Below are 60976 nucleotides of genomic sequence, written 5' to 3' on the forward strand. Positions count from 1 at the left end.
TCCAATCCCCCACGCCAGATAGATATGTTTCTCTCATATGTATATCTTGATCCTAGGTATCAACCCTCACTGTCAGCAGAGGATAAAGTCAAGGCAAAATTTCATTACACCATAACATGGATGAAGATGGAAATGTTTGAGTCAGAAGTCAGAAATAAAGATGTCATAGAATGAATGTCCGACACGTCTGAAATTGAAAGATGAATTGGAATGTCTTCTGAAAGCTTTTGAAATCTCTAAAAAGGAAGCAATATCTGGATGAAGGAAAGCCTAAAAAAGGAATGGGCCAATTTCTGATTCATTCACAGATGGGCCACATCTCCATAAGAAAGAAAACATACCAGACTACTGGGAACATCTGAAAAATGTCATGCCCAAGCTGAATCAACTAGCAAAAATTGTACTGGCAGTTCCACTAACACAAGTGAGTGTTGAAAGAAAATTTCCAGGCCTTAGATGTATCCTTTCACTGCAGAGGTCCAATATGGCCAAGCAAAGACGTTATTTTAGGTTGCTCAAACAAATTGTGCATGAAAAAAAAATCTTGTTCATTTCACAACACAAAAGCACTAGGAAAAATCAAGTAATGGTAAAGTTAAAAAACAAATAATCAGCCAATATTCAAAACATTTTACATTTTAAGTTGCAGCTCTCTTTTTTGAATTTACCTCCACTAAGGCCTTGGCTACACTGGCAATTTACAGCGCTGCACTTGCTGCGCTCAGGGGTGTGAAAAAACACCCCCCCTGAGCGCAGCGAGTGCAGCGCTGTAAAGCGCCAGTGTAATCAGCGCCTGCAGCGCTGCAAGCTATTCCCCTCGGAGAGGTGGAGTACTTGCAGCGCTGCGAGAGAGCTCTCGCAGCGCTGGCGGCGCGACTACACTCGCGCTTCACAGCGCTGCCACGGCAGCGCTGTGAATCCGCGAGTGTAGCCAAGGCCTAAGACTGAAATAGGATTTAAACTGGTATCTGAACTTTTATTTTTGTTTCTTTGGGTGGCTAGAACCAGAAATGAAACTGAACAGATTGAATGGAACTGAACCAACCAAAATAAATACCAGTTGGACTCCTTGCCTGCTCTTGCTAGCAGTCACTCTGGTTTAACACAGAATCCTGCACAGAAATCAGAGCAGGGCCCTGTTCAGTCCTGTCAACCCCAAACATTTAACATGCAGGAGTCAGACCCACAAATAATGAGACTGTCTTAAAAAAAAACCAAAAAGACTAAATTGGGAGCAGGATGTGTGGGGGGGAGAGGGTGGAATATTTGCCCTATAAATTCTGAGCCCTTAGTGGGAAGTCCCCTGCCTTCCCACCTCCAATGCTTGTTTGACCATTTCTAGGGGGAAAAAATTCCTCACTGCCTGCTGGGTGAGGTAGCCCCCTGCCCCTCTCCTCCCCCATGGGCTGAGGTAGCTGCCATTGTATCTCTCACCATCCCTCCCCCTTCTCCTACCTTCTGGTTCTCCCCTCCCCAGCCAATCTCACTTGCTCTCATATTCTCCCTCCAGGTTCCCCACAGTCCCCCTCCCCACATACATCCCTTTCTCCCCCACTCAGTTTCCCTCTATTCCAGCTGTGTTCCCCTGAGCCCCACAATTCTCCCCCTGCCCCCTGGGTATTCCCTCAGCGTCCCTTGAGCAGCCCCACATCCCCATGGCCCTATCCCACCCCCTGCATTCCCGTTCCCCCCGCCCCTTCGCACATCCCTGCCCCCCGTCCCCTTTCACATCTCTGTTCACCATCACCCCTCAATGCCCTCTGGCACTCAGAGCCCCCTGTCCCTCTTCAGCCCCCCTTCCCCCAGGTGTCGCCGTCCCAGCCCTCCTCCACGGCGTGCTCTGGCTTCACCCGCCCTGCAAACAATGGGAGCTGGCGGCAGCTTTCCTGGGCAGGGGGCAGGAATCGCAGCCAGCTCCGCTGGGAGCAGCCTGGGGCCAAACCCTCCCCCTGCAGCCAGGGGGGCACCGCTCCCTGGGAGTGGGGGATGGGCAGGTTTCTCTTACCTTCCCTCCAAGCGGTGCCCTCCCTGGGAGCAGGGGCTGGGGCCCGGGAAGGGGGGTCCTGGCCAGGCTGGGGTCTCTGCACCGGGAGAGGCTCCTGGGAGCAGCGGGAATGTTACTGCTGGAGTCTCCCGGCTGTAGCCAGGGCTCCGGGGTCCCAGCAGCAGCCACCAGAGCTCGGGGATCTTGCAAGGAGTGCGGGCTCCCCACAGCGCCCCAGTCACTGCAGCGAGTGCGATTCACTTCCTGATGCCGGTAACCCCAGCGATCGCTCCCAGAGCCGCATCCCAGTTGCTCCTGGGTCCTAGTGATCAAAGGATTGCACTGTAGCCCCCCCTGCTGCTGGGGTCGTCACTTCCTCTGGGCACAGGGAGCTTCTCTCAGCATTAAGGGGGCATTGTACGTAGAAGCCACTGTGTCAATGGGCATAAAGGAGACCTGCAGATCCCGGGGAGGGGGAATAAGGGGCGTTTCTATGTAGACTGGGGATTGTTCCAGAGAGTCCCCAATATCATCAGACAAGGGGGTGATGGGTCCCAGTCCTACAGAGGCTGCCCAAAGCTCAGAGTAGCTGGGGACAGGTTTCTCGGGGACACCCTATCCTAGGCAAAGGAATGTAGTTTTCCTCCTGGGAGTTACTTCTATAGGACTTTGAAAGACCATGAGAATGTATTTACATCCCGCTTACACAGACCTCTCAAGCTAACCATGGGTGGAATGACCCCATCAATTGCACCAGAGGGGGCAAGAATGAAATGATTTGCATTTGAGCAGACACAGCTCCCACGAGTGAGAAAGCAGCAGGACACAGTCTTCAAGACAGACCCCTTGGCCCCGCCTCACAGCTGGAAATAGACTTGTTTGGAGGTCACTGTGATGTTCCCCTGATGTTATCTGGACCGGTGATCTGCTAGGTCACTCTAAAACCTCGACTATGGGAGCCAGCCTTACCCTGCTCTGCTGTGAGAACCCCCACTCCTGGACTCTTCTCGCTCAGCCTCTGGCATGTAAGCTGCTTGGATTGTGCAACCGAATGACACTAGCCAATATCTCTGGTCCCAGACACAACTCTAGGAACTTCCATCTCGCAGTGTTCAGTGATGCCCACTGGACGCTGCAAGTTTATATGAGTTTGTCAATTTAACAAAGAAATTGGTATGTACCAGGCTTGTTATCCCAAGGGGAGTCTCTGACACGCTTCAAACCAAACGCACTGTTTCAAGTAGAATAAACAACAGATTTATTAACTACAAAAGATAGATTTTAAGTCAGGGGTCTCCAAACTTTATGAGACGAGGGCCATATTAGATTTTTGAAGGGGCTTCGCGGGCCGAAGCGACTGTGAAATAAATATTGCAAATATATGCAAAATTGTTAAAAAACAACACTACTCTACTGTGTCAGTTTTGCATTAAATTCTAAATCAGGTATAAAAGTTAATTGATGCAGGTACTGTGAAATCACAAAATATTTGTCAATACATTAAAAATAATTTCACTTTTTTTTAATTTTATTTCTCAAAACTCACACATTTGTATCATACAAATACTGTTTGGTTCTATTAGTGCTGTAGTTAAAATTTAACCATTATGAAATTGTTAATTTCCATCTTCTTTACTCCATTTATTGGAGATGTAATTAAGCATCTGGCTTGTATTTTTACTCTAAGGCAGTGGTCCGTGCCTGTGCTCGGCTGCAGTAACGACTCTCCCCTAAATTGGCTCCCCTTTTGGGGAGACACTGGCTCCCAGAGGCACTCACCCCTCTGCACAACTCAGCTGCGCTGCTGCCCCGTGTGAGTTGCTGCCGGCGGCCCCTCCCCCTGCCTGCTCGTGCCTACTTAGCTGTTCGCTTCTCCCCTGTTGGTTGGAGGACCAGATGAATGGAAGCCCCGGGCCGGATCCGGCCCGCGGGTCTTAGTTTGGAGACCACTGTTTTAAGTGATTATAAGTCAAAGCACAAGAAGTTGGATTTGGTCAAATGAAATAAAAACAAAACACATTCTAAGCTGATTTTAACACTTTCAGTGCCCTTACAAACTTAGATGCTTCTCACCACAAGCTGGCTGGTTGCCCTTCAGCCAATCTCTCCCCTTTGATCAGCACTTCAGTTGCTTGGCGGTGGTGTCTGTAGATGGAGGTGGAAGAAAGAGAGAGAGCATGGCAAACATCTCTCCCTTTTATCATGTCCTTTCTTCCCTCTTGGCTTTGCCCCCTCCCTTCAGGGTCAGGTGAGCATTACCTCATCGTAGTCCCTAACTGACCAAGGGAAGGGGGGTGACTCACTCGAGAGTCCAACAGATCCTTTGTTGCTGCCTAGGCCAGTGTCCTTTGTTCCTGTGAGGCTGGGCTGGGTTTGTCCTATACATGACCTGATGAGGTGTGAACTGCCCCTCTGTTCCTGGAGAGTTTTGCCTGGGCTTGTTTTAAGCCATGAGGACACATTTTCAGCCTTATAACTATATACATGAAATTACAACCTATACCATAACATTACTATAACAATGATGCTCAGTGCATCATGAGCCTTCTGAAGACACCGACCATGACAAACTTTGCATTGGATACCACACAATTATAAGGATGAACATGGGGGTGCAGGGTGTTCCCCTGAGATATAGAGTGTCACAGTCACTGTCAGAAGAATCCATTGCAAAGGTTCACTGGACTCTGAAAGAGACCAATCCAGGGCTGTGTTTAAACTGAACTGTTTGGTGGCTCCCAGGAACGTAACAAACTGTTGCACATTGGCTCCTTAAAGGGAGAACAAATGGTAACATTCCTCTGACTGTTCCAGGGCAGGGCTGGACGTTCCAGAGCCCCCCTTCCTGGGAACCTTCAGGGCTGGGTAGGGTGTAAAGTCACCTCACCAGTTGTTGAGTGAGGCTGGGGGAAGTCCAGGGTATTGCAGCCAGGCACCAGGATCCAAAGCGATGGGACAGGGCTGCCCAATACGGTATACAGAGTACATACTAGGTGCTGACTGCGGCAGTCGGGGTTACAGGGTTAGCGCTGACCCAGCACTTCACCAGTCTGGATTGCACTCCAGGATGTGGCAGAACCTGAAACTGAAGAGGGATTTTACCTTTCATGGGGGGGAGGGATAGCTCAGTGGTTTGAGCATTGGCCTGCTAAACCCAGGGTTATGAGTTCAATCCTTAAGGGGAGCCATTTAAGGAACTAGGGTAAAAAAAAAAAAATCTGTCTAGGGAATTGTCCTGCTTCAAGCAGGGGGTTGGACTAGATGATCTCCTAAGGTCCCTTCCAACCCTGAGATTCTATGATTTCTGAGTCTGCAGGTCACATCTCAGCCCAGACAAGCCCCAGAAAATGGATTTCTGTTTTAAAGTTTCAAACACCACAAACAGAGAAGGAAAAGGAACAAATTAGTAGCACAGACAGAGAAAACATAACTACCACCACACATGGTTTGTCTGAAGGAGTCAGGGTGTTTTACCCAGACTAATTAAGATAGAGGGGAGAGTGTTTGTTTTGGGGGTGATTAGCCATTTACTATTCTAACCCCATTACTGCCCTGGGACAAGCCGGGGGTGCCGCTGAATTGCACAGAGATGGGTCAGGGACATGTGTGCTCCATCAGAGATCCCAGAGTGTAAAAAGACGGAGGGTACATCTGCACTGCAAATACAGACCCACAACAATGAAGCTGAGAGCCCAGGTGATTTGACTTGGCTTTGGGGATAAATTAGCAATGTCAATGTTTGGATTTGGGCTACAGCCTGGGCTCTGAGTCCTGGCAAGGTGGGAGGATCTCAGACCCCAGGCTCCAGCCAGAGCACCAACACTGCTATTTTAGCCCTGCAGCCTGAGCTACCAGGACCCTGAGTCAGCTGCCCCAGGCTCTGAGACTTGCTGCAGTGTTTTTTTGTGTTGTTTTGATTTTTTTTTGCAGTGTAGACAGTGTAGACATACCCTGTAGACATACCCTGAAAGAGGCAGGTCCCGTGTTAATGAGCACTGCGGTGTGTGATCCTGTCACTAAAGATTATATAGCAAGGCACAGAGACAAGGGGGCTGAGTTAGCAGGGCCTAGACATCCTTGATTCTGACAATGCCTAACTGAGGCCTTTTCTACACTATGCAATTTTGGCATCAAAAGTCAGCTTTCATCAACAAAACAATGGAGATGGACACACTACGATGCTCTTCCCACTGATTTAACTCTCCTGCTACGCCAACAAAATAAAACCATCTCGACAAGAGGCATGAAGCCTTTTGCGACAAACTGAGAGTGACACAGTGTCGGTGTAGATACTGTGCTTGCTTATGCTGCCCTAAGTGGCCTCCAGGAAGTGTCCCACAAAGCCCATCATGACCACTTTGGTAAGCAGTTTGAATTCCGCTGCCCCTCAGCCAGGTACACAGGCATGTGCTCCTCCTCCTTTAAAGACCCGGAAATTTTTGAAATTCCACTTCCTGTTTGCTCAGTGTAGACATCTAACATAGCACCTTCCCAGCTGACCATGCCGGCTCCCCACAGTAAACACGTTCCCGCCTGGAGCACACCAGAGTTGTTGGATCTTCTGGGTCTGTGGTGAGAGGAGGCTGTGCAATCCCAGCTCTGCTCCAGCCGTAGGAACTTTGATACCTCTGGGCAGATTATTTGTAGCATGGTTGAGAAGGGGCATGAAAGGGACATGCAGAAGTGCCATGCTACAATCAAGGAGCTGAGGCAGGCATACTAGAAGGCAAGGGAGGCCAACTGTTGGTTTGGTGCGGCGCCAAAGACATGCCACTTCTACAAGGAGCTGCACGCCATCTTCAGCAGTGACCCCACCTTCATCCCCAAGAGTGATACAATAGAGGAAATTAAAACTGGATAGCCAGGAGAGGAAACAGGGTGTCAAGGTTCCTTCCCCATTCTGAACTTTAGGGTACAGATGTGGGGACCTGCATGAGAACCTCTAAGCTTAACTACCAGCTTAGATCTGGTTTTGCTGCCACCACTCCCGAGTACTAACTCCCTTCCTTGGGTAGCCTTGAGAGACTTCTTCACCAATTTTCTGGTGAACACCGATCCAAACCCTTGGATCTTAACACAAGGAGAATTTAACCATCCCCCCTCCTTTCCCCCACCAATTCCTGGTGAGTACAGATACAATCCCCTTGGATCTTAACACAAGGAAAAAATAATCAGGTTCTTAAAAAGAAGGCTTTTAATTAAAGAAAGAAAGGTAAAAATCATCTCTGTAAAATCAGGATGGAAAATAACTTTACAGGGTAATCAGATTCAAAGAGCCCAGAGGAACCCCCTCTAGCCTTAGATTCAAAGTTACAGCAAACAGAGGTAAACCCTCTAGCAAAAGGAACATTTACAACTTGAGAAAACAAAGACAAAACTAACATGCCTTGCCTGGCTGTTACTTACAAGTTTGAAATATGAGAGACTTGTTCAGAAAGATTTGGAGAGCATGAATTGATGTCTGGTCCCTCTTAGTCCCAAGAGCGAACAACCCCCAAAACAAAGAGCACAAACAAAAGCCTTCCCCCCACCAAGATTTGAAAGTATCTTGTCCCCTTATTGGTCCTTTGGGTCAGGTGTCAGCCAGGTTACCCGAGCTTCTTAACCCTTTACAGGTAAAAGGATTTTCGTGTCTCTGGCCAGGGATTTTATAGTATTGTACACAGGAGGGCTGTTACCCTTCCCTTTATAGATATGACACAGGGGTAGGAGCATAATATAGAGGGGTAATATAAATATAGAACACACACCCAGCATAGGTTTTGTGCCCTGGTTTGTAACTGTTTGCCCTGAGGCTGTTACTCACATTTGTGAGCGTCTCCAGACAGCTGGACAGAAGGAATTGAACCTGGGTCTCCCACATCACAGGTAAGTGCTTTAACCATGGGGCTAAAAGTTATAAGGTGGGTGACATCACCACCACCCCCAATAAATTTTGTGTGCAGTGAGGCAGGTGCCTAACTCCTTCCAGCAAGAAACGTCTTAGGTGCCTGAGCCACCTGACGTCAGGCAGTGCGTTCCCATTTGTGGATTACTAAGCAGAGAAGACACCCCACTGCAGCCCAGATTTAGGTATCTGGCTGTAGAGAGGGGCAGGGATTAGGACACCCCTCTCCCCGTCACCCTCTCCCATTGGCTAGCTTAGATGGCTCCCCACATAGTGAGCTGGGTTTTGTGAATCACATTGTAAAGTGCCTATGTTGCCCATGCATTGTATAGGGAGTTTTGACACCTCACTCAGCTTTGCAGGTCACAGTGCTGTTCCTGTGATTTTCTAGTTACCTAAAAATTAGACCCTGTTACGCTCAGCATTGCATTGCCTAAGTCCCTTCACGGATTGCATCCTGCGTAACCAGTCACCTCTCCACAGACCACAGCTGAGCAATTCCTGGGATTTGTGATGGGGCAAGGCCAGATGGCTACAGTAAAGTAGTGAGGAACAGGTATGTTAGCCCCAGGCTAAACAAATCCCTGGTATCATGGTAACCAAATGGCAGTTGCTCCAGACGGCAGCGGTACGGGCCCAGAGGTTCATGGAGTGGAAGTACCAGGAGAACAAACCCCCGAGGTCCCAGCTATTCGACCTCATACACCTCGCACGGAAATGGTTACAGCCCGAGGTGTGCAGCCCGGAGGAGATTTTGGAAACCCTGGTCATGGACCATTACATGCGAGGACTGCCACCAGATCTCTGCAAATGGGTAGGCCAGAACGATCCATCCACCTATGATGAGATGATCACGCTGGTAGAAAGACGCATGGCAGCCAGGGAATTGACCCGACTACCCAAGGAAGGCCCCTTTCGAAGCAAGCACCCGACCCCAACCCTTGAAGGTGGGACAGCCAAACCCCTGGGGAGTCCTAGGTGGAGGAAGGGGGGGCTGAAAACCAGCAGGGACCTCAGAAGGAAGGGATTGGCCTGAGTGGGGGGAACCCTGGGACTAAACCCCCTAACCTCCGTGATAGGGGAGTGATTAGAAACAATTATAGATGTTATGCATGTGGGGAGTGGGGACACATAGCAGCACAGTGTCCCAGCACTGAGGAGCCTATGCAATGCAACTTTGGGGATTGGGAGATCCTGTGCTCCCTTATCCACCTTGCAGGCGTCACATTAGCCCCACATAACTACACCAGGCCGGTGAAGATAAATGGAGCAGAGACTACAGCGCTTGTGGACTCGGGGAGTGCCATCACCCTTATATCGGGTAAGCTGGTAAAAAGTAGCCAGCTGCTACAAGCCAAACATGTAGCAGTGACATGTGTGAATGGGGCCGTGAGCCATTACCCCACCATACCAGTGGAGATAGAGGTTCAGGGGAACCCCATTGAGGTAACAGTGGGCATGGTTCCTAAACTCCCATATCCTGTAGTCATTGGGAGGGACTATCCAGGGCTTGATAAATTACTCCCCCCGGAGAGACTGGAGGGAAGTGGGGACCCTGATGGCAGCGACTCATCATTGGGGGAATGTCAACCCCCAATGTTCGCTGAGATTTCTCAGGATCTATTCTCAGCCCCCCAAAAGGCCCGGAAGACAAAAAAAGAGAGGAAGGCTGCGAAGGCCTTGGGAACCCAGATCCTGACCTGGGGCCAGAAGACCGCCCTAGTAGGCAGAGGGACACGAGCAGCCATCAGAGAAACTACCACCATGGAAGGTGAGCCAGAGGATGGCCGCAGCCATGACAGCGGTGAGCCGTTGGAAGAAGCAGAAGCTGGCCCCTGGGAGCTCAGACAGGTTAGTCCTGGGAGAGAGACTTTCAGGCGGGACCAGGCAGAGGACCCTAGATATGATAACATCAGGAAAGAGGTGGCTGAGATAGATGGGATACCAGTGGAGGGGAAGGTCCGGGGTCCAGGCCCTTACTTTATAGTGAAGAAAGATCTCCTGTACCGCGTGGTGCAAATGCAGGAGCAGGAGATGCATCAACTTCTGGTGCCACAAAACATCAAAAAGCCATATTGAGCCTCGCCCACAGTCACCTGTTTGGAGGACACCTAGGGGTAGAGAAAACCCAGGCACGGATCCTGCAGAGGTTCTTCTGGCCAGGAGTACATGAAGATGTCTGGCGATACTGCACCTCTTGTCCAGAGTGTCAGCTACATAGCCATCGCCCGCACTTGCGGGCCCCTTTGATACCTCTTCCAATAATAGAGGTACCATTTGAATCCATAGCCATGGATCTGATTGGGCCCCTAGAGAAGACAGCTAGGGGCCACCAACATGTGCTTGTTGTACTAGACTATGCAACCCGATACCCGGAAGCCGTCCCCCTACGCAACACAGCTTCCAAGACAATAGCTAAGGAGCTAGTACAGATCTTTTCCCGGGTTGGGCTACCCAAGGAGATACTGACTGATCAAGGGACACCTTTCGTGTCCAAGTTGATGAAAGATCTCTGTTCATTGCTCCATGTACAAGCCCTACAGACCTCTGTATACCACTCTCAAACAGACGGCCTTGTGGAAAGGTTCAATAGGACCCTCAAGGCCATGATCAGGAAAGTGGTGAGCCGGGATGGGAAAGATTGGGATACCCTATTGCCTTACCTCATGTTCGCCATCCGGGAAGTCCCACAAGCCTCCACAGGTTTCTCTCCGTTCGAACTACTATACGGGTGCCACCCCCGGGGCATATTGGATATAGCCAGAGAAGCCTGGGAAGAGGAGCCAAATCCCGGAAGGAACATAGTCGAGCATGTACTGCAGATGAGGGATCGGATAGCCCGAGTTACACCCATTGTACGTGAACACTTGGAGAAAGCACAGGAAAGCCAACGAACCCATTATAACCACCAAGCAAAGCTTCGACGGTTCCAACCAGGGGATCGAGTGATGGTCCTGGTGCCCACAGCAGAAAGTAAGCTGTTGGCCCAGTGGCAGGGACCCTATGAAGTGATCGAAGCCGTGGGAGAGGTAAACTATAAGGTGCGGCAGCCAGGCCGAAGGAAACCGGAGCAAATTTACCACATCAATCTTCTAAAACCTTGGCATGATCGAGAGGCATGCTTAGTCACCCAGGAGACTCTTCCCCAGGAGGATAACTTACATGAGCAAGTGAGGATATCACCCAACTTGACGCCGATCCAAAAGATCGAGGCAGCCGACATGATTAATCACAACCGAGATGTGTTCTCTACAAAACCGGGGTGGACGACTGAGACCTATCACCATATCCGCACGATCCCCGGAGCCAAGGTAACATTGAGACCTTACTGAATCCCAGCAGCTAAAAGAGAAGAAATCAAGGCCGAAGTAAAGAAAATGTTAGAATTAGGGGTTATTGAAGAATCTTACAGTCAGTGGTGCAGTCCAATTGTTCTAGTGCCTAAACCTGACGGTACCATGAGATTCTGAAATGACTTTTGCCGACTGAATGAAGTATCCCAATTCGATGCATATCCCATACCATGCATCGACGAACTGGTTGACCGACTGGGTAGTGCCTGATTCTTGACTACACTGGATCTGACAAAAGGGTATTGGCAGATTCCCCTGACCAAAGAAGCTAAAGAAAAGACAGCGTTCTCCACCCCGACGGGCTATTCCAGTACACCGTCCTCCCTTTTGGGCTACACCCCGGCCACATTCCAGCGCCTCATGGATAAGCTGCTGCGCCCCCATACTAGTTATGCAGCTGCATACTTAGATGATGTCATCATCCATACGCCAGACTGGGGAACCCACTTGGAGAAAGTTGAGGCAGTACAGCGCACCTTAAAGCGGGCTGGCCTCACTGCTAATCCCGCTAAATGCGCCATAGGGCTAGCAGAGGCTAGGTACCTGGGATATATTGTAGGGAGGGGCATAGTGAAGCCCCAAACGAATAAGCTAGAGGCGATTGAAAACTGGCCCCGGCCGACCCGAAAGAAGCAGGTCCGCGCGTTCCTAGGCGTGGTAGGCTACTACCGCCGTTTTATTCCCCATTTCACCACTAGGGCAAGTCCCCTAATAGACCTGGTGAAGGCCCGAGGTCCAGACATGGTGAAGTGGACCGATGCAGCAGAGGGGGCATTCATAGACCTTCGGACGGCCCTCTGTAATGACCCTGTACTCATAGCCCCGGACTTTAACAAGGAATTTATCTTACAAACAGATGCTTCCGAGATGGGGTTGGGGACAGTTCTGTCGCAAATGGTGGGGGAAGAGGAACACCCGATCCTCTACCTAAGCAGAAAGCTTCTCCCAAGAGAACAGAAATACGCAGTAGTTGAGAGAGAATGCCTTGCTGTCAAATGGGCCATGGAGACACTGCGCTATTACCTCTTAGGCTGGCGATTTACTCTTGTGATGGACCATGCACCCCTCCAGTGGATGCAGCGGAATAAGGAAAAGAACGCAAGGGTCACCAGGTGGTTCTTATCCCTCCAACCGTAGAGGACAGTGATAAACAGGCTGCACAATCCTTGGGGTAATGAGATTGATTGAGATAGAGAAGCCACTCGCTGCTCTCTATGGTTTGACAGTCCAGAGACACCACGGAGCCTACAGGGTCATGAAGATGACACGGTAAAAGCAGGAGTCCTTCAGAGTCATAGAGACTAGGGAGTATGAGGCTAGAGAGGCCAATTTCAGGGTCCTCAGTGGGATATCCTCACCCCATGTCTCAGGGACACATTCTGAGCTGGGATCCCCGCCCCACCCGGAGCCAGGGGCGGATTCTCTCCTCAGTGACAGAGGCCGGCAGGAAAGTGAAGATCGGGGCCTCGTTACCAACATCGAAAAATGTCACCTGCCCCTGATCACAGTCCAGACAAACCCGGATCCTGCTGAGGACCCGATTCAGGGGCAGGCGGATATCAGGGGAGGTGAGAGTCTGGAACTGACTCTGCCACCTCCACACAGCCCAGATCCCCCCCTCAGGGCTTTGGTTGATCCATCCCTTCCTCCTCACAGACTCTCTGGCCACCCCCACAGCCCAGTATTGCCCATCCCCCACCTCCACCTCCCAGCAATGTCTCCCCGAGGTGAATCCCTCACACCCCAGCACACGATGCTCAGTGTCAAATCTCTCAGGATTGTTGGGCAGATCCTGCCGTGTGTGTCCCCATCTCACACTTTTCCGATCCTCAGACAGGACAAGTTCAGGATGACCTGTGTCTGGATCCAGAGTCACATTCACTAGGAGAGAGAAAGGATCAGAGCGTTAGAGGCAGAGGTCAGCCCTGGGGGAGGCTGGGTCCATTTCTCACCCTCCCCAGCAGCCCTGTTCTGGCTGGGACAGTCTTGGATCCCAGGAAGCTGCCTCTGCCCCAGGGCACCTGACACTGAGCAGAGGTGTCACTGCAGTTCCTCACTCTGTTTAATGGAAGCACTTCATTGGTTTCTCATTGGTTTGCAGAGACTCAGCTCTTTGATTCCTCTGCTGGGGCTGCTCCATTCCCAGCAGCAGAGACACAGCAAGGAAGGCATCAGAAGTTTTTTGGGTGAGGGAACAGAAGAGGGAGGTAAGAGCTTTAAATGCCAGAGGGAAGTTCCCTCCCCTAAATGCAGCCTCCACTCCCAGGCCAGGGAACAGAGAGGAAGGTGCAGCCAATGGAGAAGAGCCAATCAAGCCCAGAGAGTAGGAGGTAGCACTGAGTGGAGTAGCTCCATCCTTAGCCTAGAGAGAAGGGACCAGCATCAGAGGGAGAGCATCTTCCCAATCCATGAAAGAGTGAGAAGCTGCAATGGGGGAGCCCAGCCCTGCCCACAGGAGAGGGAGGATGTCGGCGAAGAGTGATGGGGGAGACCTCCTCTGCCAGGGTAAAGGAGAGGGACATGTCAGCCTGCAGGGGAGAGAGCTCTCTACTCATTCCTCTCAATTTAATATTAAAAGTCCTGTGAATGTCTATGAAAATGCCAGGGTCAGAGTTAAGGGTGTTTGGATGCTGCTCAGTGAGAGTGTTTCTGTTCATCAGCGTGGGCATGGACTCAGCACAAAGGCTGGTGTCGGGATTGTTTGTGAGAGTTCAGCTTGGGATCTCCTCAGTATTTCATGTTTTCATTTTTAGGGCTGTGTGGGTCATGGTCGGTGTTGGTTTGGTTGGTAACTTTAGGTATAATTTCATAAAAGTGTTTTCATGGTAATTTTCTCATAATATAAAGATAATCTCCACCTGCAACCTCACCTAGGGATCCCCCTCTTTTTGTCTCCAGTTCAGACGACAGAGTGTCTGGTGGGGGAAAGGAGAAAAGAGATGAGATTTTCTGCTTTCATATTTATAACAGCATCCCCACTCTTAACTGACCTAACTTGGTTTTAATTGACAGAGAAACTGACATAGAGGGACAGAGACACACTCAAGTCTTTAAACATAAACTAATCTGAAACCTTTTCCTCTTTCATTCAGGCATCTCACAGCAATGGAATCAGCAGCCATTAGGTCTCACAACCACCCTAGGAGATACAATCTGTAAGAGAGATTTACTTTCTCCTCATCATCCCCACCCTTGCTCCAGCCCCCAGCTGGTTTCTATCATTCACTATTGCATTTGTCAGACCCTAGACCCAGATCCTGCAAAGACTTTAGCATGAATGTAACTTTACACACTTTGGCCCCTTTGACATTAAAGGGATGTTAAGAGTTTGCAGGGTCAGGGCTCTTAATTATAAGCCTGTTGGGTCTATTTACTTAGCAGCTATACAGAGCTCAGCACAATGGGGCCTTCGTCCTCCTTAAACTGAAATACAAATAACAATAAAATCATTTTATAAGTGGAAATTCGAGCTGGGAGAGGGTTGGCAAAATGGCCCAGATTTCCCCTGAACTGGCAAAGGAATAGAAGGGGGCAGTTTGTGACTCCCCTAGTCAGTGGCTGCAGAGGCCCGTGCAGACCTTGGCACAGGCTAGGGAAGTCCTGAGGTCCAGCCAGAGTAGCATCCCTGTTTCTGTGACCCCCATGGGATTTGCAAGTTTTGTAGCTGGGAGAGAAAATCAGGGACCCAAAATTAGGCCATTTTGCTAAATTTGGGCCTCAACGTAGTGATTTTTGGTAAGTCATGAATTAATGAGACACGTCTTGACACCTGCGCCCCTGCTACACCTGCCCAATTTCTCTATTTTCCACCTTTCATTCAATAGATATGTCATCTAATTATTGATCAATTGGCCAGAGCCCCATTCCCTCCCACAGTCTCAGAGGCTCATCCCAGTTTCCCCTCCTAGATCCCGTCTCAGTACCTTTGAATTTCCTCAGAGTCTCCATTAGAGCAATAGTTCTCTTGGAGACATTGCCGAGTCTCTTTTCCACTTCAGGAAAAATCTCCACTGGCTGCTGGAACTTCCCCTTCTCACACCTGGAGACAAATAATTTCACTTTCTTCTATTTCATTTACTGACTCATTATTAGTTCTTGCTAGTGAGTCACTGCTCTAATGGGCCTGGAATTAGAATTGCTCTACTTCTCCCAGCCTCAGAGCAGGTGCAGCACAGGCCATGGCAGTGAAACTTTCCCGCTGAAGGTCCCATTAATATTCTTCACCTCTGGCCTGGAGAGACCAGCTCTGGGGATAAAAGACGAATTGAGTCTCCATGGGCAAGTCACTCTATGGCCTCCATGCTCTGAGGGACAGAAGGTTCCCATGTTAAGTGTTGTAGAAATCTGTCCACTGGGAACTAGACTGATACACCAACTCTCCCCTCCCCAGCTTATTCCACACAGCTCTCCAAACAGTCCTCAGATGGGAAAGACTCTGGGTCACTGCTGTCCTGGGCTGAAGGGTAACCAGTGCCCCAGCAGTGAAAGGCCCATATTCCATCCCCACAATCCCGAGGCAGCCAGTCCCCCAGGGATGTGGCATCTCTAGGAAACACTTTTGGTCAGTCTTTCTCACTGAATGGATAATTATAGGGACTTCTATAAAATGGTGAGAACTTCAGGATTAAGTTAATTACAGAGATTTGTATTCAAAATGTGACTGTCACATTTTGCTGTAGAGACCTGGGGAGATGCGGCTCTAACATATCTCCACACTCTTTCCCATCATTGTGAAGTATGTGTGGGAGGGAGAAAAAGTCACCTACCTGCTCAAGATGCTTCTGATGTCCTAGAGGAGAGAGAGAGAAAAAACACAACCCCTCAGTCTCACCTGATACACACATTTCAGATTCCAGAGAAGGGATTTTGTAAATACAGGAAAAATCGGCCCTGCCTTGGCCCCAGGGCCATGGTTTCACTGAGCGAATGGGGCTTTTCCATCTCTAATATCAATGTGTCGGTGTCTCTGCAAAGACCAATAGTCATTCATATTTCAGCAATGCACACACTGAGCTACACTGTGATCTCTGACAGCTGGACTCCACTGCCCAGGGTTCAGGAGCTGTCCTGTCCCTGTGTTGGCATCTGGGATGTTTCTAACACAGTCTCACCTGCAGGAATTCACTCACTGGCTCCTGATACTTCCCTTCTATGTCACCGATGAGCTCACTGAGATGGGAAATTTGCTCGGATAGTTTACTGACATTTTCATTTTGTATCTTCACAATCTCCTTGTCCAGCTTTCCCAGCTGGGCCAGCAGGAGTTGCTCTTGTTCCTCCAGGAACTGCCACAGTTCCTGAAATTCAGACACAATCTTCTGCCTCTCAGTTTGTGTTTGTTTCTGTATAAAAATGGGAAAAATCTGGTTAGGGACATGAAAGGAGCCTGGGGTCCTTTCACGGGGTGCCGAGTGTGCAGGAGGGAGAACTTCTTTGACAATCCAAAGATTTCTGACATTTGATTCTACCCTGTGGTTACTAGGGAGAGGATTCTCTCACACCTTCCTCTTTGGCCCCTATCTCTCTGAAAGGGATGTTTCCATGTCTGTCATAGTCAGCATATTATGTTATTCAGGGTCTCTGGGAATCAGCACTACATTGACAGAGATGTCAGGGGAGAAAAAAGAAACAAACATTTTAACACTGCAAGAAATGACCAGACACAGTGGACAGCACAGCATGGATGACATTCAGTTCACTTTGGGAGGATTTCTGTGAAAGCCACAGGGGCTAGAAATTAACTTATTAACTGCAATGGAAACTTAGGGCATGGCTACACTTGCAGATGTAGAGCTCTGTGAGTTAAACCAGCCCTAGGAGAGTGCAGAAGGGAAAGCGCTGCAATGTGTTCACACTGTCAGCTGCAAGCGCACTGGTGTGGCCACATTTGCGGCACCTGCAGCGGCATTGGGAGTTGTATATTATGGGCAGCTATCCCACAGAGCACCTCTTCCCATTCTGGCGCTGTGGCTTGTGGGAAGGAGGCAGGGGTGCGGGGCATTCTGGGTCCTGTCCCAATGCCCCGTGGTGCAGTGCTTCGCATCCCAGCAATCCCTGTGCTTCCGTCCACATTTGGCGCCATCTTTAAACGTTTTTTGTACTGCACACTCTGTCTTCCTTTTCGATCTGTGGGAATGGATCCTGAACTGCTAAGGAATATGCTGATGGGTCTCGCCAGCATGTCATGAATTGCATTCGAGTTACTCCGTAAGCTACAAAGTGACAGTGAGGAGTCACGATGATGTCGACTTACATAACGCTTACGACACGAGTTTGCTTGTGGCATACACGGACATGCTCACCACATGGAACGCCGTTTTGGGGCTCGGGAAACAAGCACTGAGTGGTGGGATCACATCGTCATGCGAGTCTGGGATGACGAGCAGTGGCTGCAGAACTTTCGGATGAGAAAAGCCACTCTCATGGGACTATGTGCTGAGCTTGCCCCCACCCTGCGGCACAAGGACACGAGATTGAGAGTTGTCCTGCCGGTGGAGAAGCGAGTGGCTATTGCAGTCTGGAAACTGGCAACTCCAGACAGCTACCAATCGGTCGGTAACCAGTTTGGAGTGGGAAAGTCTACCGTTGGAATCGTGTTGATGCAAGTTTGCAGGGCCATTAATCGCATCCTGCTCAGAAAAACCGTGACTCTGGGTAATGTGGGTGACATTGTGGCTGGCTCTGCACAAATGGGTTTCCCTAACTATGGAGGGGCGATAGATGGGACGCATATTCCAATTCTGGCACCAGCCCACCTAGCCTCTGAGTACATAAATTGGAAGGAGTATTTCTCTATGGTTCTCCAGGCACTTCTGGATAACCATGGGCATTTCATTGACATTATCGCAGGCTGGTCCGGAAAGGTGCATGAAGCACGCATCTTTCAGAACACAAGCCTGTTCAGGAAGCTGCAAGCTGGGACTTTCTTCCCAGAACACAAGAATGGCCATACTGTGTCAGACCAAAGGTCCATCCAGCCCAGTATCCTGTCTACCAACAGTGGCCAATGCCAGGTGCCCCAGAGGGAGTGAACCTAACAGGTAAGGATGAAGTGGTCTCTCTCCTGCCATCCATCTCCTCCCTCTGACAAACAGAGGCTATGGATACCATTCCTTACCCATCCTGGCTAATAGCCATTAATGGACTTAACCTCCATGAATTTATCTAGTTCTCTTTTAAACCCTGTTATAGATCTAGCCTTCACAAACTCCTCAGGCAAGGCGTTCCACAGGTTGACTGTGTGATGTGTGAAGAAGAACTTCCTTTTATTTGTTTTAAACCTGCTGCCCATTAATTTCATTTGGTGGCCCCTAGTTTTTATATTTTGGGAACAAGTAAATAACTTTTCCTTATTCACTTTCTCCATACCACTCATGATTTTATATACTTCTATCATACCCCTCCTTAGTCTTCTCTTTTCCAAGCTGAAAAGTTCTAGCCTCTTTAATCTCTCCTCATATGGGACCCGTTCCAAACCCCTAATCATTTTGGTTGACCTTCTCTGAATCTTTTCTAATGCCAGTATATCTTTTTTGAGATGAGGAGACCACATCCGTATGCAGTATTCAAGATGTGGGGGTACCATGGATTTATATTAGGGCAATAAGATATTCTCTGTCTTATTCTCTATCCCTTTTTTAATGATTCCTAACATCCTGTTTGCTTTTTTGACTGCCGCTGCATACTGCGTGGATGTCTTCAGAGAACTATCCACGATGACTCCAAAATCTCTTTCCTGATTAGTTGTAGCTAAATTAGCCCCCATCATATTGTATGTATAGCTGGGGTTATTTTTTCCAATGTGCATTACTTTACATTTATCCACATTAAATTTCATTTGCCATTTTGTTGCCCAATCACTTAGTTTTGTGAGATCTTTTTGAAGTTCTTCACAGTCTGCTTTGGTCTTAACTATCTTGAGCAGTTTAGTATCATCTGCAAACTTTGCCACCTCACTGTTTACCCCTTTCTCCAGATCATTTATGAATAAGTTGAATAGGATTGGTCCTATGACTGACCCTTGGGGAACACCACTAGTTACCCCTCTCCATTCTGAAAATTTACCATTTCTTTACCAGACCAGAAGATCACTGTAGGGGAAGTCGAAATGTCCATTGTGATCCTTGGAGACTCCGCTTACCCTTTAATGCTGTGGCTCATGAAACCCTACACAGGGAGCCTTGACAGCAGCAAGGAGCGGTTCAACAACAGGCTGAGTCGGTGCAGAATGACTGTGGAGTGTGCTTTTGGCCGTTTAAAGGGCTGCTGGCACTGTCTGTATGGGAAGCTGGACCTGGCCAATGACAACATCCCCACGGTTATATCCGCGTGCTGTACCCTCCATAACATTTGTGAAGGGAAAGGTGAAAGCTTCACTCAAGCATGGACCTTGGAGATTCAGCACCTGGAGGCTGAATTTGAACAGCCAGAGAGCAGGGCTATTAGAGGGGCCCAGCATGGGGCTGCAAGGATTAGAGATGCCTTGAGGGAGCAATTTGATGCTGAAAGCCACCAGTAATGTTTGGTGCCCTGCACGGGAGTGAAGTGCAGTGGTTCCAATGTTAGTAGGAATCTGTGTTTGCTACATATGATGCACTGACTTGCAGTGCCTGTTGCTTTCCTGGGCTACGGTATCTTTTACTTAATGCAATAATAAAGAACGTTTTCAAAGCCAAAAAAATCATTTATGTAAAGAAAATTCATTTATTGAAAAGAAACACAACGGCTTGGGAAACAGAAAGAGCATGACACATCTGTGCTGTGTGGGACGAGGGAAGGGGGTGGGGTGGGGAATGGGACAATCAGAGATTTGTGCATGTCCTGTTATCATACTCAGCCTTCCTGTCTGGAGTGCTGTGCAATGAGTGCTGCACTTCAGGCTGGCTAAAATGCATGGTGATGGGGGCTGAGTGCAGTGGGTAAGGGTCATAGTTTCCAGGGCTGGATGGTGAAGCTACAGGTGTTGGAGGCAGCTGGTGGCGATAAGAACCCAGATGTTGGGGAAAGTGGGTTGGCGGTGACATGGGGGCACGAGGCAAAGAGTTTTGGGACAAGGGCTGCAGGGGGGGCGGACTCGGATATGCTCCGCCTGCATTGCTACGAGCGCCTGTATCGAGTCCGCTTGGCGCTCCATGATGCTTAGCAGCTGCTCCGTACTTTGGTGCCGGGGATCCACATTCTGCTGGCGGACCCACCTTTCACTCTCCTGCCACTCCTGCACTTTTTGATTTTCATTAAGGGACTGCTGCATGACTTCATGCAGCGATGTCCTCTTTGCTTCTTCACGGATTGTCAAGGCTGTATCCCCACTTTGAACCTTAGGGTACAAATGTAGGGGCCTGCATGAAAACTTCTAAGCTTATCTACCAGCTTAGCTTTGGTCCGCTGCCACCATCACAAGAATTCCCTCCCTGGGAAGCCTTGAGAAACCTTTCACCAATTCCCTGGTGAACACAGATCCAAACCCCCTTGGATCTTACAACAAGGAGAAATTAACCATCCCCCCTCCTTCCTCCCACCCTCCTTTCACCAACTCCTGGTGAATACAGATCCAAACCCCCTTGGATCTTAAAACAAGGAGAAATCAATCTGGTTCTTAAAAAAGAAGGCTTTTAATTAAAGAAAAAGGTAAAAATCATCTCTGTAAAATCAGTATGGAAAATAGCTTTACAGGGTAATCAAACTTAAAGAGCTCAGAGGACCCCCCTCTGTCTTAGGTTCAAAGTACAGCAAAACAAAGATAAACACTCTGGTAAAAGGTACATTTACAAGTTGAGAAAACAAAGTAAATCTAAGATGCCTTGCCTGTCTTTTTACTTACAAGTTTGAAATAGGAGAGACTTGTTTAGAAAGATGGGTAGAACCTGGATTGATGTCTGGTCCCTCTCAGTCCCAAGAGCGAACAACCCCTTAAAACAAAGAGCACACACAAAAGCCTTTCCCCCCTCAAGATTTGAAAGTATCTTGCCCCCTTATTGGTCCTTCGGGTCAGGTGTCAGCCAGGTTACCCGAGCCTCTTAACCCTTTACAGGTAAAAGGATTTGGAGTCTCTGTACACAGAGAGCTGTTACCCTTCCCTTTATAGTTATGACATGGATGCTTCCTGATTCTTTGGAGTCTTTCGGCTGTTGATAACAAGGACGGCTGGGATCTCAAGATTGCATCTGTAAAGCCAAAATGCAACACTTAACAGAGGCAGCATTGTTCACACCAGACAGAGCAATGAGTCGGCCATACTTAAAGACAAGTATAGTGAACATAATATCAGATATTGCCCATTCCAAAGCGAGTGCACATAACCCACAGGAGCCCCAAAATGGTGAGTAAGCACAGCAGGGAAGAGGTCCTGGGGGAGGTATAGCTCAGTGGCTTGAGCATTGGCCTGCTAAACCTAGGGTTGTGAGTTCAATCCTTAAGGGGGCCACTTAGGGATCTGGGACAAAAATGTCTGGGGATTGGTCCTGCTTTAAGCAAGGGGTTGGACTAGATGACCTCCTGAGGTCCCTTCCAACCCTGATATTCTATGATTATTTCACAGCCATACTGCCCTCTGGGGTTCTGTGCCTTGGGGAGAGCCAACAGCTGCAGGGGGCCCCTATACTGAACACTGTCCCCACATTTTCCACAGGATGAGTTTGTCCTGGAAGGCTCACTGCTGAGGGTGACCTGGGAAGCAAGGGAGGGTCTTCTACTACAATGTGTCTTCCGCCCTGGCCCATATACAGCATGCCTGTGTGCAGCAATGGTCCCCCTGCCTGTCACTGCACTGTGGTGCAGACATGTTAGCCTTACTGGGACAAGGAGCACAGTAGCTCTGCCAAGGAACCTGCTCAAGCGGATTGCTCACTTCTGGCATGAGACCTTTGAAGAGATCACTGATGCCGATTACCGTGATGTGAGAGAGCACATCAATGCCCTATTCTGCATCTAGGCATGCATTCAGCCCTAACCCTCCTCACCCAAAGAGCCTACACCAAACAACTTCCTTCCCAAAATAAAAGCCACTTACCGGGCACCTCCTCTGCTGTTTATTCTTCCCCAAGCACTGTCCGCTGCAACTGGTTACCTTCCTCCTGGCTTGAAAACAGCTCCTGGCTGCATGCATCTAGGGATGCCGGGCTAGCACCCTCGCTCCCGCTTTCCTCCTCCTGCCTTGTTGAACTGGGCTCTGAAGTGTCCATGGTGGTCTTCGGAGTGGAGGTGGGGTTGCCCCCAAGTGTTGTGTCCCGCTCTTTGTAGAAACAGCAGGTCATGGGGGCAGCACCGGAGCGGTGGTTTGCCTCTCGCGCTTTGTGGTAGGCATTCTGCAGCTCCTTCACTTTAACCCTGCACTGCAATGTGTCCCGGTCATGGCCCCTTTCCATCATGTCCCTTGACATCTGCCCGAAGGTATCGTAATTCCTATGGCTGGAGCGCAGCTGGGATTGGACAGCTTCCTCCCCCCCAAACACTGATGAGGTCCAGCACCTCATCATTGCTCCATACTGGGGATCGCCTGGCGCGTGGAGGCATGGTCACCTGGAAAGATGCGTGGAGAGCACTCCACGCCTGGCTGAGCAAACAGGAAGGGGAATTTCAAAATTCCCAGAGAATTTAAAGGGCGGGTCTGGCGGTTGGTCACTGGAGGGCAGGGCAATAGAGTTCAAAGTGATGACCAGAGTGGCTAGAACAGGCATTGTGGGACACTTCTGGAGGCCGATCAGAGTGCATTAATAGGCCAGGGTGTTCACACTGGCGCCGTGGCGCTCCAGCCGGGGTGCAGCAAGCGTTATGCTTCTTGTGGAGGTGGATTACCAGGAGCGCTCCAGCCGCGGAGTCCGGGCGCTCTACATGCCTTGCCAGAGTGGACACGTCAGGAGTTAGGGCGCCCGGGGCTGCTTTAATGCGCTCTAACTTGCAAGTATGGCCAAGCCCTTAGGGCTTGTCTATACTTGAATCTAACCCAGCAATCCATGATCATGGAGAAACTCACACAAGCCCACATTCACCAAAGCCACAGAGGAATCTTCCTACAAACAGCTCCCACTGCCAGTCTCTGCCTTTTTATAACAATGGGCACCTACCAGGTACTCACGGCTTTTCCCCTCTCCAGTCACTTTAAATCCCAACAGCTTTTCTCTCTCTTCCCTCAGAGTCTTCAAATGGGCCTGGATTTTTTCCTGAAGAAACAGAAATGATTTGGAAGGTTTTATTTTGAGGCTTGAGAGGGGTGTGGAGCTGGGTGTTTTTCCAGCCAAAACCCAAGGTGACTGTTTATCCTAATGGCTTTATGACATCAGGGCCACCAAGGAGATGAAATCTGATTAATGGAGACTGGAAGTGTGTCATATTCAGATTGGACCTCTTGGTAATAGTGACCATAATATAATTAAATTTAACATCTCTGTGGTGGGGGAAACACCAGAGCAACCCAACACTGTAGCATTTAATTTAAAAAAAGGGGAACAACACAAAAATGAGGAGGTTAGTTAAACAGAAATTAAAAGGTACATGAAATCCCTGCAAGCTGCATGGAAACTTTTAAAAGACAACATCATAGAGGCTCAACTTAAATGTACACCCCAAATTAAAAAACATAGTAAGAGAACCAAGAGAGTGCCACCGTGGCTAAATAACAAAGTAAGAGAAGCAGTGAGAGGCAAAAAGGCATCCTTTAAAAAGTGGAAATTAAATCCTAGTGAGGACATAGAAAGGAGCATAAACTCTGGCAAATGAAGTGTAAAAATATAATTAGGAAGGCCAAAAAAGAATTCAAAGAACACCTAGCCAAAGACTCAAAAAGTAATAGCAATTTTTTTTTTAAGAAGCAGGAAGCCTGCTAAACAACCAGTGGGGCCACTGGACGATCAAGATGCTAAAGGAGCACTCAAGAATGATAAGGCCATTGCAGAGAAACGAAGGGCTTGGCTACACTGGCACTTTATACCGCAATAAAGCCTCCCAGAGCGCTCTACCTTACTCCCCGTCCACACTGGCAAGGCACGTAGAGCGCTCTGACTCCCTGGCTAGAGCGCTCCTGGTACTCCACCTCCACGAGAGGGATAACGGCTGTTGCGTATTGGCTGAGACGCCCCAGGGGCAGTGTAAATGGGGAGTTAAGTTACAGCGGTCTGACTAACCTCCGGAAACTTCCCATAATCCCCTTAAGTCAAGTGGTCTATCTTCTCTTTGTTGTGAAATCGGCTGAGGAATGCGGAAGTGCCTTTTCAGAGCTCTGTTTCAGACAGCGGCTGCTTATCTGCAACCGGGCAAAGCAAACTTTTACTGAGGCCTTGGCTACACTTGCGAGTTACAGCGCTGTAAAGCCTCCCCCAGCGCTGTTACTCACTCCCCGTCCACACTGGCAGGGCACTTACAGTGCTGTATCTCCCTGGGTACACCGCTACAGGTACTCCACCTCCCCGAGAGGAATAACAGCTGCAGTGGAGTGGCTACGACTCACGGGTGTGAGTGTAAACGCTTGCAGCACTGTACTAATCACCTTGTCAAGTGGCCAATCCTCTCCATTGTTGTGACCAGCTGCAGGAATGCGGAAGTGCCGGTTTCAAAGCTCGTACTACAGAGAAAAGCAAACAGTTTGCAGCTTGCTTTGAGTGAGTAAATGAATGAGCAGGGGGCTGGGAGTTCGGAACTTGCAAAATAGAGAGCTGACGTGCTCCAAAAAGCACTCTCTCCCCACACACACTCCCTGTCACAATCCACCCCACTCCCCCCGTTTTGAAAAGCACGTTGCAGCCACATGAATGCTGGGATAGCTGCCCATAATGCACCGCTCCAAACACAGCTGCAAATGTTGCAAGTGTGGCCACACCACTGCGCTGGCAGCTGTCAGTGTGGACAGACTGCAGCGCTTTCCCTACTCAGCTGTACGAAGACAGGTTTACCTCACAGCACTGTACAGCTGCAAGTGTAGCCAAGGCCTTAGTGAGTGAGTGAGAGAGAGGCAGGGAGGCTAGGGGGATCTGAACTTACAAGACAGCGTGCTGACACACTCTCAGCACTCCAAAAACCCACTCTCTCTCTCCCCCCACATACAAACAACACACTCCACACAACCCCCCTCATTTGAAAAGCACGTTGCAGCCACTTGAACGCTGGGATAGCTGCCCATAATGCACCGCTCCCAATGCCGCAAATGTGGCCATGCCATTGCGCTTGCAGCTGTCAGTGTGGACAGACTGGAGCGCTTTCCATAGTGTGCTCTCCGAAGGCTGGTTTAACCCAAAGCGCTCTACAGCTGCAAGTGTAGCCATGGCCTAAATGAATTCTTTGGCTTGTCTTCATGATTGAGGATGTGAGGGAGATTCCCAAACCTAAGCCAGTCTTTTTAGGTGACAGATCTGAGGAACTGTCCCAGATTGAGGTGTCATTAGAGAAGGTTTTGGAACAAATTGATAACTAAACAGTAATAAGTCACCAGGACCAGATGATATTCACCCAAGAGTTCTGAAGGAACTCAAATGTGAAATTGCAGAACTACTAACTGTAGTCTGTAACCTATCATTTAAATCAGCTTCTGTACCAAATGACTGGAGGATAGCTAATGTGATGCCAATTTTAAAAAAGGGGAGACCGGTTTACAGGCCGGTAAGCCTGACTTCAGTAGCGGGCAAACTGATTGAAACTATAGTAAAGAACAAAATTGCCAGACACATAGATGAATATATTTTGTTGGGGAAGAGTCAACATGGTTTTTGTAAAGGGAAATCATGCCTCACCAATTTACTAGAATTCTTAGAGGGGGTCAACAGGCATGTGGAAAAGGGGGATCCAGTGGATATAGTTTATTTAGATTTTCAGAAAGCCTTTGACAAGCTACCTCACCAAAGGCTATTAAGCAAAGTAAGCAGTCATGGGATAAGAGGGGAGGTCCTCTCATGGATTGGTAACTGGTTAAAAGATAGGAAACAAAGGGTAGGAATAAATGGTCAGTTTTCAGAATGGAGAGAAGTAAATAGTGGTGTCCCCCAGGGGTCTGTACTGGGCCCAGTCCTATATAACACATTCATAAATGATCTGGAAAAAGGAGTAAACAGTGAGGTGGCAAAATTTGCAGATGATTCAAAACTACTCAAGATAGTTAAGTCCCAGGAAGAGTGCGAAGAGCTACAAAAGTATCTCTCAAAACTGGGTGACTGGGCAACAAAATGGCAGATGAAATTTAATGTTGATAAATGCAAAGTAACGCACATTGGAAAACATAATCCCAACTATACATATAAAATGATGGAGGTCAAAATTAGCTGTTACCACTTAAGAAAAAGATCTTGGAGTCACTGTGGATAGTTCTCTGAAAACATCCACTCAATGTGCAGCGGCAGACAAAAAAGCAAACAGAATGTAGGGAATCATTAAGAAAGGGATGATAATAAGACATAAAAATATCATACTGCCTCTATATAAATCCACGGCACGCCCACATCTTGAATACTGTGTGCCGATGTCGTCGCCCCATCTCAAAAAAGATATATTGGAATTGGAAAAGGTTCAGAAAAGGGCAACAAAAATGATGAGGGGCATGGAGTGTCTACCATATGAAGAGAGATTAAAAAGACTAGGACTTTTCAGCTTGGAAAAAAGACGACTAAGGCGGGATGTGATTGAGGTCTATAAAATCATGACTGGTGTGCAGAAAGTAAATAAGGAAGTGTTATTTACTCCTCATAACACAAGAACTAGGGGTCACCAAATGAAATTAATAGGCAGCAGGTTTAAAACAAACAAAAGGAAGTATTTTTTCACACAATGCATAGTCAACCTGTGGAAATCCTTTCTAGAGGATGTTGTGAAGGCCAAGACTATAACAGGGGTCAAAAAAGAACTAGATAAATTCATGGAGGATAGGTTCATCAATGGCTATTAGCCAGGATGGGCAGGGATGGTGTCCCTCACCTCTGTTTGCCAGAAGCTGGGAATGGGTGATAGGGGATGGATCACTTGATGATTACGTGTTATGTTTATTCCCTCTGGGGCACTTGGCATTGGCCACTACTGGAAGACAGGATACTGGGCTAGATGGAACTTTGGTCTGACCCAGTATTGCCATTCTTATGTTACCAATTCAGGTTCAGTCTTTTTAGTGATTAGAGAGATCTCAGTTATAACCAAGCTTTATTGGTATTTATGAATTGATTAGTAGTATAGCGCATACAGAAAACTGGAGTCACATGGGGGTGAATCAATAAACCTGTTTTTGAGAAGGTTTAACTAACAAACTAATACAAATCCCAGAAACCACCAGGGCTTTAAATATGGGCTGGGATTCTCAAAGGAGCCCAACTCCCACTGAATTTCAGCTCTGAACCCCAAGGATTGCACTGGTTGGACAGAACTGGTCTAAGCACCAGGGCAAACCCCATTAGACATAGGGAAGCCATTAGTTTGGTTTGAAGCTGCACAGTCCCAGTTTTGTGGAGCACTATCCCTGACCGATAGGGACTCAGCACTGGATGTGGCTTTGTCCAGCGAAAATGAGAGAAAGGAGGAGACTGAGGACGCAGGAGGACACAGTGGGGGTGAGCTGACAAAGACGGCAGTGGGCCCCTGCAAGCCGACAGATGCAGCTGGGGGTGGGCCCATATAGGCAGGTGTGGGGATGTCCTGTATTCTGGGGGGGTGTCAGTGGCCACCCTAATTAGATGGGCTGATTTGTGTTAAGAATGGTTGGGATTTGCCCTATAGCTGTCCTAAACCCTTTACATAGCAATGACCTCGGGGTAGGTACCCTACTGGTTCCCTGGTAAAGATTCCAGAAGCAGTGGATTCTGGGAGATCTGAAAAGACAGTTTGGTGGGACTAAAGGGAATCAGTTTGACTTGTCCTTGCCCACATGCATAATAAAACAGTTCAGATCGACACCGGTCAGCACCGCCCAGGGGTTAGGTTAGCTACTGTCCAGTGTAATCCCCATGGTATTTGGCATGGACCTGCGCAGTCTGGAGCCCTTTTGTGTGTGGACTCAAGCTGCTCGGGGTCCCACACAGCATTTAGCACAGTGACCTCCTCTAGTGCACGCTGGCATTCAAGTTTAACCCCTTTGGGAGCAACACAGGAATTCAGAATCCCAGTGGGAAACCTCATCTCCCTGCTAGGTCTGGGACCTTTATCACGGTGCCTTTTCCTCCTAATGGACACACTTCTTCACTGGAGGCTGATGCTGAGGTGGCAGCATGGCCTAGTAGTTAGGGCCCTGGACTGGGCCTAGGGAGACATGGGCTCTATTCTGAGCTCAAGCACTGACATTCTGGGTGGCCTGGGCAAGTCACTGCCTCTCTCTGTGCTTCAGTTTCAGTCTTGGCTATTTAGACTCTAAACTGCTCAGAGAAGGGATTGTCTGTCACTGTTTTGTGCAGAGTCCAGATCTCATTTGGGGTCTGTAAGGGCTACTGTGATGCAAATAAAAGTAATAATAATAAATTCTATGAAACAAATCAGTAACAACAGCAACTTGTAACTTCCCCTCCTCCAGTCTTATAGACTCATAGACTCATAGACTTTAAGGTCAGAAGGGACCATTATGGTCATCTAGTCTGACCTCCCGCATGATGCAGGCCACAAAAGCTGACCCACCCACTTTCCCTTAACTCAGCTGTTGAAGTCTCCAGATCGTGATTTAAAGACTTCAAGTCGCAGAGAATCTTCCAGCTTGCGACCCCTGCCCCATGCTGCGGAGGAAGGCGAAAAACCTCCAGGGCCTCTGCCAATCTACCCTGGAGGAAAATTCCTTCCCGACCCCAAATATGGCGATCAGTAGAACCCCGAGCATACAGGCAAGATTCTCCAGCCGGACCCTCATTTTACCAGCGATGGCACGTTATTGCCTAATTGACTAAAATCACGTTATCCCATCAAACCATTCCCTCCATAAACTTATCTAGCCTAATCTTGAAGCCAGAGAGGTCTTTTGCTCCCACTGTTTCCCTCGGAAGGCTGTTCCAAAATTTCACCCCTCTGATGGTTAGAAACCTTCGTCTAATTTCAAGCCTAAACTTCCCCACGGCTAGTTTATATCCATTTGTTCTTGTGTCCACATTAGTACTGAGCTGAAATAATTCCTCTCCCTCCCTGGTATTTATCCCTCTGATATATTTAAAGAGAGCAATCATATCCCCCCTCAGCCTTCCTTTGGTTAGGCTAAACAAACCGAGCTCCTCGAGTCTCCTTTCATATGAAAGGTTTTCCATTCCTTGGATCATCCTAGTGGCCCTTCTCTGTACCCGTTCCAGTTTGAGTTCATCCTTTTTAAACATAGGAGACCAGAACTGCACATAGTACTCCAAATGAGGTCTCACCAGTGCCTTGTATAACGGAAGCAGCACCTCCTTGTCCCTAGTAGAAATACCTCGCCTAATGCATCCCAAGACCACATTAGCTTTTTTCACGGCCACGTCACATTGCCGACTCTTAGTCATCCTGCGGTCAACCAGGACTCCAAGGTCCTTCTCCTCCGTTACCTTCAACCGATGCGTCCCCAGCTTATAACTAAAATTCTTGTTAGTCATCCCTAAATGCATCACCTTACACTTCTCACTACTAAATTTCATCCTATTACTATTTCTCCAATTTACAAGGTCATCCAAGTCTCCCTGCAGGATATCCCGATCCTTCTCCGAATTGGCAATACCTCCCAACTTTGTGTCATCCGCAAACTTTATCAGCCCACTCCTACATTCGGTTCCGAGGTCAGTAATAAATAGATTAAATAAAATCGGACCCAAAACCGAACCTTGAGGAACCCCACTGGTGACCTCCCTCCAACCTGACAGTTCACTTTTCAGTACTACCCGCTGCAGTCTCCCCTTTGACCAGTTCTTTATCCACCTCTGGATTTTCATATCGATCCCCATCTTTTCCAATTTAACCAATAATTCCTCATGCGGTACCGTATCAAACGCTTTACTAAAATCGAGGTATATTAGATCCACCGCATTTCCTTTATCTAGAAAGTCTGTTACTTTATCAAAGAAGGAGATCAGGTTGGTTTGGCACGATCTGCCTTTCGTAAACCCATGTTGTAATTTGTCCCAATTGCCATTCACCTCAAGGTCCTTAACTACTTTCTCCTTCAAAATTTTTTCCAAGACCTTGCATACTACAGATGTTAAACTAACAGGCCTGAAGTTACCCGGGTTGCTTTTTTCCCCTTTCTTGAAAATAGGAACCACATTAGCTATTTTCCAGTCCAACGGTACCACCCCCGAGTTTACAGATTCATTAAAAATTATTGCTAAGGGGCTTGCAATTTCTTGCGCCAGTTCCTTCAATATTCTAGGATGAAGATCATCCGGTCCGCCCGATTTAGTCCCGTTTAGCTGTTCAAGTTTGGCTTCCACCTCTGATACGGTAATGTCAATCCCCCCTCCTTTATTCCCCTCTATCCTGCTGCCTCTATTCCTAAGCCCTTCATTAGCCTTATTAAAGACCGATGCAAGATATTCATTTAGATATTGTGCCATGCCTAGATTATCCTTAATCTCCACTCCATCTACATTCTTCAGCGGTCCCACTTCCTCTTTCTTTGTTTTCTTCCTATTTATATGGCTATAAAACCTCTTACTATTGGTTTTAATTCCCCTCGCAAGGTCTAACTCTACACAGCTTTTGGCCTTTCTCACTGCATCTCTACATGCTCTGACCTCAATAAGGTAGGTTTCCTTGCTGATCCCTCCCCTCTTCCATTCTTTGTACGCTTTCTGTTTTTTCTTAATCGCCCCTTTGAGACGCTCGGTCATCCAGCTAGGTCTAAATCTCCTGCCTACTAACCGTTTTCCCTTTCTTGGGATACAGGCCTCGGACAGCTCGTGCAACTTCAACTTGAAATAATCCCAGGCGCCATCTGCCTTAAGATCCCTAAATATGTTAGCCCAATCCACTTCCCTAAGTAGTTGCCTTAATTTATTAAAGTTGGCCTTTTTGAAATCGTAAACCTTAGACACAGTTTTAATTCAGTCTGAAGGCAACTCTTGTGACTTAAACCTCACTGAGCATTTAACACCGTCCGTTCTGTAAAAAGCATTTCAGCAGTGGAAGCTGGGTTTGAAAAGCATTCAGCATCTCAGAGAAAAGTTTCCCACGTCAGCTATCTTTAAAGATTTCATTTTTTGCCTTCCTTGCCCCACTGACAGATCATTTATTTTGTTATAGCAACTCTGATACAATGAAGGCCTTATAGAGCTGAATGGAGCAGTCACACCTGTGCCAGGTAACTTTCAGTAAAATTAATCTGTAATTAAAATCCAAAGTTACTACCCATTAAACTTGACAGCAATTCCCTACCTTGTGTTCCTGGGCAGCTTCCTCTACAGGAACCACCGTGTGAGCTCTGTGAGCTCGGGACAGATAGCAAACCACACAGACAGACATTTGATCCTCTTCACAGAACAGTTTCAGAGCCTCCTGGTGTTCCCCACGAAGCCTCTCCCTTTCTGCTCCTTTGGCTGCCTGTAAACTCAGCTGTTTGGCTATTTCTAGGACGTTTGCCAGCTGCCTGTTTGGCCTGAGGTTTCTCTGTTGCACAGTTTCTCTGCACTGGGGGCAAGAGGCGTTTGTATCGGATCCCTCCCAGCACTGGGTGATGCAGGCTCCGCAGAAATTGTGTCCACACTACAGAGTGACAGGTTCTCTGAAATACTCCAGACAGATGGGACAAGTAGCTTCATCCTGGAGACTTTCCACGGGGTTCTCTGCAGCCATGTTTCCTTCTGGGCAGTGTACTAAGGCCTGGTCTACACTATGAGTTTAAATCGAATTTAGCAGCGTTAAATCGAATTAACCCTGTACCCGTCCACACAGCGAAGCCATTTATTTCAAAATAAAGGGCTCTTAAAATCGATTTCTGTACTCTTCCCCAACGAGGGGAGTAGCGACAAAATCGATATTGCCATTTCGAATTAGGGTTAGTGTGGCCGCAATTCGACGGTATTGGCCTCCGGGAGCTATCCCACAGTGCACCATTGTGACCGCTCTGGACAGCAATCTGAACTCGGATGCACTTGCCAGGTAGACAGGAAAAGCCCCACGAACGTTTGGATTTTATTTCCTGTTTGCCCAGTGTGGAGAGCACAGGTGACCACAGAGAGCTCATCAGCACAGGTAACCATTCAGTCCGAGAATCGAAAAAGAGCACCAGCATGGACCGTACGGGAGGTACTGGATCTGATCACTATATGGGGAGAGGATTCAGTGCTAGCAGAACTACGTTCGAAAAGATGAAATGCCAAAACTTTTGAAAAAGTCTCCAAGGGCATGATGGAGAGAGGCCACAATAGGGACTCATATCAGTACCGTGTGAAAGTTAAGGAGCTCAGACAAGCCTATCAAAAAACAAAGGAGGCAAACGGTCGCTCCGGGTCAGAGCCGCAGACATGCCGCTTCTATGCTGAGCTGCATGCAATTCTAGGGGGGGGCCGCCACCACTACCCCACCTCTGACCGTGGATTCCGAGCAGGGGGTAATCTCAGCCACACCTGAGGATTCTGCGGATGGGGAAGAGGAGGAGGAGGAGGAGGATGAGCTTGCAGAGAGCACACAGAACTCCGTTCTCCCCAATAGCCAGGATCTCTTTCTCAGCCTGACTGAAGTACCCTCCCAACCCTCCCAAGGCAGTATCCAAGACCATGACCCCATGGAAGGGACCTCATGTGAGTTTACCTTTTAAAATATAAAACATGGTTTAAAAGCAAGCATTTTTAAATTATTAATTTGCCCTGAGGACTTGGGATGCATTCGCGGCCAGTACAGCTACTGGAAAAGTCTGTTAACGTGTCTGGGAATGGAGCGGAAATCCTCCAGGGACATCTCCAGGAAGCTCTCCTGGAGGTACTCCAAAAGCCTTTCCACAAGGTTTCTGGGCAGTGCAGCCTTATTCCGTCCTCCATGGTAGGACACTTGACCACGCCATGCTAGTAGCAAGTAATCTGGTATCATTGCATGACAAAGCCTGGCAGCGTATGGTCCCGGTGTTTGCTGGCATTCAAGCAACATCCGTTCTTTATCTCGCTGTGTAATCCTCAGGAGAGTGATATCGCTCATGGAAACCTGGTTGAAATACGGGAATTTAATTAAGGGGACAGAGGTGGCCCTTCCTACTGGGCTGTTTGCCTGTGGCTGAAAATAAATCCTTCCCTGTAGAAAGCCAAGCGCTGGGGGGGGGGGGGGGAGGCAATTGGTGCTGAGCTTTTCATGTTTGGCTAGCAGGGATCTTCCCTGATACCAGCCACATGGTGGAGGGAGGGGTAAAGCGATCATCCCAGAGAATTGGATGGGGGGGGGGGGTTAGTTTGTTTTCTGCTGCTGCAGGTTAAAAGGAAAACCACAGCATTCAATGGGCTTTGCTTGGTATGTGGGAAAGGAGGGCGCAGAAGCCAAAAGACAATGGCTTACCATGGCCGCATGCAAGCCGAATTCTGTTGCCCGGACCTGCGTCTGTGATCTCTAACACCAAAGCCACAGGCACTCAATATTAAGATGCAAAATGCGACCTTGCACAGAAATCACATGTGCTATATAATGTGAATAGTGTTGTTCACCGTGAAAGAGTATAAGCATTGTTCTGTAAAATGTATCTTTTTAAATACTTCTCTCCCTTTTTTCCCTCCCTCCCTCCCTCCTTCCAGCAGCTGCAAATTTTTCAAGCCTCCCTCCTCCGTCCCGAAGGCTATCTCAGATAAGGCGTCGGAAAAAGAGGACGTGAGACGAGATGTTCGCGGAAATCATGGAATCCACCCGCAATGAAAGAGCTCATCTGAATGGGTGGAAGGACACTGTATCAAAGTACAGGAAAGATGCCAGTGAATGTGAGGACAGGAGGGGCCGACATGAGGGACCAACATGAGGAGAGGAGAGACGCTCGAGATGAGAGGTGGCAGCAGGAAGATCAGAGGAGGCAGGATGCAACGCTGGGGTTGCTGCGTGAGCAAACAGACATGCTCCGGCATCTGGTGGAGCTTCAGGAACAGCAGCAGGATCACAGACTGCCGCTACAGCCCCTCTCCCCCCTTACCATGTTCCATAGCCTCCTCACCCAGACGTGTAAGAACGCGGGGGGGGGGGAGGCTCCGTGCACCCTCCCATTCCACCCCAGTGGACTGCCCAAGCAAAAGGCTGTCATTATTTTAACCTTTTTTTAGTGGCCTTTTCCTTCCCTCCGATCCTCCTCCCAAACCCCACCTGGGCTACCTTGTCAGTTCTCTCCCTCTTTTTATAATCAATTAATAAAGAATAAATGATTTTTAAATGATAGTGATTTTATTTCCTTTGAAAGCAAGCTGTGATCGAAGGGTGAGGGTGGGTTGCTTACAGAGAATGAGTCAATAAAGGGGGCGGGTTTTCATGAAGGAGAAAAAAACAGAACTTTCACATGGTAGCCTGGCCAGTCATGAAACTGGTTTTCAAAGTGTCTCTGATGCGCTGCACTTCCTGGTGTGCTCTTCTAATTGCCCTGGTGTCTGGCTGTGCGTAATCAGCAGCCAGGCGATTTGCCTCAGCCTCCCACCACGCCATAAAGGTCTCCCCCTTACTTTCACAGAGATTGTGGAGCACACAGCAAGCAGCAATAACAATGGGGATACTGGTTTGGCTGAGGTCTGAGCGAGTCAGTAACGCGCGCCAGCAACCTTTTAAACATCCAAATGCACATTCTACCACCATTCTGCACTTGCTCAGCCTGTAGTTGAACAGCTCCTGACTCCTGTCCAGGCTGCCTGTGTATGGCTTCATGAGCCATGGCATTAAGGTGTAGGCTGGGTCCCCAAGGATAACTATAGGCATTTCAACATCCCCAATGGTTATTTTCTGGTCCGGGAAGTAAGTCCCTTGCTGCAGCCGTTTAAACAGAGTAGTGTTCCTGAAGACGCGAGCCTCATGAACCCTTTCCGGCCAGCTCAATTGATGTTGGTGAAATGTCCCTTGTGATCCACCAGTGCTTGCAGCACCATTGAAAAGTACCCCTTGTGGTTTATGTACTGGGTACCCTGGTGCTCCGGTGCCAAGATAGGGATATGGGTTCCATCTATCGCCCCACCACAGTTAGGGAATCCCATTGCAGCAAAGCCGTCCACTATGACCTGCACATTTCCCAGAGTCACTACCTTTCGTAGCAGCAGCTCAGTGATTGCCTTGGTTACTTGCATGACAGCAGCCCCCACAGTAGATTTGCCCACTCCAAATTGATTCCCGACTGACCGGTAGCTGTCTGGCGTTGCAAGCTTCCACAGGGCTATCGCCACTCGCTTCTCAACTGTAAGGGCTGCTCTCATCTTGGTATTCTGGCGCTTCAGGGCAGGGGAAAGCAAGTCACAAAGTTCCATGAAAGTGCCCTTACGCATGCGAAAGTTTCGCAGCCACTGGGAATCGTCCCACACCTGGAACACTATGCTGTCCCACCAGTCTGTGCTTGTTTCCAGGGCCCAGATTCGGCGTTCCACGGGTAGAACCTGCCCCATCAACAACATGATCTCCAAAGCGCCGGGGCCCGCGGTTTGAGAGAATTCTGTGTCCGTGTCCATGTCCTCATCACTCTCGTCGCCGTGCTGCCATCGCCGCCTCCTCCTTGCCTCGTTTTTCAGGTCCTGGTTCAGCATAAACTGCACGATAATGCGCGAGGTGTTTACAATGTTCATGACTGCTGTCTTGAGCTGAGCGGGTTCCATGCTTGCTGTGGTATGGCGTCTGCAGTGTTCACCCAGGAAAAAAGGCGCAAAACGGTTGTCTGCCGTTGCTTTCATGGAGGGAGGGGTGAGGCTGTACCCAGAACCACCTGCGACAATGTTTTTTGCCCCATCAGGCACTGGGATCTCAACCCAGAATTCCAATGGGCGGGGAAGACTGCGGGAACTATGGGATAGCTATGGGATAACTACCCACATTGCAATGCTCCGGAAATCGATGGTAGCCCCGGTACATGGATGCACACCGCCGAATTAATGTGCTTAGTGTGGCCGCATACATTCGACTTTATACAATCTGTTTCCAAAATTCGAATTCTGTAAATTCAGATTAATCCCATAGTGTAGACATACCCTAAGAGTCAGTTTCCTGAGCTCAGAAATATGCCCCGCCTACAGCAACAACTGTGTGTTTCCCCTCCTGGAACTGGTGTTGTTTGCTGAACTGGGAGGAGCCCACTGGTAACATTACAGCCCTGGAGGCTTTTGTGAAAAATGTACCACTAGGGCTCTGGTGCGGTCTTGCAGGAGCAGGGTCTGTGTGTCTAAGGAGGGATATTCAGGCTTTGCAGAATTCATTTTTTAAAATACATAATTTTGACAGATGTTTACTGTTAAGCAATTTTATATTTATTCATTTAAACTTTCACAGTTGCAGAAAAATATGGGTTTTAACCATTACATTCCTATGTGTATTTATTTAAATTTTCATAGTTGTGGGAAATTATGGTCGGGGGGCACTGGGGAGATCAGACAATATTTTGGTCAGACAATTATTTAATTGTAGACACAGATTCAAAAAGTTCCAGTTTTAGAACGATTAAAATAGAAATTGTCAACATCACATGTCAAAACATGCAAAGTAAATATTCTTAAATCAAACTCTAATAAGTTATCAAGCTGCATTGTTCTTACTGTGCCTATTTGTATTTTTCAGTTATTATCAATGGAAATATTTTTTTCGGGGTGTGTGTGTGTGTGTGTGTGTACGTACAGTGAAATCAATATTTACAGACATCTACTGATAAAGTCTAATCCTTCCAAGTCTAGTGATATTAAATTCACAGGCCAAAAACTTGGTTAAGCTGGAATCAATGTTTCAAATGCCTGATTCTCATTTATTCTAAGGCTGCTCTGGCTCAGAGTAAAGGGGCTGCAGTGTCACCAACACTCATGATTCTATAATGCATCTCAGGATATTTGGTGTGTTTGTTAAAGCCCCAGCTCCTGGAAGCATGTGATGAGGTGAGACTCTGGACTTTCATTTTTTTAAACAAAGGAAGTTTCTAGCTTTCTTGGTTGCAGAGAAAAAGTTAAAAATGTGACCCGAGTGCAGCCTAAAGGTCTGGGAAGCCACAGGGTGAATAGAAAGAACCCAACATTTATTATCACCATTTTTATTTTTAAGTCTCATGATTTTAAAGCAATTAGTCATTTTGGGGGTCCTGACTCAAGATTTTTAAAAGTTTGGGGTTGGCAATATTGTGTCACTGAGAATTCAGGCATTAAATCTCTATCTGCTACCCATGGAAAGCCCCCTAATTTAGGGCCATCATTAATCTAAAACAGCACCGTTAATAGAAATAGACAGAGATGGCAAGCTATGGGAATGCCCATGGAGCTGGGCTGGGCACCCCCAGTAACAAATGAGCACAGCCCCCCTCCAGTGGGGGTGAACTAACAAGATAAAGGAGAATGTTTGTTTTTATATTTAGGTCATTGGAGCCTTAGCTGGAGAACATTGGCCTGAAAACAAACTGATCACTGCCGATGCAGTATTGTCAGCACCATGTAATCAAAAATCATGAGGCTGGCTGAAAAAACACATGAGGGTTTTTTCTTCTAAAAAATTACATTCTGGACTTTTTGTTTGTTTGTTTCTGAGCATTCAGGATTCACTCTGGTCATGTTTTCAAACTTTTCTACTCAGCCATGAGAGCAAGAAACTTACCTTTGTTAAAGTGAGAGCTGAGATTGTCATGTAGTCACAGGATTTCAGGAGCTGGGGCATTAAGAGAAACACCAGCTATTGAAAGAGTCAATGTGAAATCACGGATGTTTGCAATCACCCCAATGTGACGTTTTGTGATTGGATGTGGACAGGAAACAGCGGCACTTCTAGCTATTGCAGATCCTTATCTGGCCTCATCACCGCACTACCTGAGCACCTCACAAACTTCAATTTGCTTAGCCAAGCCATACTGCTGTGACATGGGGAAGGGCTGTTACTCCCATTTTAGAAAGGGGAAAGTCAGGCCCAGACAGAATAAATGACTTACCCGAGTTCACACAGAGCAGGGAATTGAACCTGGATCTGCTCAGGGTAACAGAGTACCTTAACTACTAGGCAATCCTTTTTCTCTGCAGCAGCAACCTGGGAAAGAGAAACGGATAGACAGACTCACCACACATCTCATAACCATCTCACTGACACTCCCCACAACCACTAGGCCAGTCCGTGCAGAGTCAGGTGCTAAGGGTGGTGTTACCAGTCCTTGATTTGGTGCTTCGGGGGGTCTTCACTTGCCTCCAACTAGCTTTCTTTAGTTAGTCCCTAAGCAGGACAGTTCTTGGTCCCCAGCTTCTAATTAGGCCTAGTAGTCTACTTCAGTGCCTTTGAGCTGTGTTTCTAGAGGCAGCCTGGTACAGAGATATCACCCACTTTTCCATCCCAGGTCTTCCTGCCCTTGCTGAGCTCTTTCCTTTTATAGCTGGCCTTGTTTCCCTTATTGGTTGCAGCTCTGGGTGCTTGCATCCATGATTGGCAGTTGAGGCATCTGCGTGGGGGTGTGGTCAGGCTGCTTTAGGGTGACCAGATAGCAAGTGGGAAAAATTGGGACAAGGGGTGGGGGGTAATAGGTGCCTATAAAATAAAAAGCCCTGAATATCGGGACTGTCCCTATAAAATTGGGACATCTGGTCACTCTGGGCTGCTTGCCTGTAGGGAGGAGAGAATCCCTTCCCCCCTCTGCCTCTGCTCCGTATGGGGTTTGCTGTAGACCCCATTACAGGTGGCATGGGACAGTGGGGAGAGGAAGGGGGAGGGAATGGGGAAGAGAAGGGGATATGGGAATGGGTGGGGGGAAGCTGGAGCCTGGCATGTGGCATCCCCTTGGCAGCAGCAGCAGCCCCAGCAGGGAGACAGCTGCAGCAGCACCAGATCAGTGATATCGCTGCAGATGCTGATGCCAGAGCAGGGGCCAGCAGCAGCTGGGACTCCACCATTAAGCCGGCCCATCCCCCACAGCACCAACAGCCCAGGTACCAATCCTGGTGTGGGGAAAGAGCCAGTGAACAAAGAGAACTGGCTTCAGTTTGCACGTCTGTGCATGCATGTGTGCACACGCTTTGCCCCCTCCCCAAATATAGCAGCCAAACTATGCCTGTGCTGGGAGATGGTGTTTTTAAGCATGAGGGAGTCTGAAGGATCTGCACCAAAGGACTAGGCAGCAGGTTCCAGATGTCAGGATAAGGGGCTAGAGATGTGCCTAAGGACCCCAAGATTTGGGCAATGGATGGGCTCTGTTCTGGTCCCAGAGGCTTGAACTATCTGGGGATCCTGGGGCTCAGATGCTTGGATCCCCCTTACAGCTGTCCGGTGGCACCTAATCGGTTCTGGGATACACACACACACCAGTAAACAGAAACCTTCTCACTGCTCAGCATCCAAACACCTTTAACTCTGACCAGGTGGATTCTGGTGAATATTTCTACATGCCTGAAATATTAAATACAGAGACATGAATGGAGAGGTCTCCACCTCAGGGCTGCCACATCCCTTTCCCTTGGGCTGATGGGGGCTCTTTTCTTGATGCTTCTCCCTGTTTCTGGATTAGGGAGAGACTTTCCCTCCAGTCCTGCCACTTCCTGCACCCTTTGCCTTGGGTTGGGAAGGGTCCTATTAATGGTTCATCCTAGGCTGGGGAGAGGCTATCTCCTGTTCCATGTCTTCCACTGTTCTCTTTGGCTGGGATAGAGCAGCTGGTGGCTTTAACCATAGACACCTGCAGCAGCAGTTGCCCCAGCTGTGCTTCTGGGAATGGGGCAGCCCCAGCAGAGAGAGCAGAGAGATGCAGCAGGGGAGGAGGCAGAAAGGCAGCCACAATAGTGCCCTCGGCAGCCAAGTGGAGGAACTGCAGTGGAATTAGTCTCAGGCAACCAGGACAGAGAGGCAGCTCCCTGGGACCCAGGACTATCCCAGCCAGAATGTGGATGCTGGGTAGTGTGAGAAATAGTCCCAGCCTCCCCCAGGGCTGAGCTCTGCCCCATATGCTCTGATTCTCCCTCCCCAGCAAATGTGACTCTGGATCCAAGCACCGCGAGTCATGAACTCAACCTGTATGCGAATCAGAAAAGTGTAACATGGATGGAAACGTTGCAAAATTTGTGCCTGACAATCCTGAGAGATTTGATTCCATTCCCTGTGTGCTGGGCTGTGAAGGAATCACCTCAGGGAGACATTTCTGGGAGGGGCAGGGTAACAGAGACTTAAACATGGATGTTGCCAGAGAGCTCCTAAAGGGAGGATCAGGACTTTGGAGGTGAGTGGAGGTCATTCAGTGCTATCGGCTCCTCCCACTCCAGATCCTGAATATGATTCAGGAAGATTGAGATTAATCTGGACTATGAAGATGGACAAGTGACATTTTTCGATACTGATAACCAGGCCCCCAGCTGCACTTTCCTGCTGGCCTCTTTCATGGAGGAGAGAATCCACCCCTGATTCTGGATGGGTCTGGAATGATGGCTCTCACTGTGTCCCTGAGATGGCTGGTAAAATATCCCACTGGGACTGGGTATAATAGGCCAGGGGCGGCTGAGCCTCCCCAAACAGCCCAGCATGCCCCCCCCCCCACGCTCTGCCACCAGGCTTCCTCCTGCCTGCTTCCAGTTTCTGCTCTTCTGTGGCTGGAGCTGGGGGCGGTGTTTGCAAGGCCTGGGGCTGGGGTTGGGGGCACTGGGGCCATGGCTGCACTGCCCGGCACTCCGGGGCTGGGGTTGGGGCATTGCAGCTGTAGTGGAGGTGCTCTGGGCTCCGGCAGGGGAGGGGGATGGAATGGGGAGGGAGAGGGGTGAGGCCTCGGGCAGAAGGGGTGGGCCCGGGAGCTAGCCTCCCCCAGTGGCCGGTTCACCCACCTCCCATGCCACCTGGGTCATTAAATTGTCAATTCAGAGTGGGACCAGTTAGTGTACAATCATTTGAAACCTCACATTTATTTACTGTCAATAAAATGTTTAAAGTTATTTTCTTTCCACTGTTTTTAAAACCAGCTGAAATTCTTCGAGAGAATCTTTTTCATGAAAAATGTTCTCATTTTTTAGACAGCACTCCTATTTGTGGCCCAGATACTGCAAACCAAAGCTGAGTGAATTTCCCACTGGATTCAGCAAAATAAACATAAAAAGAACAGGAGTACTTGTGGCACCTTAGAGACTAACAAATTTATTAGAGCATAAGCTTTCGTGGGCTACAACCCACTTCTTCGGATGCAGAAGTATCTGTATTTTGAAGTATTATGAAGAAGTGGGTTGTAGCCCACGAAAGCTTATGCTCTAATAAATTTGTTAGTCTCTAAGGTGCCACAAGTACTCCTGTTCTTTTTGCGGATACAGACTAACACGGCTGCTACTCTGAAACCTGTCAAAATAAACATGAGTCAGTTCCAGGAAGGGAAACACCCAGTTGCTGCTGTAGGAGGGACATATTTTTGAGCACAGGAAATTGAACCTTATCCTGTTACACTGTCCTGGGGAGCTATGGCTGCAGAGAACCCCGTGGAAAGCCTCAAAGATGAAGCTACTTGTTCCATCTGTCTGGACTATTTCGAAGATCCAGTGTCTATACGCTGTGGGCACAATTTCTGCCGAGCCTGCATCACCCAGTACTGGAGGAAGTCAGATACAAACTTCTCCTGCCCTCAGTGCAGGAAAATTGTTCAGCACAGAAACTTCAAGCCAAACAGGGTGCTGGCAAATGTTGTGGAAATAGCCAAACAGCTGAGTTTACAGGCAGCAAAAGATTCAGGAGGCGAGAGAGAGTGTGAGAAACACCAGGAGGCTCTGAAACTCTTCTGTGAAGAGGATCAAAATCTAATTTGTTGGATCTGCAGAGACTCCTGGGATCACAGAGCTCACACTGTGGTTCCCATAGAAGAAGCTGCCCAAAATTACAAGGTAAGAAATCTCTGTAGCTTTGGATTTTTTGCATACATATTTCTCTTCCTTTGCTCTGATGGTTACTGTCCCCCAACTGCACTGCATATGCAAACGATGCTATAGAAGGGAAAGTTGTACTGTGAAGTGGCAAAATAGGCAGAAAGTGTAGGATTCAAAGGTGTATGATAGTGGAAAACATCTTTCGGAAGTTGGAGCCCTTTCCAATCCATTTCTCACTGGTGTGTGTGGGGGGAGGGGAACCTTTCTAGACAATTGAAGTTGTTCAGCGTAAAGTGAGGTTTGATTCACAAGCTCTTAAGGGCAATTTAGGTAATGGTGTCGCCTTCAGAGCTGCAAAGAGGAAGCTACTGCACAGAGCAAGGGTATGTCAGCACGAGCATTGCGAAGTGGCACAGCTGTGCTGCTGTAGTGTGGACACTTCCTGCAGTGGTGGAAGGAGCTCTTGTAAATCTACCTCCTTGAGAGAGGGTAGCTAGGTCAATAGGACAGCATAGTTAAGCCAACCATACTTTGCAGTGTAGACCAGCCCCACGTCCTCAAATTAGGCAGGCGATTCCAGGCTAAGGCTGCAGATGAGTTTCCTCACCAAACTTGTGAACTCAACTGATAAAAGTGCCAATTGATTAACTGAGAGGATAAGCAATTTTTAGTAAGAAATGGCAGCCTATGAGTTTAGAAGGGGTGGCATCGTCCTCCTCTTCCTCCTCCCCTCTCAGCTGTTTAGTGAGGAGTGAAGCAGGCACTACCACTATTCTTGCAAGACTCGGCTTATGCACCTGATTCCAAAAGAGGGCTTGCCACTGAGAATCCTAGGCAGAGGGAGGTGCCTTCAGGCATCTGGGCCTCAGGGCTTGTCTACACTTAGAGCACTGCAGTGGTGCAGCTGCGCCTCTGTGGTGCTTAGTGAAGACTCTACCTACGCCAACAGGAGAGCTTCTCCCAAAGGCGTAGGCACTCTACATCCCTGAGGGGCCGTAGCTACGTCAGCGGGAGAAGCCCTCTTATCGACGTAGCACTGTGTACAGTGGGAGTTCGGTCAGTGTAACTGCGTCGCTCAGGGTGTGGATTTTCGACAGCCCTGAGTGACACAGTTATACTGACATAAATTCGTAGTGTAGTCCAAGGCTTAGGCACTGAAATCCCTGAGAGAGGTGGAGCTTAGGACACACCCCTGTCCTTGGCATCTCCCATTGGCTACCTTAGGTGCCTCCCCGCCTAGCATGCTGGCTTTTGTGAATCCCATGCTTAGGTGCCTGTCTTTCCCCATGCATTGTGTAGGGATCATGTGGGCTCAGTTCAGAGTTTGTGGAGTCCACTGGCTTTCTAGGTATCTAAAAGTTAGGTGCTATAATGCTCAGAATTGCAACACCTAAGTCCCCCCTGGGAATGTAGCCTTGTGTCCCTTGCACTGCTTTCAAAATCTCAGCCTATATATTTTTTGCATACTCTTGAGTTCTTTCATCTTTGGGATTGTATGGACTTTGCTGAACATGCCAGTAGGCCAGCTTCATTTGCCATTTTTATCCACTTTTTGCTAATGTATCAAAATTGTTGTTACTGATGTGATCTACCCTTGAAAATATAAATAAAACTGGAAACAAAGAACCTAAAATGCAACCAAAGCAAAATAACGTTTCTGTTCCTAGGCTCACATTCAGAGACAACTGGAGTTTTTGAAGCAAGAGCGAGATGAGGTTCTGGATTTTAAACGGAGTGGGGAAATGAAAACCCAGAAGCTGCTGGTAAGTACTCTTGTTACTCACTGATGCAGCAGTTCTCAAGCTTTAGCAACTCGAGGACCCTCATTTTGATTTAAAAATTTTTGTGGACCCCCAAGCCCCCTTCTCAGTCCCAGGCCCCGCCCCCACTCCACCCCTTACCCCAAGGCCCCAGCACCACCCCATCTCTTCCCATCCCCTTTTCACCCCTGCTCCTCATCTTCCCTGTTTCTTTCTACCCCCTCCCCCAAGCTCACCCATCCCCACTCCTCTCCCGCCTTCCCAGCGCCTCCTGCACACTGTTAAACAGCTGTTCCCTAGCATGCAGGAGCATGCACTCGTGGACCCCCAGTGGGCCGTGGACCCCAGTTTGAGAAACGCTTCACTAATGGATATACCCCGGTCATTTCCAACAGTGTGGTTATTTTGAGTACTATCAAATTACAGTGAGTAACATGTTCCGCTCTGTATGATATTATTACTCATTTATTCCTCTTTGAAAAGTAAACTCCCTTTTGGTTTAATGGAGACACACAGAAATGTTTGATGAATAAGGCAAACAGTGGGATGGAGAAAGTGAACATAGATCACAGGGTTCTCAGTTAGGGGAACGTCTCATCCTTTGAACATTCATCAGACCTGCCGACATCACTGCAGCTCAGTAGTGATTGCAGCTGCTGTAGGACTCTCCTGCCCCCAGCGGAGCTGGTGATCCGGTGATGTCCCTGGGAGCTGCCATGGAGATGATATGAGTTCCATATCTGGTCTCAGTTCCTGGCTCCCTGGGATTCCATAGGGCTGGGAGGACTCAATGCCAACATCATAAAAATCGCCATCTCATCGACTCCTAAATATTGAGATCAGAAGGGACCATTATCACCATCCAGCCTGACCTCCTGCATGACACAGGCCTGAGAACCTCACTCAGTGATTTCTGCACCAAGCCTATGTTGGAGCTGCAGCAGATGTTTTAGAAAGACAGTCAGCTGGCCCTAATTGGCCACTTTTTTATCCATCTTAGCTGTGTGGGCAGAACATTGTTCTTGTTGCTGTATAAACTGTTCTTCTGCTAGGTGCTGTATAAACAGAGAACAAAAAGATGATCCCTGCCCCAAAGAGCTGACAGTCTAAGTGTAAAACCAGAGACAACAGCTGGCTACAGACAGATGGGGGAGCACAAGGGACCAGTGGGACAATATTGTTCAGCATGATTGGCAACGGTCTCAGCACATCAGCAGCCTAACCCTCGCCAAGTGGTTTTGTAGCCATCATGGAGCAGGAGAGTTTTAAGGAGGGTTTTTATGCAAGATAATGAGAGAGTTTTGTGGATGTTTATGGGAGCTTCTTCCAAGCATGAGGAGCAGCATGGAAGAAAGTGCAGTGAAAGATTATACATAGGCTGGGGATGGGTTGTGAAGGGCTTTGAAAGTACAGACAAGCAGCTCATGTTTGATGCAACAGAAAAAGTGGGACCTGGTGTAGGGATGCAAAGAGAGGGGTGACATGGTCAAAGCGATGGGCTAGGAAAATGACCTTTGCAGCAGCATTCTGAATGGATACAAGCAGGAAAAGATTGCAGCGATCAAGGACAGAGAGAAAGATGCTGCAGTAATCAAGACATGAGATGATGAGAGTGTAGATGAGGGTTTTAGCTGTGGAGAGGGATAGGAAATGAAACTCTAGTCTCACCTCCATAGGGGCTATATCCAGGCAAGCATGAGGCATCTTCTCATTTCAATACTATAGTGATGGTGAAGGGTTATCTCAAACGTACATTTTCTATCCAGCCTGTACATTTCTGCACCCCAAATTGCATGCATCTACTGACTACAACTGTGCCTGTGAAATGGTCTCAGCTGGTGTGGGGATGGGATTTCGCCATCTGTTCCAACAACTTGGGTTTGTCTCTGGTATTACCTAGGTACCCTGTGTTGTCAGACTCTTCCTCCTCACACCCGCTTAGCTGCAGGGTATGTCATGCCACAATCTTGAGCTCTCTGTGTAGAACACTCACATTTGAATCTCCACAAGTCTCTTGTTCTTGCATCAGGTGATTAGACAGTCAACCAGCACCTCTGCTTTCATTGACCTGCCTGGATGCAATTCTGAGTCCGATGGTCACCAATAATTTGTGTACCGCAAATTATATATCCAGAGACTTGAAAGCACAAGAATGGGTGTTAAGACATTGTGGCCCTTCATGTCTGCTTGGCTGTGCACATTTTTCTGTAGGATGCGTGTGGAGCATCACTCATAGAACTGGCTGGGAAATGGTTTTCCTATCTCCTGAATATTTTTTGAGTGTTTGAGATTTTTCCCCATGTGATGAAAAGTAAAATCTCAAAAATATTCATGAACCAAAAAATATTTTTTCCCATTTTGGGTCAATCAAATGTGTTTTGACTCAGTAATTTTGAAACATTTCATTTCAATTTTGACCTTTTTCCCCATTTTTTTAAAAAAACCTCAGTCTAAATTAGCTTAAATTTAAAATGAAAAGTCATTTTAAACCAGATTTCTTCAATCTAAAAAGTCAAAACAAAGTATTGACAATTTGGAATTTGTCTGAGTTGGGAAATCTGCCACACCTGACCCGTGTCACAAACAGTTTTGGGTTTGATAACTCTACATTTTTCAACAACAAAAAACAAAATGATTAGATGAAAAATTCCTGACCAGTTCTAATCACTGACTCCTGGCAAATGTTTTTGTGTCATTGCCTTTCTCTTTCAATCCAATTCTGAGTCACTCCTCCTCCCTCTTGTCAATTTTCCTGTTATTGGAAGGATGTGGTTTTCAGGAGGCCAGTGATAAAGGAGACAGAGGGTTAAGTATGAAAAAATAGCTCTAACCTTTATGACCAGTTTGGCCAGCTGGGAGGCGACAGAAAAATCTCCTCTTTCTATGCCAAGTGTTGAGTTGTCAGGGATTGAATGAAATGCTGCTCACTGCACACAAAGGGCTTTGTAGAATTTCATGACTCTTCCTGCTCCTCAACTGCCCTTTTCTTCTTTCACATTTGCTTATGGCAGAAACAGACAGAAACCCAGAGGCAGAAGATTGTGTCCGAATTTCAGCAAGTGCGCCAGTTAGTGGAGGAAAAACAGCGATTCCTGCTTGCCCAGCTGGATGAGATAAACAAGGACATTTTAAAGAGGCAGAACAACTATATTGCCAAAATCACAGAAGAAATATCCCGTCTTGACCACCTGATCAGTGAGCTGGAAGGGAAGTGCCAGCAGCCAGCGAGTGAATTCCTGCAGGTGAGACTGTGGATCAGAGACACCCCAGCTCCCTGCACAGGGAAGGAGAGTCTTTTAAATTGGTATTGGCATCCAGGATTATCATAGTCAAGTAAACTGTTCTATTTTCTGAATGAAGAGTAACAGATTCACAGTTGTCCTGCATAAAAGTGGACAGGTGTTTGTGGCCCAGTCTCTTCCAGGGTGGCCAGCCTTCTTCCACATGTGCGATTTTTAATTGCAAGATTTCTTATCCCACAAAATGGGTATTCCTGGAAGCTAATAGCCTTAAACTGCTGCATTCTCTGATCCCATCCTCCATTCTGCAGCACGCTGAATTGAAGTAACCCCTGGATCCTGTGTTCCTTGTTGTCACCCAGATTCTCCCTGGTAGTAAAATCCTAGAAATGAAACATACCTTGGACTCTGCATTCCAGCCCGCTGTCTGTGGGTAGCTCTCATTCACACCCCTGAGAGATATGCACACACCACTGACGGGTGGGGGAGGGCCTCTTGAAGCATTTTTGGAGAAAAGTTCACCACAAGGTCAAACGTCACACAGAGAACAGGAATCCAAGGAACTAAGATATTAAAATGAAACGAAGCTGCCAACTATGTGTAAAGTTGCTGGCTGCAGGGGACTTGGGCTGGAACTCAGACTGGGGGTGTCAAAGTGAGTCTGCCCCAGAGCAGGAGGGGTCCTCAGTGTGCAGCGTGTGGGACTGAGCTCCCTGTTCTCTCTCGCCCCTCTAGGACGTCAGAAGCACCTTGAGCATGTACGAGGCTCCTTCTCACTCCCCCTCATTCGCCACGGTTCTGGAAGGAGCTTGGACACTAGGGGCCAGATTTACAAAGGTATTGTTACCTCTTTTGGCCCTAGTGGCTGGCCAAAAACTCAGGGTCTTGTACTGTTGTTCCTGCTGGAAACAGAAACTGGAGATAGAGTCAGGTATTCCTTTGATGCAATCCTGTTTATTTACAAAATATGTACAAAGTCCTGCTTCCCCGGGGATGGGGGCGGGGGAGGGTGGGAGAGAATCCAACAACAGGAGACAGTTTCCTCACTCACAACTCCAAGCCTCTCTTAGCCAGCACTCAGCCCCGAAAGCTGGAGCTCCTCGGCTCCTTGGGGCCATGCCCCAGTGCTTGTTCAGGCTGTGTCTGGAGCTTCCTTCTCTGTCTCTCTGTGCGGTGTGTCTGTTGCTTCTCACTCACACACACACACGCACCCCTCTACCCAAAATATCCCCAGTGAATCCCTTCCACCTGTATCATTCCAATTCCTGAGTGGCCTCACATTTGTCTTTGTTCTGATGGGGACACATGCTCCTCTGTGGTTGGAGGCCCCTCTCATTTCAGCTTCCTGCTTCCATAAAGGAGTTCAGTGACTTCCTACGACTTGTCACAGTTCCAGGGTTAACGGCACCTCCATCTCTCCCGTTGCCTCCTCTAGGGCAGCCCTTTAGGTCTCAGGCCTCCAGCCATCACCTCTCTCTGGGCAGGAACCCATGTTCCTCTCTCTCCAGACCAGGGGTTTAGGCTTGCAGTCCCCTTGTAATTCATTGCACCTACCCCAGCAGGTCTGGCCTTAGTCCAGCACTGCGCTTCGCACCTTCTTAGGGGACAATGACAGGGTCACCCATGACCAGCCGGCTTGCACCCAGTGCAGTACATTTATTTTCAGACTGAGGAAACCTATCATAAAAAAACAAGCCTACACTCACCCATCTGTCATGGGGACACCTCGGCAACGTCCAGCCCTTCTAGCAGGGGTTTTCCCTCTTGGCTGCAATGTCATGTCAGTTTTTGGATCAAAATTAGGGACATTCTCAGCCAGTTCAGGCTGCCCCTTTATACCACAAACTTTTTTTTTTGTCTCCGGGGCCTCTTGAACCTGGTCTGAACCAGTCTGTGCAAAGCACCCCGGAGGTGGGACATCTCTGGAGTGGTTAACCCATCCCAGGATGGAAAGGAATTAGCCCCCACTCATTTTAGTTCTTGGGGGGAGCTCGGTTACCCTCCCCTATAGATGCAGAATACAATCCCTGGCTCACAAAGATACAGAGAACATTTACAGGTACAAAAGCTTATGAGTAATCTCATTGCACAGCTCCATATAATCATCTTTTCAAGTTTCCACGTTCCTAAGATCTTGCATCTCCCATGCAGTTATCTCAAAGGACGGGTAGCAGTTGCATTTACCAGCTCCAGTGAGGTTTAACCCAGGTTATTACAGTATTTAGCCTATAGCTGTGTAGATGGTGCTTAGTGGGACTTTCAGAAGCTGCTAGCTATGGGGAACTGCAGACAGCTAGTGATGGCCAAGTGAGTCCCCTCTGAGCAGGAGGGGTTCCCAGTGACTAGCATGTGGGACTGAGCTCTCTTTTCTCTCTCTCTCTCTCTCCTTTCTAGGACATCACAAGTGCCTGGAGCGAGTACATGGCTCCTTCTCACTCTGCCTCCTTCTTGTCGACTCTGGAAGGGGTTTGGACAGCAGGGGCCAAATTTGTACAGGTATTTAGTCATCTGAATGTGCAGCTAGATGCTCACTGGGACTTTCAAAAGCTGCTAGCTACAGAGAATGGCATGTGCAGCTCAACTAGTGATGCCAAGGGGGTCCCCTCCAGCACAGGAGGGGTCCCCAGTGTGGGGCACGTGGGACTGAACTCCCTTTTTTCTCTCTCCCTCTTCTAGGACATCAGAAGCACCTTGAGTGGGTAAGTGGCTGCTGCTCGCTCCCCCAAGAGGATGTTTCCATTTTGCAGGGTGTGACACAAAATATTTTTTTACTCTTGAATATTTTCCACACAACTGATTTTCAGTTAAAAACATTGGAATTTTGAATATCTGTTTTACTCCCACCCGTATCTTGTCTCCTTTTATTTCTTTTTTCTTTTTCGTAACCTAGTGCCATAAAACAAATGATGTCCAAGGTTGTGACTGGTTTGTTCATTTCTCAGTTTTTCTTTCCTTTTTCCCTTTGATGACACTTTTCAAAACTTCTCCATCTTGGGCAGTGCTACAGAGTGGCAGAGCTAGTGGAATCGGACAGGAATCTTTGGGGATTGTTGCTCAAATCCTGCAGTTTGCCTCCCTGTCTCACACTTTTCCCATCCTCCTTAGATACAGTAAGCGTAGGCTGGCTGTGTCTGGATCCAGAGTTGCATTCACTGGGGAGAGACGGAGAGCAGCAGGCACTGGCTGGGGTTTTCTGCTCAGTGTTCCCACCTGGTTCCCTAATTTTTAACTTTTAACCCCTCTCCTGTTCTTGTTCTCTTCTTCGTTGTCCCCAGTACTTGTCTTTGGGGAGAGACAGAGAATAAGACATAAGGGGCAGAGCTCAGCCCTGCGGGAGGGTTTGATAATGTCAGTGACTGAATCTGCCCCAGCTGGAGAGTGATTCAGGGAATCTCCTTCCTCCAGGATTTACCCAGCTCTGACTGGGGAGCAGCTCTGAGATCTCAGCATAGTGCAGGGAGATTCCCTCACCGACAGAGACGGGTCAGTGCCAGAGTGAAAGGATCAGCTGAGCCAGGCCTGAGACTCAGAATCTGTCCCCGCCTGAGCCCACCTCTCCTCTCTGGGGCATATGGGAACCCTGGTATCACAGGGGAGCCCCATCAGATTGTTGTGGAAACTATCGCCCGCTCATTGTTTAGTGGGTACATGCACATCCCCTTAAAATGTCTCCTCCTTGCATCTTGCTGCTTTCCATGCCGTACACCAGACAGTTCAGCTGGCTGAATTTCTTCATGCAGGAAATTAGTCCACCAAAAAGTGTCCTCCATCTTAAAATGGCCTCTCATTTTGGATTTCAAAACTCTCCAAACTTTGGAAGAGCTACAGAGTTTCATTTTTCTTGTAGCTTTTCCAAAGCTGAGGAAGATTTGAAAAACTAGATTGGCAAATGGAAAATAAAATAAAATAGGGGAGGAAAACACATGCCAAAAAACCTAGACATCATTCAGCAAATTGCATTCAGCATAGGCGCCAACTCCGTGGGCCCTGGAGCATCCCTGGGGGAAAATTAGTGGGTGCTCCCCATACCCCCAGCCCCACCTCCTCCTCCCTCCCTGAGCATGCCGTGTCCCTGCTCCTCCACCTACCTCCCAGCGTTTCCCACCCGGCCACCGCCAAACAGCTGTTTGGCAGAGTTAGCACGCTTGGGGTGGGGGGGAAGGAGCAGGAACATGGCGCACTCAGGGGAGGAGGTGGGGCCAGGGCAGGGACTTTGGGGAAGGGGTTGGAATGGGGGCAGGGAAGGGCTGGGAAGAGGCGGGACAGGGGCAGGGCAGGGGCGGGGCCTCATGGAAGGGGTGGAGTGGGGGCGGGGCGGGAGGCGGGGGGTGTCGAGCACCCACGGGAAAGAGGGGAAATCCACGCCTATGGCATTCAGTGGTATAAGGTTAAAAAAGGAGAGAGAAAGGAGCGAATGGGGGAACAAAACCCAGAACAAATAAAAAGAAAATTGTAATTTTGAAAGTCGCTTAGGTGCGTTTTTTTAAATTTTACCCACAAACACAATTAAAAAAAAAGTTTTTTAGAGATAGTTTTCTAGAGATGGTTTGGAGAACAACTGCTCACTAGGAAAGATCAGGGACTGCAACTGTATGAGGGGGTGGGGGATTCCTTGCTTCCAACCTTTCTCCTTTTGATCTCACAAGTGAGAGACAGGTGCAGGGTGTCTCCTCAAGCTTTGATGTATTTCGATTGAACAATCCAATGATGATGAATTTTGCGGGTCATTTTCTCTAGAGGCAGACAGAGGACGTTTGAGAATCCAGTGAATCTTTCTCCTGAATTTAAATGGGGCAGCTGGGATTTCTCTGAAAAGACCAGAATTCTGCACAACATTCTGAAGAACTTCAAAGGTAAAAAAATCTGGGGCTTTCCTAGGAAGTGAAGACAAGAGCTGCAGGTAAAGATTTGTTTGTGGCGATGAAAAGCGATCTGCCCCGATGGGTAGTTTACCATTTGTTAGTGTCTGATAATATTCTGTGCTGGTTACAGCAGGACACAGAGGGTTAAATCTTGGTTCTGTTGAAGTCAATGGCAAAACTTCTACTGATTATAATGGGACCAGGATTTTACCCAGAGACTTTAATATCAGCTGAGAGAGACTTGGGAGCAGTTTGCCTTCACCTGCTGGAACTGAAGATGTCATGGAAAATGTGCTGTCACTCTGAGTGAGTGGGTAGATGGAGGGAAGCTGTAGCATTTTGATTAGTAGACATTGTAGTATTTTTATAACACCTGGGGACCCCAGCCAAGATCAGGGCCCCGGTGTGTGTACACACAGCAAGAGACAATCCCTGCCCCAAAGAGCTTCCAGTCTCACTAGGCACAACAGACAAAGGGTGGCCGGTGGCAATGACCTGCCCAAGCTCAAAGAGCAGAGCTGGGAAAGAGGGATAACATACAAGCAGACTGACAGTGATGGGCTGCATATGTCCTGGGATTGCCACCAGGGTTTTCCTGTTTGTTTCTCTTCTCTCTCAAGTGAGGTTGTGTTGGGGGAGAATTAACTAAACGGAGAGATGAAGGGGGGATGCTGCAGGGGTCAGAGGAAAAGGAGAAGAGAGAGGGAAGTTGGGTAGCATGGGGAGCAGGTGTGGAGTCTGGCTGAAGTGAGGGGACTGTGAGGGAGGCAACAGGAGAAAGTTTCAGTGACCAGCCAGGCAGCGGAGGGGAAAGACTGTCCAGACTTGACACTGTAAAGAAAAAAGGTGTGCGAGGAGGAGGGGAACAATCAGATGCTGACGACACAACACCCCGGACAGCCTGGCGGTGGGGATTAAATGTGGCACCTCTGGAGCTGATAGAATGAGTTTCTGCAGCCTGAGCTCAGAGATTCAGCTTTCTTAGCTGCTGTTGTAGCAGGATCATCAACCTCTGTATGTGGCCCAGCCACCACTTGAAGGTGATAGGGAGCCATACTGTGTGGGTGGTACCATCAGCTAGCCTGCCCTGATCTCTGCACTGACAGAGCTGTCCAGCTATTTGATGTCAGAAGATAGGGGCTTGGTAATGTCTATAGAATTCGACAGAGTAGCTTCTTTGAATGTTAGTGAAGGGGTCTGGGCCACCACCCCTCCACCAATATGATCCTGTTTGTCAGTGTACTCAGCTGCTATGTATTGTCCAGATTCCTACCTTCTGAGCTCTCTTGGGCAAGGAACTGTTCACATGAAGCCTAATACAAAGGGCCCTAATTCCCTATTGGGGTCCTCAGGCCTGACCACATGAGAAGTAATAATTAATAAACAATTACTAATAAGGATAGCTCTGTCTGCATCTCCCCCAAAAGTTATATTAAATCACAAAACGATTGTCACCTACTGATCAAATCCTGAGATCTCCTCTCTCTCTCACCTTTTTCATCCTCTAGAGACTCTGGTGTCAGAATGGAGGCTGGACAAAGGTAATTCCTGGGGGCAATGGGGAGTGGGGACAGTTGCATGTGAATGTTATCCTGAACTGAGGATAAATAATAATGATTTGTGTCTCCCTGGATTTTCTGGTAGAAAAACAAGCGTAAAAATTAAATAAAGCAAAAAGTAGGAAACAATATCATGTGCACCAGACATTTTTCAGCTAGCTCTAATTAAAAACAAACACAAGATAATCAACCCAATTAGGAAATTCATATCATAGAATATCAGGGTTGGAAGGGACCTCAGGAGGTCATCTAGTCCAACCCCCTGCTCAAAGCAGGACTAATCCCCAGACAGATTTTTGCCCTAGATCCCTAAATGGCCCCCTCAAGGATTGAACTCACAACCCTGGGTTTAGCAGGCCAATGCTCAAACCACTGAGCTATCCCTCCTCCCCAATTAATCTAACACTTTTTGGCGAGATGCCCTCTTGAGAGTGGATGGTGGGAAGAGATTAAAATTCAACTGGCCAGATTCCTCTAGTCAAGATCTGAACCACAGGATCAAACTTCTGAACGTTGCCACTCTGTTTTAAAAGTGATTAAATGTTGAAATGGAAATGGCAGCGTGGAAGCCTGAGCTGAGTTGAACTGTGGCTCTGAGGAACCTTAGGAAATTTGCTAGGCTACTAGTAAAAATTCACAGCTCACCGACGTGACACAAGTGAACCCCCCAGCACAGACTCCCACATGGAGTGAGGTCCACAGGAGTGAAGGTCCCCTCCCCCCAAGCTTCTGCAGCTGCTGTGAACCTCATAAGACACTCCAGGTACTCGCAACCTTCCAATACATTCCATGGGGCCTGCCAGTCATGGCAGGTACTGAGGAGCTTGCTATGGTTCCCCAGGGGGTTATGTACTTTTCTAGGCACTGAGGATGAACGTCCTTACATATTCCTAGGGTTTCCTCCTGAGGCTCCTCAAGACCTGCTTCATCAGCTCAGGCAGTTTAGGCATCAGCATAGCTGTGGTCACCTGTTGGGCTGACAGGTCCTGGAGCTCCAAGCACTGACTCAGGACTGAGTCAGGAAAACACTGAAACCCATGCTTCAGTCCAGCCTTATTCAGGAAATGGCCTGCTTCATTTAAGCACCTGCTTAAGTTCTCTCCTGAACAGGGGTGCTTGACTTCTCTGATGGGCTCTAGCATGATGGGGCCCTGCATCTGTGGTCCTTCATTCCCCTTTGCCAAGCCAGACGTGGGGAAAGATGCTTGAGAGGGTCCAAGACTCAGTTCAGCATCACAATGGCAAACTTTTAGGTGCTTGGGGAAAAAAGCCCTGCAATTCCCAAAGCCTGGCTTGGGCACCGAGTGAATGGAGAGAGATGGGTGCCTAAGAATGCCATGCTCCAAAGCCAGGTGGGTAGGCTAGCCCCTGGGGGAGGCTGATGAGAGGGGGGGTGTCCTAAGCCCCACCCCCTCACAGAGATAAGCGAAGTCCAGGCTGCAGGGAGGCCCCATCTCTGCTTGTGATTCTCAGGCCGGGAACCTCCTTGGAGTTAGGCGCCATATCCTCTTTTAGCAAGAAGCCGAGCAGGCGCCTAAAGTCACTCGCCTACGTTTTTCAGAGTAAAAGTTCCCTAGTCACCATGTTTCCATCTCTATGTGTGCACACTGCTGTCCCCCTATGGGCCTCCAGCTGCCCGTCTCCTCCCTCAGCCCCAGAGCTATTCTCAGAGAGAGGTAAAAGAGGCATTCCGCTGCCTAACTCACATGCAGGGCCTGATCCAATAGGTGTGCGCAGAGGCTACCTTCTGGAGCTGACACCATTCCAAATCTGGCTGGTGGTGGTATCAGCAGCAGCTGCTTTATATCTTTTAGCCCAGTGGCTGGTGCACTCGCCTGGGAGCTGGGAAACCCCAGTTCAAGTCCACCTTTCTATTGGACGGGGAGAAAGGAGTTGAACAGGGTCTCTCACAGGAGCAGCAGAAACTAGGCAGCTATGGATCTTTTACTCTGAAAAAAGTAGGTGCTGCATGACTTTAGGTGTCTACAGCATTTGACAGGGAATTTGGGGCAGTGCCGTGGAATCAAAATTGAGACTTAGGTGCCTAATTCCTTTTGAGCATCGAGCCCCACATCACTATTCCAGGGACTCCCAAGACTTTGCGTGGGGGCGAACGCCACAAAGGGTCAGGGTGCACTGTGCGCTGTCAGGCAGGAAGTGATGGGTGCAGGAGGAAAAGATTCGGAGTCTCAGGCCTGGCGTGGCCAATCCTTTTGCTGTCACTGACCCATCCTTGCAGTGACTGTCCCCTGCACTTTGATGAGATCTCAGAGCTGCCTCTATTCAGAGCTGAGTAAATCCTAGAGGAAGGAGATTCCCTGAGTCACTCTCCAGCTGGGGCAGATTCTGTCACTGGCACGATCAACCCCTCCCCCACGGCTGAGCTCTGCCTCTGATACTCTGATTTTCTCTCTCATTCTCTCTCCAGAAAATGTGACGCTGGATCCAGACACAGGAAATCCCTGGCTCATTGTGTCTGAGGATCAGAAAGGCATGAGATGGCAGAATCCATACAACAATTTCAGAGTAGAAGATTTATCGTTTCTCCCTGTCCTGGGCTGTGAGGCATTCACCTCGGGCAGACATTACTGGGAGGTGGAGTTGAAGGAGGGGGGGAACGTGCGTCTAGGGGTCGCCAGAGAGTCTGTGAAGAGAATGGGAAAGGTCAGCTTGAAGCCCAAAGCGGGGGTCTGGGCTATAGAGCAGTTGGGGCCCTATTACCAAGCTTTCACCTCCCCTATTACCAACTTGTCTCTGAGTCGGAGCCCCAGAAAGATCGGGGTCTATCTGGACTATGAAGGGGGGCAGGTGACATTTTATGATGCTGATACCAAGGCCCTGATCTTCGCGTTCCCACCAACCTCTTTCACTGGGCAAAGAATTCGCCCTTTCTTCTTTCTTTTTGGTGTAAACTCCCAGCTCAGACTGTGTCCCTGAGACGTCCAGAGTTTGGGGGAGGATATCAGAAAACCCCATCAGCACCTATGAAACGAGCTTCTCTAATCTCTGCCCTCTCTGATCCTGAACGAGTCCCATGTTCCTGCAGAGACATCGAAACTGCAGACAGGCCAGGAAAGACCATGCCAGTGTAACCCACTGATCAGTACATGTCACATGCCCCCCTCTTGGTCTGAGCTGCAGAGGATGTGACTCTGTTACAGTGGCTGGCTGTAGAGGCTGGCTGCTTAGCTCACGCTGCAGTGACTCAGGTGTCTGGATTTAGAGAGTCCTGGTTCAATGCCCAGTGTGCTGGCCAAGATGGGGCTATTATACCGATATTGCAGCAGGCCTCTCCTGTCTGTCTGTGGTGTTCAGTGGGACCATGGCAGACTTCCAGAGAGTGAGGGGGAAGCTGCTTGCAAAGCTGTAGGGGAATCCCCAGGGCTCAGGCACCTCATCAAAAGGCCTGTCTTGCTCTGGGGAAGAAACCAACTCTCACTTTCCCCGGTAATTGTTGAACCCATTGTAACATGGGCCAGGTCCTCAAAGGTACATAGGTGCCTACCTACCATTGATTGCAGTGGGAGTTAGGTGCCTAAATACCTTTGAGGATCTGGGGCCTGGTCTCTGATTCTGGAGACTAAAATACTCTGCTTCACAAACAGACCGAAACCAGCCCCCAGAATTGGGGCTTGATTTATTTTAGCTCCCATTAGGCACCTAAATAAGAGGCCAGATTTTCAAAAGAGTTTAGCCAGAAGTTTCCACCTCCCAGTTGGTCTCATTGAGAATTAACTGGTTGCTTCATTAGGTGCTTAAATGGGAGAAGAGCTGTTTGGAAAAGCCAGCTCCAGTTGTGGTGACTGAGGCCTGTAAAATCTGGCCTGCTGTGACTTGTATCTAGAGCTGACTGAAACATGTCAAATGAAAATGTTCTGCAATGGTCAGGCCTCCCCTCTGCCATGCTGGTGTTCAGTCTGTTCCAGGGGACATGCCGCACACTGCGTTCATGCAGACCTTACCATTCTGCCTTCTTGTTTCATTGGGGTCTCAAATAAAGTCATTTTGACTGAAAATACAGGGTTGCTTCTTACGTATGGAAAAATCTAAAACCCACGAGGAGGGGTTTGTAAAACAACACTGAAGACTCAAAGAAAATCTAGAGCTTTTCATGTTGTGACTGTTCAGCGCAGAGCTCACCGGCCTAGGAGGTGCCTAGCAATGGGAGGGACTGGGATTCTTCTCGCAAGGCTCACACAAACTGGGAGGGTGAGGGAAACAATGCAGCTTACATGATGATCTGCTCAGCAGAAATGGAGGCAAGAATTTCCATCCTGCTTTGAACCAGGCTGAGATCCCAGCACATTCCACAGGGGCTCCTGAGTAGACACCACGTGGACTTTCAGCCATTGCCCACAAGAAGACCCTCTATGCCCCGCTAGTGATTCAACCTTCCCAATCCAGTTTTGAAATGATGCATACTGAAAGTTCACATGCGCTTCTTTCTTTGACAACATTCAGGGGAAGACAAAGATCCAGATCTCATATCACAATCACAGTTCTGAGCAACTCTCACACTGATCTCCTCATATCACAAGCACAGCTCTGAGAACCTCTCACACTCATCCCCAGGTCTCCTCATATCAGAGGTACAGCTCAGAGAACATCTCACACTAATCCCCAGATCTCATATCACAGTCACAGCTCTGAGAAACTCCCCACAGTAATCCCCAGATCTATATCACTGTCACACCTTTCAGAAACTTCTCACACTGATCTCCATATCTCCTCATTTCATAATCTCAGCTCTGAGAATCTCTCACACTAAACCCAGATCTCCCCGTACCACAGCAGAACTCATTATGCTATTCCTGAGATCTCCTCATATCACAGTTACATAGGGTTACCATATTGCAGTCCTGGAAAAAGAGGACACTCCAAGGGGCCCCGACTCCGCCCCAACTCCACCCCCGGCCCTGCCCCAACTCCGCCCCTTCCCCGCCCCAACTCCGCCCCTTCTCCAAAGTCCCTGCCCTGACTCTGCCCCCTCCCCTGAACGCTCCGCCCCCTACTCTTCCCCCTCCCCTGCTTCCCGCGAATCAAATGTTCAGAGAACGGAGTGGTCTCTAGTAGTCAAAGACCCTTCTTCCCCGTCCCCTCCAGTCTATGTCTATCCTATTGCTGTCTAACCCGCCCCAGCTCCTCATCTGATTTCAACTGCCCCCCACTACCGCTCTGGATTCCTTGTCCCAGTTTCCTGGTCCTGTCTCACTCTCCTCTCTCCCCGCCCCCATCCCTCAGATGGGATGTTCGCTCCAGATTGGCAAAATTATAAGGCTTCCCAACATTTCAACACTTCCCATTCTAAATTTTCGGTTGCTTAACTATAGGCTAGTTCTGCCTACAACAAAGCATATTCAGAACCTCTGATTAAAGGGATTATAAGTGTAGCAACCTCCATCATAACTAGTCACCAAAGATTGAACCTGAGCCATCCAGACTTAAAAGCATGAGCTTCTACTACTTGAGTTCAAGCTATAACTCCCTTAGCTGGTAGCTATAGAGTTATCCTCTAAAAATCCACCACAGGAGGGCACAAAACACATGTTGGACAGTGAATTACAAAAGTGCCAAATATTATTATTAGACCTGCAATACTTTTCACAATGAACATCAACGGGGGATAAACTGGGAGTTTAAGAATATTTGGAAAACAATTTTAGAATAACATTCAGTGCTGTGGTTTAAAAGAAAAAAAACCTGTTAAAACTCATAACTTAGCAGCATTCAGTGTTTGAAAAAAAACAACTTCTAGGAGGGATACAAGTTAAGAATGTTGAAACAGGAAGATGTTATGCTTAGTTACCACTTGGGCAAGGCGGCGTGCTATGTAATACTTGCAAGATTTCACTGTAATGTTTTACAATATATAGCAGCGCAATGCTGATTCCATTGATATTGTTGAGCAATTCATGCTGATTTTATTTCAGCCCACATCTTAATAGTTTTGAATACAAGATCACAATTTTCAGCTCAGTTGGTCTGAACATGCAGAGCTTTAAAATTGCTATACTCTAAACTGTATATTAACTACAATTTTATAAACCTGCATGTCAGAGAACTGTGTACCACTACTACTAGACAGTGGCACAAGGCAATTCAGTGTGAATCACAGAAATGTAGGACTGGAAGGGACATCAACAGGTCATCTAGTCAAACCCCTGCACTGAGGCAGGACTGAGTAATAACAACTAGACCATCCTTGACAGGTGTTTGTCTAACCTCTTAAAAAACTCCAATGACTGCTATTCCATAACCTCTCTAGGTAATTTGTCCAGTGCTTAACTACCTTTACAGTTAGGAAGTTTTTCCTAATGTCTAACCTAAATCTCCCTTGCTACAATTTAAGCCTGTTGCTTCTTTTTCCTGCATGTCCTGAGTGGGACGGGGGTGAGTCCAGGCAGTGGGATTGGGGGGAGGGAGGTCGAGGAAGTCGGTGGGTGTGTGGGGATGGACCAGGGGAAGCAGGGTGGAGGAACTGAGGGGGACAGGACTGGGAGAGTCGGGGAGCTGAGGGGGATGGGACAGGAGTGGGATGGGGGGAGTAGGGTAGGGGCTGAGGGGAGCATGAATGGGACAGTGTAGAGAGCTGTGTAGAGTGGGGCGGGGCGGGGGAGACAATGGGGCTGGGCTGGGGAGGGTCGGGGAGTTGGGGAGAGGGACAGGGTCTGGAGGGGATGAGAGAGGGGAGCAGGACTGGAATGGGGGGAAGTTGAGGGGGTGGGACAGCAGAGGGAGTGATGGGGGTGGGATGACGGGGGAGGCTGAAGAAGAGATTTGGGGTAGGGCAGGGACTGAGGGCGTAGGTTTGGGGTGGGAGGTACAGAGGGAACTGCGGGGGAGGCTGAGGGAACAGGGTCAGGGTGGGGGCTGAGGGCAGTGGGTCGGGTCTACACTGGCACCTCTCAGCATTGCTGTGCCGGGCGGCAGACCTGCGCCAGCGCTACCCTGGCAATGGAAGAGTCCTCAGTGGAAATGCAGACTTCATGACACAGACCCTCCTCGTCACTTCAAACCTGATGCTGCTCTGGTCAGTCGCTAGGCTCTTGTCACTTTCAAACCCATGCAGGGTATCTGGCAATTTTTCAGTTCTCAGGTTAAGAAAAGCCTCTGCATTTTGTGAGGGCTTCAGCATTCACATTCCTACTTCACAAACTGTCTGCCTGACACATTGCTCCCAGGGCATTCATCTTTATTCATTATCGGCAGGTCCATCAGACTAACGAGCAACACAGGGGGAGGCAACACAATGGTGTCAAGGATTTTTAATTTTTCAAACCACTTTGGCCTCAACAGGGATAACAGCAAATCTGGACAGAGCAGATGGGTGTCAGGATGGGTTTGGGTATTTATTTATTTATTTCTTTAAGTGAAAATGTTTGGGTCTGAGCAAAGGCTGCAAACTTCCCTTTGGAAACCTCTGCTGATCTTTTGCCCCAGGGGCTAACGACAGCCTGGAATCTGGGACAGATTTCCACATCCATGCAGGGTGAGATGATCGGGGGGGGGGGGGG

At 48.4% G+C, this 60976-nt stretch overlaps 2 protein-coding genes across 2 annotated transcripts; one reads left to right on the forward strand and one right to left on the reverse strand.

Annotated features, from left to right (window-relative positions):
- Positions 1-12590: 12590 nt before the first annotated feature.
- Positions 12591-31915, reverse strand: LOC112120059 (zinc finger protein RFP-like). Its single transcript, XM_029912206.1, is given in 7 exon segments — positions 12591-13105; positions 14083-14139; positions 15148-15263; positions 15991-16013; positions 16336-16566; positions 23287-23382; positions 31499-31915. Coding segments are annotated over 7 exon segments (1455 nt in total).
- Positions 31916-41634: 9719 nt separating this feature from the next.
- LOC112120060 (zinc finger protein RFP-like) lies at positions 41635-56399 on the forward strand. The gene is made up of 7 exons (XM_026654517.1): positions 41635-42060; positions 43710-43805; positions 46814-47044; positions 49718-49740; positions 51779-51894; positions 53412-53444; positions 55891-56399. Exons 1-7 carry the CDS (start codon positions 41644-41646, stop codon positions 56397-56399), a joined length of 1425 nt encoding a protein of 474 aa, XP_026510302.1. The 5' UTR covers positions 41635-41643.
- The last annotated feature ends 4577 nt before the right edge of the window (positions 56400-60976 follow it).

This window comes from Terrapene carolina, unplaced genomic scaffold (assembly GCF_002925995.2).
Source record: "Terrapene carolina triunguis isolate 2854851 unplaced genomic scaffold, T_m_triunguis-2.0 Scaffold192, whole genome shotgun sequence".
Classification (NCBI taxonomy): domain Eukaryota; kingdom Metazoa; phylum Chordata; order Testudines; family Emydidae; genus Terrapene; species Terrapene triunguis.

Coding starts and splice junctions, on each gene's coding strand:
- LOC112120060 (XM_026654517.1), top strand. CDS start 41,644: ATGGCTGCAGAGAACCCCGTGGAAAGCCTCAAAGATGAAGCTACTTGT. Junction 42,061..43,709: donor AAGCTGCCCAAAATTACAAG/GTAAGAAATCTC, acceptor TTCTGTTCCTAG/GCTCACATTCAGAGACAACT. Junction 53,445..55,890: donor AGAATGGAGGCTGGACAAAG/GTAATTCCTGGG, acceptor TTCTCTCTCCAG/AAAATGTGACGCTGGATCCA.